The sequence below is a fragment of the Nicotiana sylvestris genome, chromosome 12 (assembly GCF_000393655.2).
Source record: "Nicotiana sylvestris chromosome 12, ASM39365v2, whole genome shotgun sequence".
Classification (NCBI taxonomy): Eukaryota; Viridiplantae; Streptophyta; class Magnoliopsida; order Solanales; family Solanaceae; genus Nicotiana; species Nicotiana sylvestris.
In genome coordinates this window covers 64,711,498-64,783,586 of record NC_091068.1, presented here as the reverse complement: position 1 = coordinate 64,783,586, position 72,089 = coordinate 64,711,498, and the positions used below count along the sequence as shown (strand labels likewise).

Sequence of the window (72,089 nt, the reverse complement as noted above, 5' to 3'; positions counted from 1 at the left end):
CAAGTCCGAAGCAAACAAATGCACAGGTAGCAAATTGGATGCATCAGGATGGTCTTTTGTCGTTTTGGTACACCTATCCTAGACAGACCCAACCCCTGTGTTGAGCATCCAAAGTCAAATGCACATGATGCAAACAAACATTCCTACTAGGGATCCGGCATGAAGCTGAGTTATTCTAGGTTCGTAACCTGGGTATTTGTTCTAGACTGTGTACCCGAGCGGACAACTCGAGTCGAGGAGGGGGCTACGTCGCGAGATCGTCCAGCTTTGTAACTTGTCCGGCCTCTTTCTTATTTCAGGGTATGATACTAACAAAATAGGGAGTCTCAACCAGCGAGCACATCCCCGGAGGTAAGAAGAGAAGGGTTTCGTCACAGTTTATATACAGTTCAGATAATATCAAAGCGGTAAAAGCATCGCTTAGCACATTAGGCCCATACATGTAACAAAATCAGATAAAGCCAAATATAACAATTTATCTAAGCTCGAATTCTGAACTCTGAACCAGAGATTCTGGGTCTGATCCCCAGCAGAGTCGCCAGAGCTGTCACACCTCCTTTTTCACTCGCGCACGCAGGGACGCAGAGGAGTTTTTCCAATTAAAGGACAATCGAAACAGGATTTATTATTAAAGGATCAGAGTCGCCACTTGGGAGATTTGTGGTGTCCCAAGTCACCGATTTAATCCCGAATCGAGGAAAAGAATGACTCTGTATTACAGTCCGCGAACCAGAAATCCGGATAAGGAATTCTGTTAACCCGAGAGAAGGTGTTAGGCATTCCCGAGTTCCGTGGTTCTAGCACGGTCTCTCAACTGTCATATTCGGCTTAATTATCTGATTTTTATACAATTATGAACCTATATGCAAATTTTAACTTTTAACCGCTTTTATCACTATTATTTTAACAGAGAATTGCAACGTTGTGAAAACGTATCTCGAATCACGTCACATCAATGTACCCGTGGTTATCGACACATTTCTACTCCATTGAGATTTGGATTTTGGGTCACATAAATGTGCACCCGAGTTTAAGAAAGTAAATTATTAAAGGCGCGCCTAAAGCGACTAGTGTGTTATCATTTTGGGGAAGGCCATGAACTTTTGCTAAACGGCCCATCCCGAAGTCTAAGAAATTTTACAAGCACTTATAGAGGGCCCCGCAGCTTATGTATTTTTGTTTGTCGAGGCTCATCTCATTCATTATTAAAAAAGAATTGCAACGTCATGGAAATGCATCTCGAACCACGTCACAATCAATGTACCCGTGACTATCGACATATTTCGACTTTGTTGAGATTTGGATTTGGGTCACATAAATGTGCACCCGAGTTTAAGAAGGTAGAGTTATTTAAAATACGCGCCTAAAGAGGCTAACGCATTATTATCTTGGGGAAGGCCGCAAAATTCACTAAACGGCCCGTCCCGAATTCTAAATGTTTTACTTTACCCATTTATTGAGGGCCCCGCAATTCGCATTTTTTATTATTATTTTGGCGAGGCTCGTCTCATTTTTATTTAAAGAATGATCCCTAAGCGACTATGATTTTTCTAATTATTCTTGTCTCTAAAAATAAGGGAAAGAAATCCTAATTAATAACGACTATATTTGAGGTCAATGGGTTCATGCTACTTCAGCCAACTTGGGCCTGAAGCACAGCCCGTTTAAATGGACCAAAATCTAGGCACACACGAGAGCAAGCCAGTCTTAGGCTTGAGCCCAGGTTTACACGGGTGTTTAATTAAAACCAAACTTGGGCCGCCGGAAATGCATTGGAGCCCAGCCTCGAATGGGTTGTTAAGCCTTGATCGCCCATTCAAAAATGACTTTCAAGTATTCATGGACAGCTTCAAGTTATTCGTATTTCACCATTTACAACAAAGGAAAACGTGATTCGCCTATTGGTTGATGAAATAACTAACCTTTCTGATTTCAGCTTAAAGCTCAGATTATTTCTACTTATCTTTTGATGAGCTATTGGATACTATTAGGGTGAAAGAAAGCATATATTGAGGATGTTAAATCAATGTTCAAACAATTCAGGGTTTCATGCTAGTTTACTGTGAGTACACATGAGAATTCAAGAACTCGAAGTGATTTCCTATTTCAACTGCCTTCTGATTTTAATAATCAAATTATCAGGCACAAAATTAAAGTAGCCAAAATGAAGGATAATTTCAGCTCACATTACTACATGTTCGAGAACTCTATACTAAACATACAAACTAAATTAGCCACGGCCAATTTCATTTCGCACTCATCAATCTAACCAATTAACAAACTCGAGATCCTCAAGCTGATTGACAGTTAGTTGCAACATATAATTCAGATTAGCCTAAGGAAATCCCACTTAACATTCCACACTATTACAACTCAGTTTATTACTCAAATCAATACCATCTTAATCAACTAGCAACAAGTGATAATTTAAACCACTTAAACTATATCAGACAGCATCCAAAGTGCGGAGATCTAATAGCAATTTTCATTTCAACTTCATCTTGGAGTTACATGGAAGCAAATCAAGGAAGTGTACCTGGAATTCGAACAGAGATAAAGTAGAAGAAAGATCAGCAGCAGCAGTAATGCGAGCAGCAATACAACAGCAATTTGAAGTTCCAAACAGCCACAAACAGAACCAGCTCAGCCCAGAAACATATTTTTCAATCCAGGAAGAGTTCAGGAATGTTTTGAACCAACAAGATGAATAGATTAACCCAAAACTGATTCGAATAAACCCAAATGACCTTCATATTGACCCTAAAAACATACCACAACAACAGAACACTCAAATTGATCCGAGAAGGTCTCGACTGAAACCAAAAGTCTACTGGAAAACTAAGTAGAAAACAACTACTGATTCCAGTAGGTAGAAATCAATTGATTTCTTCAGGACTAGTGAAACTACCAAGGACTCTCTCCATTTTTGTAACACTGACCCTAAAAAAGAAAGCCCAGACTAGACTCAAAAATTTTAAAAGAACTGATTTTCTGCTCTCAAAACCAGCCCCCTATCTCTATCAAAAAAAACCTCTTCCTTCTTCTGTCTAAAATGACTCTATATATCCCCCAAAACAGGCCTGCCCCCCTCAACTCTCAAAAGCACTTTAGGCAAAAATTTTAAACTAATTCTGCCCATCATCTCTCAAACTCCACTATATTATGTTTTCCCTCTTTTTAATTCATTTGTTCCCCACTAAACTTCTTTTTGTTTATTAATCCCACGCGGGTATGGGCAGCCTATTTTTCTATATCAAGTCCTTGTGACCCTCCCCTTACCATTATGTTGTGTTTCCCACTAACACATTAGATTAAGGGTTAATTAAGTGCTTTACTGTCAGCCCACTTAGCAAGACCATTTTGCTAAACCTTTAAACCCCAAATTACCCTCCTAAAGTTCCTGAAATTACTGTCCTACCCAATCCCTTTCACTCTGCATTGAACCTTTCAACTCTAACGTATTCAAACCTACCAACTAACTAAGCTGAATCCAACAAACTACAACCGCTATAACCAATTCAAATCAGTTAGTAATTCAAGATATTAAATCAAATGGCATTAAAATGAAGACCAAAGGTTCAGGGCAGCACATATGGAACTAACTATGTTTCGGAACCAATCATATTTAGCTTAGCAACAGATGAACTGAAATCAACTAGACGAGCATATGCCTTAGTCAGATCGGAATACAAAAGAGAAAACAGCCAGAAGAGCCTTAAGGGGATTGACAGATTCAGGATAACAAATGACCAATAAATCCAGTTAAATGAACTGAATATACCAACAAGCTCATTTTACTACAAACTTTAGAACACAAACGAGGCAGGAGGGAAATAGACAAGAATGAACCACAAATTACACTATTATCATGCTAATATAACATTCAAGCATACCAGACTAATCGACGACACTTATTCAATCGACTACACGAATTACAACACATACAATTAATAGCAAATAAGAATCGAACATGCACACAGGTGATTCGAATTGTATTGATAAAAACAGGGATTCATAATAAAACTTAACTAATTGATGACACTCATTCAAATCGATTATATAGTTTTATCATATTCATTGACCAATGACCAGAAAAAGTTTGACCAAATAAAGGGTCATTGAAGAAGGACAGAATCAATCAACAAAAGAAATGAAAAGTCAATAAAACTACACTTAAACAAAGTAAACAGAATAAACAAACACAAAAATGGAACAAACAGGAAAAGCAAAATACCTCAGGAACTCGGAGACTAGACGATCCTGACTTGGACTCTGACTCAGACCTTTTTGAGGTCGAACGGACCTTAATCGAGTATTCTCAACTGAGAACACTTCGACTAAGGTCCACTGGACACCCAAATTCCTTTTCTTCGAACAAACTTCAACCTTTGGTTTTCTAGGGTTCTTGGGGGTTCGATTTGGGGTTCGAATGGTTCTGGTCTGATTCGAACCAAACCAACAGTGGTTTGGTGACGAGGGAGGTCAGGGAGATATCTGGTATGAGTTTGGGACTGGTTGGGGTAGGTTTAGGTTCTGCTCGAATCTTCGATTGAAGATTCGAGAAGTTGGAGGTTGATTCGAGGCCACCGGTTAACAGATCCGTAACGAGGGTGGTCAGGGGGTGCCTTGGTGTGAGTTTGGGGCCGGTTGGGGTAGTTTCAAGTTTTGCTCGAATCTTCGATTGAAGATTTGAGAAGCTACAGGCTGATTCGAGCAAAACGGGTAAGGGATTCGTGGAGAGGGTGATTAGGTGCTCTAGGGGTGTTAGTTTCATGGTCATCGGCGTTGTTGCCGCCGGCTTTCAGGCGAAGAGGTTTCAGGGCGGCTAGGGTTTGGGGGGGTCGTCTCTGAGAGAGACGATGAACAGGGGGTACGGCTTAGGGGGGTGTGAGGTAAGAGGTTGGGATTTATATATGGAGGGGGATGGTTTAATCCTGGTCGTTGGATCAAGCACGATCAACGGTCTGGATCAATTTACTTAAAGGAAACGACGACGTTTGGTCATGCCTCGATATTGGGTCGATCCGGGGTGAAATGGTTCGGGTTATGGGGGAAACCTGGGACCGTCAGATCAAAACAAATCAATGGCTTGGAATTACTAGCCAGATACGACGTCGTTTGGATATATCAGGAGACGGACTGGACCGTCTGATCGTGTGAGATTGACGGTCCAGATTCACAATGCCCAAACGAGGTCATTCTGGACTGGTTGCAGGTGGACTGGATTGGGGCGGGTATTGGGCTGATTTGGGGTGACATTGGGCCTGAAATTTTCTTTTAAAAACCAGCCCAATCCGATTTTAACTCTTCTTCTCTTGTTCCTTCTTTTCTTTTATTTTCTTTTTAATTTCTAATTACCAAAACTCAAAATTAAATTTAAAGAATACTAATTAACCCTTAATAATAATTATCACCCAAAATTAAATACAAAGACAATCATATAATTTGGACATTAAATGCTAAAAAATGCAAAGTACATATTTTTGTGACTTTTCCATTTTGTAAAACAAACTTGATTGTTTAATTAAGTCCTAAATTGTAAAATTAAATCCTAAATGCACATGCAACACAAATTTTGTATTTTTCTTAATTAAAGTAGAAATAAACATGCACAGACAAAAATACAAATAAATCACAAACAACACAAAACCATTTTATTTTGAATTTTTAGGAGTAGTTCTCATAGAGCAAAAATCACGTGCTCACAGCGTGTTCTCTCCATCTGCGAAAGAACAGAGTAGAAATTCAATTAGCATTGAGAAACCAAACCGCACGACAGGAAAGAATAGATGTGAAGTTTTTCCTAACTCTATAGCCTCTGGGGGATAAATACAGATGTCTCCGTACCGATCCCTCAGACTCTACTAAGGTTGTCTGTGAGTTGTGAGACCTATGAAACCTAGAGCTCTGATACCAACTTGTTACGACCCAGATTTTCCTCCCTCGGGAGCCGTGATGGAGCATACTAGTGAAAGCTAGGCAAGCCAACCGTTTGAACAAATTACCTTTTTCCCATTTTAATCCTTTAACAAATGTTAATCAACAGTTTATAAATAGCGGAATTTAAATGAGCGGAAGAAACAAATAGAACCATTTAAATATTTCCAATACAATTTCTTAAACAAAGACTACCCAGAACTGGTGTCACAACTTCACAGACGGTCATACTACAAACAAGGTCGGAAAAATAAATGCCACACTATTTCTGAAATACGTAAATGAAACAGGATGAAAGGATAGAGGGAGATGCCAGGGTCTGCGGATGCCTACAAAACTACCTTGGATCTCCGAATGGACTGAAGGCAACCTCCCAAATCTACGGTCCGAAACCTGCAGCACCGGGATCTACACATAGTGTAGAGTGTAGTATCAACACAATCGATCTCATGTGCTGGTAAGTGCCTAGCCTAACCTCAGCGAAGTAGTGACGAGGCTAGGACCAAACTACCAAATAAACATATGTAGTTAAATCATATACGGCGGAAAAAAAAAGCAGGAATGTACAGTTAGGCATGGGAGGAGGAAAACATGTCGCGGGGAAACATCACTTAAAAATAGAAAGACAGCAGGAAAATACGAGGAACACCATATCTTGATTATCAACAAGAATCAGAAATCAAACAAGTGCACGACATCACCCTTTATGATTTTACTCTCGTCCTCACCATAAGAATCAATATAATCTGCACGGCATCAGCCTTCGTGCTTTTACTCTCGTCCTCACCATTAAATCAATATAATTGGCACGAAATTGTACATCGTGCGGCACAACATCACCCTTCGTGCTTTAACACTCTCTCACCAAAACAATACACGGCATCACCCTTCGTGCTTTAACACTCTTCCTCACCCAAACAACAATCACAAGCAATAGGGCAAGGAAATAAATAAAATTACAATCAAATCCCGGCAAGGGATATTGCATTAAAAGCAACAACATCCCGACAAGGGAGACAATATAATAATTCTCTTCTCTTTTTCACTTTTACTTCACAACTCACTTCACAACTTGAGCCAATGCTCTATAAGGTTCAATTGCTAATTATACTTCCACAATTCTTTATACAACTTGAGCCAACGCTCCTCAATGTTCAAATATCAATATTACTTCCACAAGCTTTGCTCAACAATAGAAATCATCACATAAGGCATGAACAATACAAACGGAGTCACATTAGTCATAGAATAAGACTCACAAGTATGTTTGACATCAACGTATAGATACTCGTCATCATGCCTATACGTCGTACTCAATAAATAACACATAGCAAATAGGACACAACTCCTAATCCCTCAAGCTAAGGTTAGACCAAACACTTACCTCGATGCCACGAACACAATTCAAGTCTCAACTATCACTTTACCTCTTGGTTCCACCACCAATTCGCTCGTATCTAGTCACAAGTTACTTAACTATATCAATAAATGCTAAATGAATCAATTCCAATACATGAAAATAGATTTTCTAAAGTTTTCCCCAAAAAGTAAAAAGTCGCCCCTAGGCCCACATGGTCAAAACCCGAGGTTCGAACCGAAACCCGATTACCCATTCCCCCACGAACCCAAATATATAATTTGTTTTGAAATCGAACCTTAAATCGAGGTCCAAATCCCTAAAATTTGAAAAACCTAGGTTCTACCCAAAACACCCAATTTCCCCCATGAAAACCTTTGATTTTGAGTTGAAATCATGAGAAAAGATGTTAAAGATCGATGAAAACAAGTTAGAAATGACTTACAATCGATTTGGAATAGTACTTGTCTTTGAAAAATCGTCCAAGAGTGTTTTGGTTTTGAAAGGATTTGAAAAATGGTTGATATGCGTCTAAGTTATGATTTTGCAGGTTGTAGGTATCGCAATTGCGACTAGGGTTCGCAATTGTGGACCCCTCAAACTGCTACTCTCGCATTTGTGAACTCGCTTTTGTGATGGAATTGTCTCATTTGCGACACTGGAGGATTCCAGGCCACTTCGCAAATGCGATTGGCCTTTCGCATTTGCGACATCGCTTTTGCGATGACTACGTCGCATTTGCAACCCCAAGGCAGACTGGGTCTTTTCGCATTTGTGGCAATTTTCTTGCATTTGCGAGCCAGACATCGCAAATGCGAAGCCCGCAGACCTGCAACATACCAACTAAAAAGCTGCAACATCCTAAGTTAAATTCCACTCTGTGGCCTATCCAAAACTCACCCCGAGCCCTCGGGGCTCCAAACCAAACATACACACCAACCTAAAAATATCATACAGACTTGCTCGTGTAACCAAATCATGAAAATAACATGTAAAACTATGAATTAAACCTCAAAACTCATCATTTTCATCAAGAACACTTTAAAGTTCATAACTCTTCGACCGAAGGTCCAAATCACGTCAAATAAACTCCATTTTCACCAAATTTCACAGTTATCATTTAAATACTATAACAAGTTTGTACCGAGCTCCAGAACCAAAATACGGGCCCGATACCAAGGGTTTCAAACATTAATTTTTTTTCTTTATTTCATAAATGATTCAGCAAAACAATTTCTTTCAAAAATTGATTTTTAAGGCTTGGGACCTCGAAATTCATTTTCGGGCATACGCCCAAGTCTCATATTTCACTGCAGACTTCTCGAGATTGTCGAAACACAGATCCGGGTCCGTTTGCTCAAAATATTGACCAAAGTCAACCATAATTAGATTTTAACTCTAGAAATTTCTATTTTTCATATTTTCACATAAAAGGCTTTTCGGATATAGGTCCGGACCATGCACACAAATCGAGGTGAGGTAAAAAGGAAGTTTTAAGTCCTTTGGACACATGATTTGTTTCTAAAATAAGTGATGTCACAACAACCGACCTCATGTACTGGTAAGTGCCGAGCCTAACCTCAACGAGATAGTGACGAGGCTACGACGAGGCAATTAAAATATAACCTACATACAATATGTAATAAAGCGAAAAAGAAGTACGGGACAAAACAAAATAGTAACTTGCAACAAAAATGAATACGGAACTCAAATATCTTATCAGTACCCAGCTATAACCAAACCTTAACTGAGATACAAAACTACATAATAACTTCATAGTAGAAGAAGGATACATAAACAATAAACCGATGCGGTGCGCATCCCGACCCCACCATATAATCAGTAACAATATGAACATTCATCCTTATTACTCCATATCAATCCACCCTTATTCCTCCTATTGTAGCGTGCAACCTGATCCCACCGTACAATAGCAATTCACCCTTATTACTCCTCAATATATCACCCTTATCCCTCTTGTTGCGGCGTGCAACCCGATCTCACTATATTAGTACCAACCACACAATAAGAACAAAAATTTCACAATTTAACTCAATCTCCCCACAGTGTTTAAACCTCAACTAAAACAAACAGAAAGCGGTACAATTATGAAACTTCACTCAAATTATACTACTCAACGAAACCAATCCAAGTATACTAATAACACAAATAACCAGCTTAAACCAATAATATAAAACAATGAAACTATGTGATATCCAGTACTTTTAACAATGAAAACAATATCCGACAAGTAGAAACAAATTATGGATATATCAACAAAGCATGTAGCAGTTAAGGCAGAGAACAATATATTAAAAACGGGAAGGGAACAGTCAAAACAGGTAAATTGGCGGCGCATAGGTACTCGTCACCTCATCTATACGCCACACACATTGATTTTCACATAGCAATTAAATCAGGGATCCCTAATCCCTCGAGTCAAAGTTAGACACGACACTTACCTCAACCCAACGGCTAACTCAAAGCTCAATTACCACTTTTGCTTTAGTTTTCACCTCCGAACCACTCGTATCTAGTCATAATTAACTTAATAACATCAATCATTGCTAAAGAAATTAATTTCATTACATAATTACAAGTTTCCCAACATTTTCTCCAAAAAGTCAAAAACCGAACCCGGGCCCACTTGGTCAAAACCCAAGGTTCGGACCAAAACCCGTTCACCCCTAAGCCTGAATATGTAACTAGTTCTAGAATTCCACCCCCAAATCAAGGTCTAAATCCCCAGTTCTTCCAAAAATCCCTAATTCTACCATGAAAGAACAAGATTTAGGATTAGAAATCTAATGGGTGATGATGGAAATAAAAGGAAATGAGTTAAAAATACAAACCTATGATTTGGTATTGAATTCCCTCTTCAAAAATTGCCCTAGGCCGAGTTCTAGTGAAGAAATATGAAACTTTGGAAAGAAGCCCCGTTTTGAAGCCTGTTTTAAAATTATTGGACAGACCTTCTTCGCGTTCGCGAGAGGTCTGTCGCGATCGCGAAGCTATTGCCCTATTGGCATACGCGTTCACGAAGGCATACTCCCCCAGCCTCCACGTTCGCGAGCCAAGGGCCGCATTCGCGATGAGTTATATTCCCCTCCCCAGGTCCCATGCTTCGCGTTCGCGATAGCCTAGTCGCGTTCGTGGAGGGTAAAACCCCCATTGCTCCGCGTTCATGACCTAGTGTACGCGTTCACATAAAGGAAAAATCACCCCGGCCCAACTTACCCTTTGCGTTCGCGAGAGAAGCTTCGCAAACGCGAAGAAGGAAACCAGCAAATATTGAGTGCTGCAGAAAATCAAATTCTTCGAAGTTTAAAACATCCCGAAACCTATCTAAAACTCACCCGAGCCCTCGAGGCTCCGACCCGAACATGCACACAAGTCTTGAAACATCATACGAACTTGCTCGCGCGATAACACCGCCAAAATAACACCTAAAACTACGAATTTAGCACTAAATTGCATGAAAGTTTTAGAACTTCTATTTTCTCAACCGAAGGTCCGAATCACGTCAAATCAGTTCCGTTTCTCACCAAATTTCACATATAAGGTATAAATATCATAGCGGACCTGTACCGAGCTCCAGAACTAAAATACAGACATGATACCAACAAGATCAAATATCAATCAAATTCTTAAAACCATTATAATTTGAGTCTTTCAATTTTAATCAAAAATTCATATCTTGAGTTGGGGACCTCAGAATTTGATTCTAGGCATACGCATAGGTCCCATATTTTACAACAGACCGACCGGGATTGTCAAAATACCGGTCCGGGTCCGTTTACTCAAAACATTGACCGAAGTCAATTAAAATCAACTTTTTAGGCCAAAAATTAGTATTTCATCAATTTTCACACAAATGCTTTCCAAAAACACGCCCGAACTGCGCACACAAATCGAGAAGGTATGAAATAAGGTTTTGAAGGCCTCAAAATACGGAATCGAGTTCTAAAACATAAGATGACCTTTTGGGTCATCACATTACTATATTGTGGCAAACCATGGTAATCAGCATATGAAATTTCTGACGATTGCCATATTTTTGTAAATTCTGATAAACATCATATGAAATTTCTGGTGATGACATATTCCGTGATAAATTCTAGTAATCACCATATGAAATTTTTTGACGGTTGCCATATTTTTGTGGCAAATCCTGATGATCATCATATTAAAAATTCAAGCGATTGCTTTGAGCGCTTCCCGAAATTATAGCAAAGGTTAGTTTTGCAAAAAAATTACTGAGGTAAAACGATTAATAGTAAAAAATTAAAGTGTCATAGTTTTGCTCCCTTTTATTATTTAAGGATGTTGTTTGTCTTAAAAGATATTTAGCATTTGCAAATTATTTTAAATATATTCACAACTATTTTGAATGATAAAGACATGTCTTTTCAGTATAGATAACCTGGTAAAGAAAAGGAACATGACAACTAGTACACAAAAGAAAAACGAATAATTAGAAGTCATAGACTGTTAAATACATACAATATTCGATATAAATACAAGGGTGGATTCACATAGAGGGGGTGGGTTCACGCGAACCCATGCTCCTCTCTCAAAATCATGTTGTGCACTACTACTTTCTTGATTATATCTTTTTGTGTGAATGCATGCTTAAATAACACTTTGGTGTAGTGGTGATGGAGCGCACCATTGCTCATTGGGTCAAGGGTTCAATCGACAATCGTTAATCGTTACCCTATTTTCCTCTTTTCTTTTATTTTTTTTACTTTTCTATCTTGGTTACCATTTTTCTCTTCTTCTTTTTTGGTAATTTTTTTGAGTTTTTAAATCCTCAAAACCACAAAACTACCATATATTTTAAACCTGCCAAATATATGTAGGGGTAAGATCTACGTACAGACTATTCTCCCCAGAGCCCCACCTGTTGGGCTCATACTGAGGAATGTTTTTTGTTGTTGTTGTTATTGTTGTTGTTGTTGTTGTTGTTGTTGTTGTTGTTGTTGTTGTGATATAAGCTACGATATATTTTCAAAAAATTATGATACAATTGTGATCTTCATCTTTTTCAAGTTTCAATTACAACTCTTAACTTAAAATCTAATATAATATTGTGTCATGTATTATTCTAGGTATTGAAAGTATTAGGTACAAGTAACATAGAATTTTGAGACAATTATGGTACAATTCTAAAATAATTATAATGCAATTATCATACAATTCAGGCAACTTTATTTTCTTCGAGTTTGAATTTAAAATTTTACCTAAAACCAACTCTAAACTTAACCAATTTTTTCAAAATTGAGATATAAACTACAAGGTATATTCTTCATCATTTGCAATAACACCCAATCCAAATAAATCACAAATTCATAATTTTGAATATTAAATTCCAAGTTTCAAATCTTTTTAATGGATGTCAAGAGAGAATCCTTTGTTGCTGCAATTTTAGAGATGAAATTTTTGCCATTGTCGTCTGCATTGTGAGAGAAATACCAATTTTGAGTGATAAGTATGAGGAAGAGAGAATGTGATATGAAATCTTTTGAAAAATAAATGAAACTCGAATTTTTAAGAGCTAGGGGGGTTAGTAAAGGAGAGAGAATGGGATGCCGAATTTCAGGAATCTTCTACTTTGTTCTTTTTATGATTTTTTACATAAATAGTAAATATGAATATATAAGTTAATTAAGTACTAACCTAAATAAAAGTGGTAAAATAGTTTCTACTATAGTATAGCTAGGTAAATTTTCCAAGAAAAATGAAGCTCAGATTCTCGTGGGCTAAACTTTGGGCTGGCAAATTTGGCATATCTAGATTGTAGAGGGACATTTTCATGTATACCCACTTTTAGGGCCACCATTGAAGTTATACCCGTATTGCATATAATTTTGTAAAGTGTACCCACTCTGATTTGAAGTAATTTAATATTTTCAATGCAACTTCAAAAATCAAATCTAAAGTTCGTCTATCTTTCAAATGCAACTTCATAAATTCGAATCTTAACTAGTTTAATCTCTTCAATACAACTTCAGATTTTGAATCATAAGTTCTGAAATACAAAATTTATTTTTCAAATTTTAACAATTCAACACACGATTTAACACCCAAATCTATTCTAAATGAACTCAAATTTGAAACATAACTTTCAAAATCATAAAGAACAAACATCAATTATCAAATGTCAAAACAATAATAAATTTAACAAACTCTTTTACAACTAAGAAAAAGAAGAAGAAACCCTAAGCACAAAGAAGAAAGCAACAATTAAGAAAAAGAGAAAAGTGTATGCATATGAAGCTACCCCAAAATTGAGTACCAATTACTTCCTCCGGTCCACAATAAGTGAATATTTTACATTTTTATTTTATTCCAAAATAAATGTCCATTTACATAATCAAGAAGGAATTAATTTTATTTTGGCAAAATGGCCTCCTGGCCACTTAAACTTGCACCCTTTCCAACCCGATAAATAAACTTATAATTTTCTCATTTAAACACCTCAACTTGCCGGAATGAGTACTAATAAACACATCTAATCGAGCGTGTATATCAATTGTGCTTACATGTCAAACAAGTCATATGCTAGTCTATTTATTGCTTCACACGTGTTATTTGCGGACCCCACTTTTAAAATTAATTTATCAAAATTTCATGTCATCTTCATCACTGAACTCACGTCCCTCCCATGCAACTCTAGACACATTCCGCAGCTTAGTCTTAAAAGAGCAATATGCAAAAACATTAGGCTCAAATGCCCGTCCAACCTGACAAAGTGTTCTCTCACTGTTCGCCCAACACAAAATCCTGAACTAGGCAAGTACACCATAGTGCTGATCCCGACCCTAAGGCAACAGAGTCCACCATTGCCGGAGACACACCTTGCTTTGATTCCTAGGGAGACTCCCTCGGCCCCACTATCTGACTCTGAAGACTCCCCTCATACTCCAAATATGAATTTTATGCTCTGGAATTGTAGAGGTGCCCATAACAATGACTTTCGTCGCAATTTCCGTTCCCTGCTTGATTACCATGCCCCTGCTTTAATCGTCCTTTTTGAAACACACATGCAAAATCATGTTGTTTTACAAGAAGATTTTGGTTTCACCCGCTACTATGAAGTTTCGGTCGTGGGTCAATCAGGAGGTATTGTGATGCTTTGGCATGAACAACTCTTATATGTTGACAACATAGCTATGACAGAACAAGAAATCCACGTCATGATCCAGGTACATCCTAACACTCCAAAGTATTTATTTTCTGCAATTTATGCTAGCCTTTATTATGCTAATCATCTGTTATTATGGTAAAATCTCATGTGTTTATTCGACCACTATAAAGGACCCTGGCTCATTGGAGGTGACTTTAATGAAATTTTACACTCTACTGAAAAATTTGGTGTCGTGTTATTAATAATTCACGCATAAATCACTTTGTTGACTGTATTAATTATTGCAATTTAGTCGATCTTGGCTGTAAAGGTAGCAAATATACCTGGACTAATAAACGGAAGCTAGGTTCCAACATTTTAGAACGTGTTGATAGACTTTTTTCAAATTACAATTGGCTCACTTTATTTCCTGAAGCCCAAGTCCGTCACTTGCCCCGCAACCACTCCGACCATTCACCACTCTTACTTACTCCTCAACCTTCGCACCTTCTCAGATCACCCATTTTTTGACTAGAAACCATGTGGACCTCCCATCCCGATTTTCTTACCATTCTTCGCGACAGTTGGCACCCACCTCTCACCCTAGTAGATGCCATCTCTTCCTTCCAACATCATATTAGCATATAGAATAAAGATTCGTTTGGCAATATTTTCCATCAAAAATGACACTTACTCGCCAGGTTAGGAGGTATTCAATCCTCCCCAAATTATCCCACTAGCCACTTCTTACAACAACTAGAAAGTACTTTATCACAAGAATATAATGTTGTTCTTCGTCTCGAGGAAGAATTCTGGAAACTCAAATCCCGTGTCCAATGGATACAAAATGGTGACGCCAACACCAATTTTTTTACCTCTCCACATTACACCGCCATCGTAAGAATCGTATCTATGCATTAAAATACCTCACGGGTAACTGGTGCTATGACGATCTTCAAATTCATGACACCATTTTCGCATACTTTACATCTCTTTACACCACAGAATCCACACACTCTCTACTATCACCCCCCCCACCCCATGTTCTTCCCCCTCACTCCAACAGCTTGTGCGGACCTACTCCGCCCATTATCCACAAGTGAAATCCTCTCAGCCGTCAATTCCTTCAAACTCTTCAAAGCACCCAGACCTGATGGCTTACACCCTTTATTTTATCAACATTATTGGACGGAAGTGGGACCAAAAGTCATTGACTTCTGTCACCACATATTCTCAACTTTTCAAATTCCTGAACCCATCAACCAAACTTACGTCTGTCTCATTCCAAAAGTTCCTAATGCATCCATGATTACTCAATATCTCTCTATTGACCTATGTTCCACAATTTATAAAATCATGACAAAAATTTTAGTACAACGTATTAAACCCCTCTTACCTACACTCATCAGCCCTACTCAGACTAACTTCCAATAGCACCGATGAGCGGCTGATAACTCTATCATTGTACAAGAAATTCTTTACCATTTTCAGAAGAAATCGGGTAAAACAGGTCCCATGCTCCTTAAGTTGGATCTCGAGAAAGCTTTTGAACGACTTGAATGGTCTTTTGTTCGCCAGACACTCTAATACTTTAACTTTTCCTCTCCCATCATTCAATTAATTATGTCATGTATCACTACTTCCTCCCTTTCCATCCTTCTAAATGGTACTCATACCCCATTCTTTTCCCCTTCACGTGGTATTCGCCAGGGTGACCCCCTATCCCCTTATATTTTCATCCTCTGTATGGAATTACTTACTCGCAAAATCGAAATGGCAGTTGATTATCAACTTTGGAAACCAATCTGTCTCTCCCCACATGGCCCTACCCTCTCTCACTTATTCTTTGCTGACGACATTATACTCACTTCTACAAAGTCAACCCGCAGTTGTCATACTAAAATCGACATCCTTAATGACTTCAATCGTGCCTCTGGCCAAAAAATAAACTTTCAAAAATAAAAAATCTTCTTCTCCAAGAATGCTGCCACACAGGATAAAACTTTTATCCTATCCTCCTTTAATATGACTGAAGGTACAACCTTCGGTAAATACCTAGGTTTTCCAATTTTTATAGAGCGGCCCACCAAACGTCACTTCCAATTCATTCTTGATAACTTTAAAAAACGGCTTGGAGGTTGGAAAACCACTTTACTTACTATGGATGGGTGCACTACCCTTATTAACTCTACTCCAAATAGTCTCCCGAACCACGTCATGCAATACATTAAAATTCCCCGTACTTTTCTCTCTCAATTAGAGCATTGCCAGCGTAATTTTCTCTGGGGCACCACTCCAAATAAAAAGAAAATTCACCTCGTCAAATGGAGTACTGTCACCTTACCAAAAAGGCATGGTGGTCTGGGCATCCAACGTTTATCCCACAAAAATGACACTTTACTCGCTAGTCAATCCTGGCGCATGCTCCACAATCCTTCCTCCCTCTAGGCTGCTACCCTCCTCCACAGATACTTTTATCACACCACCCATCCTCGTACTCGTGGTTCTTTTATTTGGAAAAACCTCCTTGCCGGTTGGCACCTCTGTCAATCAGGCATCAAATGGATTATCGGTAAAGGCACACTCATTAACTTCTGGACTGATGCCTAGCTTGGCCCTAATCGACCATTGTGCAAATGTATCGTTGGACCCCTACCACGTCATGCCCTTCTTGACACTGTATCCACTTATATTCACGACGCCAATGGGACCTCACCCTTGTCACTTTTGAACTACCATCAGAACTCTTACAACAGATTCTTAACACCTATATCCACACTCACACTACAAACTCTAACTCTTTTGCCTGGACTCTAGCTTCCAGCGGAACTTTCAATACAAAATCACTATATCACCAATTACTTCCCTCTTACACCGGGCCGTCATTTCATTGGATATGGAAGCTCCGACTCCCGCAAAAAATAAAATATTTCCTTTGGCTGATTAGCCATAACCGCCTCCCTACTGCCAGCCATTATCACCATATCGGTTTCCTCCCTAATGACACTTGCGCCATCTGCCTCACCCATCCTGAAACAACGATTCATTTATTCCTTTATTGTCCCGCTGTTGTCCATCTTTAGTCACAGTTATCCATGCTACCAGCAATTACGTCACTCCTGCACAACATTGGCTCTCCAATCATTTTGCTTCATCAACTTCTTTTCCAAACTCACGTGCCGAATCACTTAAATATCCCTAACGACATCCTTATTCCTTTTGCTCTTTGGCACATCTGGTTGGCCCATAATGGTAAGCTTTTTTGAAACCATCACCCACCTCTCTCTGCGTCTCTCATCCTTGATATGGCTGCAGAATTCTACCATCTCGCGACCCCCTCCTGCCCTACTTCCTCCGTATCCCTATTCATATCCAGTGGCACCCCCCTCGTCCAGGGTACTTTAAACTTAATACTGATGGTTCCGCCTCACAACACAATGCTCATGGGGAATTAGTGGAGTCATCCGGGACCACACGGGTAATTGGATTTTGGGATTTGCAGGACATCACTTAGTACACGGAAGTATGGAAGCCGAGCTCTTAGCATTATATCATGGCATGCACCTGGCTTTTACTAACGGCTACACACTCTTAGAAGTCAACTTAGATTCTAAAGCCCTTCTTCCTATACTTCATTCCTCTCATCCACTTTATGCTAACATTATCCTTGATTGCAGGTGTTTGATTGCTCGACTGCATGATTCGAATGTCCTTTACATGTACAGGGAGCAAAATCGGGTAGCTGACTCCTTAGCTAAATATGGTTTGCAGATGGAGGCTTCACCAAACATCACTGTTTTTGTTCAACCACCGAACTTTGTACATCAGATGCTTTTTTTGGCAAATTATACTACTAGGCATACCTAGTAGTTTTGTTTTATTAAAAGTATAACAATAGCTAATACAAAAGGATAATAACATGTATGGTGGCCTTACAAAGTGGAAGTAGTAATACTTGAGGCATACATTGACCCTAATATCAATGGTTCGTATAATACTCCCCATTGATAGTACATAAATTTGAACTATGTTTAGATTTGCACTAGGCTTGCACGCGGACATGCAAATATTTTGTGTCTTGAGAATCACTGATGTCCTTTGATGATCATCCATCGCATATTGCAACTTATTTGCATTACATATAGTTTCCAGTTTTCTTTGTCCTTTGCCTTCAAACTTCCTTTTGCGTAAATGAAACTCCCCCGCCAGTTTACTATCCATCATTGTCGTCCTTGAGATCTCAACTATTGGCTTTCCAATATCACGCTTACACATATGTTTCCATGTATTTCCATACACTGCCCAAGACATCCTAAGTAATATATGTTTTCTTATTCGACGCGTTCCCTTGGAATTTGTAGTGTCCACAGCTTTGTCACGTTCTCCAACTGCCATGCCTATACTATGGACATTATTTTTTGGCATGTGCAACCACGCCTCAAAGCCTTTTGTTCCGACCAAGTAATGAATCTCGATCCCATTGCTTTGATTTTTTTTTCCTTCTTTGCATTGGAATGAATACATATTATTAAAAAATTCAACTGGGATTTCAGTAACATTCTTGCATCGTCCTTATTCCTTCCATAATGTCATGTTGCCCTTGTTTACCGTGATGGATGATTTCTTTAGTCCTCTGGTGTTTTGTGTTGTAGATTCTAAGCATTTGTTGGCCTACTTGGTCCCTATCTGTATCTCATTCATAGTCCAGCTGTGTGAAGTCCCTTCAAATATTGCTTGTCTACTCATCTGCTTCTTTAGCTCACGAAGTTGCTCCCCTTTAATCTCTCTTTCCATGCTTGTGCCATCTCTTTCTTTACTCTCCTTGGATTGAGCACACAGTACTGATACCACCAAGTGAGAGCTGTGTAAGGGAATTGTCATTATACCATTACCTGCAAAAAAAGAAAACATGATTAGTAATTAAAAGGATCACCATATTCTCCTCCTGAACATGGTGATTGACTAAGGTTCCATGTTTCCTCCTGCTCCTGTTACTCCTTCCCTCCTCCCCTCCTATCATCTTGCAATTTTTACTCTTATGTATGGGCATTGTAGCATATCACTGTTGACTATTTTCCTCTCATGGATATCCAAATCACTAAAACTATTACATTCAATTGGACCAATGTCAAGAGCATAGTTAGTTATGTGATCTGCCAACTTATTACCCTCCCTCAATGTATGTGATATCTTCATATTGCACCTATCCATAAACTCCATTATCTCCCCCATATATCCCACCACTGACCATGGCACATTCCATTCCCCTAGAGTTACATTTCTGGCTACCATTGAGTCAGTATGTAAGTCTATCAAAATATATTCATTTGCAACACAATATCTCAATGCTTCCAGAATGGCTTTCACCTCAGCTTCTGTGTTTGTGCCTTCTTCTATCTCTTTGCCACACGCATATACTACATTTCCTTCTTTATTTCTCACAACATATCCAATAGAACTCCTCCCAGGATTGCCCCTAGAAGCCCTATCTGTATTGACCTTTACCCAGCCTTGTTCAGGAAACTCCCACATCACCTTAGTATATGTCAACTTAGGTGTAAATTGTTCCAACATATGAATCAGATTAGGCCATTTGTGAGGAATATTCTGTAAACTTGGCTTTCTGGATTTTACCAGGTACTGCAGAGTGGTTGATACATGGTATATAACCCTATTCACTGACACTGCATCTCCATATTTGTAAGAATTTCTCCTCTTCCATAACTCCCATACTATAATGGATGGCAAAGCTTGAATTATTGGTTTTATTCTTGGTATTGCCGGGGCAGTCCAACACTTCACAACAGCTTGGTGAAATGTTAAACCTTCAATTTTAATACCAGCAGCAGATAAAAAGTATTGCCATACTTTTCTAGCAGTATAAGAAGTGAAAAATAAGTGTGGCATTGTTTCCTCTTGCGATGTAACACAACACCAACATTTAGAAGCCATTTGATAGCCCAATCTTCTGAAAAAATCATCCAAAGGGATTTTATTCTTCCACACCTTCCACATGAAGAATGAAACCTTAAATGGTAAACCTTTGATCCATATCATCCTATAAGCATTACAAGGTTCCCTTCTCATCCTTATATAGTCCCATGTAGATCTGAAACTAAAATTACCCCTTATTTCAAGTGTCCAAAATGGTTTGTCCAGAATCAAGCTCTCTCCAAGTGGCTTGATATTCTGTAAAATGTGGTTGGCTAAGTCATCAGGTAAGAGCTGCCTTAGAAGCTGTGTATTCCACCTCCTGTCCTGAACTACTTCATTTATATTTTGGATCGATTCATCACAGAAGAAATCCGGTGGGGTGATGAAGTATAAGGCCCTCCAGACCAGTCCAATTTTCCATCCAAAACAATGAAGAACCCATCTTTGGCTGCCAGACAATTTGATGCTCAATGTAATCCCTGCATTCTAGCATCTTCCGCCAGATATGGGATCCTCTTTTCCAAGGAACTGCAATTGGATTCATTTTCTTGCAGTATTTTTAACATACAAAAGAACTCCACAGTGATGTCTTTGTTCGAAAGTTCCACCATAATTTACAAAACAATGCCTTAGCTACATCATGCAGTGATCTAAATCCTACACCTCCTTCTTCAACTGGTAGACATAATTTATCCCATGAAGCCCAATGTCTGTGTCCCCCTTCTATTGAACTGCTCCAAAAGAACCTTGTCATAAGCTTGTGCAGTTTGTTAATTACATTGGCTGGTGCATTAACAGCTGACAAGAGATGTATAGGCATGCTTTGTATTACATGAGAGATCAAGACTGCTCTGCCTCCAGTAGAAAGAAGCTTCCCCTTCCACGACTGCAATTTGTTCAACACGTTATTTATCATTCCTTTATAATAGTCCATCTTCCTTCTAGCATAAAATATTGGGCCCCCCAAATATGTAAAAGGAAAATCTTGTCTTCCAATGCCAGTAAGTCTTTCTACCTTTCTCCACACCTCTTCATTAGCTTGATGATGCATATATATGGTCGACTTTTCTTTGTTGATCAACTGCCCTGAAGCTGTCTCATATGTTGTCAGCACTTTCATGATGAGTTGCAATGAAGTTGTATCAGAATACGAAAAAATGATTGCATCATCAGCATATGCTAAGTGATTGATCTTAGGGCTCCACTTTGGCATTCCAAATCCACAGAAGTGTGGATTAGAATGGAGGGCATTCAATCCTCTAGACATTGCTTTAGCAGCCAAAATGAATAGAGTAAGTGACAAAGGATTTCCCTGCTTAACACCTCTAGAAGACTTGAAGAAACCATGAGGCTGCCCATTTATCAAAACTGAGTACCAATTATTGGAAATTATCCCAAAGACCCAACCAATAAACATTTCTGCAAAGCCCATCTTTCTCAAAACTTTGGTCAGAAAATTCCATGACAATCTATCGTATGCCTTTGTCATGTCTAGTTTGATTACCACATTAGGACATGCCTTAGTTCTTAGTCTAATATCAGTGATGATTTCCCGTGTCAGTAAGATATTTTCCACTATGCTTCTTCCCTTCACAAATCCTGCTTGTTCATCAGAAATTAGTGTGGGGAGAATACCAATTAACCTCTCATGAATGACTCGAGAAAACACCTTGTTGATGAAATTGCTTAAGCCGATTAGTCTCATATCAGAAAAGTTGATTACATCTTTCTTCTTTGGTAATAATACCAGGTTTGTATGGGTGATAAACCTAGGTAGTCCTTACCCATTGAAGAAAGCCTTTACCATCTCCACCACATCATCACCTATTATTTCCTAACATGAGTGGAAAAAACTACCATTGAATCCATCCGGACCTCTAGCATTGTCACCATTTAGTCCAAATACAGCTTGCTTCACTTCTTCTGCAGTAGGTTGCTTCAGTAGATCCCGGTTTTGTCCCCCGTTAACCATGTAAGGTACATGATCAATTATTTGGAAATTTGTAGGTACCACTTCTTCGTGAAATTGAGATTGGAAAAATCTAACTGCCTCTTCTGCAATGCCTTCTGAATCTTCAACCCAATGGCCATCATTCTTCTGAATTCTTTTTAGCTGCAGCCTTTTCCTCTTGCCATTTACATGAGCCTGAAAGAATTTCGTATTCCTATCACCATCATTGAACCATGTCATTCCGGATTTTTGTTTCCAAAATTGCTCCTCTAATGCCAAGTACTTGAATAGTTGTGCCTGCACCCTTTGTAGCCTCTGCCTATTTTCAGTTGTAGGATTAATCTCGAACTGAGATTCATGAACCAATACAACTTCTTCTAGGCTAGTTATTTTCTGGAAAATAGCCCTAAAAGTTGCCCTACTCCATGAAGATAATGCCTTCTTCAATCTCTTAAGCTTGTGATAAAACATAATGAAAGGGTTGGCACGAAAATCAATTTGCCAATTCTCCTTCACCGCCTCTTAAAGGAATCATGTTCTATCCAGAATTTAAGGAATCTGAAACTCTTTTTAATAAGAACTGCATCTGGCTTATACGAAATCAATAAGGGGCAGTGGTCAGATCCAATTTTAGACAGGTGAGTGATCTCCAGTCTTGGCCAAAGTTGTTGTAATTCCATGTTTGTGAAAACTCTATCTAATCTCTTGAAAATACAATATTCCTCAGCTCTACCATTCCACCAATTATAGATACTCCCTTTGAATCCCATGTCTGTGAGATTACAAGTGTTCATGTAATGTCTGAAATCATCAACTTCATTTATTGATACTGGCAGTCCACCAAATTTCTCTTCCTCATCCCAGATGACATTGAAATCACCCCTATCATCCATGGAATTGTCATATCACTAGCTAGATAATACAAAAAATCCCACAGTTCAATCCTGTCATTATGATCACACTTAGCATAGACTAGTGTTAGCATGGATTTTTTCTGTTCTTCTGTATCAAAAAGCTTCAAAGTTAGTTGCTGCACTGTATTGAGCTCTATTGAAACATCATATTTTCCATCTATAAAGGCCCAGATTTTATTAGAGATATTCACAATAGCTTGCTCAAAGCCAATCTGCCTTCTATACCAATCAAGTTTCCTCGATTGTTGCATTGGTTCTATCACACCTATAAATTCAAAATGGTATTTTCGATGCATTGTTATGAGCCTTTCAAAGGCCCTTTGAGTATTGACTGGCCTAATGTTCCATATTAGAGCATTCATCTCTAAATATTGGATTTAGGCATAGTCCTCCTTGTTTGGACCCCAGCTGGTTGGATGCTAGGAACCCCTTTCACTTGTTTTTCTTTGCGTTTGCCTACTGATTTACCCTTTTCCATGAATCTAGGTGAAATGTCTCCTTTTCTGGCCACCTTATTGAAATTTTGACAGGTTGATTCTGCATCTAAATCCCTTCCTTTCCCCACTGTATCTTCCTCTATGATCTGTTGTTGTTCAGCTGCTACAATCTGATTTACAGTTGGCTTATGGATCATACTTGTGTTTGCATGTTCCTTAGTTAGTTGTTAAGCATTCTAATTTTCAGCATTTGCTATTACAGTCTCCTTCACTATCAATCCATTCTTCTCTACCATATGCTGCTCATCCCCACATTTAGGATCACCAGGATCAATTGGTTCTGCTACTAGATCAGGAGTAGGGCTAGAACTGTTAGGGTCAGTGGTCCTGATATTGTTGAGACTGGCATCTGACTGTTGCACTTTAGACTTGTAACCTGCAATCTCCATTTGAACTATTTCATTTGTTTTGGTATTTTGTTCTCCTATATGTACTTCTCCCTCATTTGGACTCCAATTAACATTGACTTCTTCCCCTTGTGTCTCCTCTTCAGGTAACTTCTCTTCTTCATAGCCTTCTGATAAGTCACCTTCATCTGGATCATCTTCTGTCTGTTTGTTCCATAATTTACCACCTAGCCAGTTGGCTTTTTGTTTCATCAACTGCAGCTCTGCAATCTCTTCTGGATCAGTTGCCTGTGATGGTATTTCCTGACAGGGTTGATTAGTTGCGACAAGATTCTCCATGAATGTTCTACTGACCCAAGCTGTTGTAGATTGTTTTTGAGTACCTTCCATTGTTGCATTCTCCTTCTCATTATGAATAACTTTCTTACCTGTCTTTGATGTACTCCCTGCTCCAGTCGGATTTGGACTAAACTGAGCTGCTTTAGGATTTAAACTCTTGGTAGAGGTATTATTAGCTACTGTTGTTCATTCAAAATTGTTATCTTTCACCACAACCAATTGATTATTGTCTTCATCATCACCATCGTGGTCCTCTAAGACTGCAAACATATTAGTTGTTTGAATTGGTTGATTATCTACTGCATCATCTGAAGCTACTTCCTCCCTTGCCTTAACATTTCTTTGCTGATCATTACCAGTAACTGGGACAATTTCCTTACCCACTGCACCACTACTTTGCTGATTACCAATAGACACTTGAGGCTGCTGCACATTACCATGAGCTGTCATGAATTCCTTTGCTGATATAGCATTAATTTGAGTGGAAATACCAGGTCCTTGCATCTGCTGCCCTTTAGCTTGATCAACAGGTATAATTTCTTTCCTTGTAACCACACGATTTCCATTCTTCTTGACACGATTGTCTCTAACTTCTTTCCATTGTTCCACAGGTGGATTCACATTGCCTACAATTCTCCCACTTGATAAGATCATCAAAGGTTGATTATGATGCAACTGAGTCTGCTCATTATTATCATCTGCATTCTGCTTACTTTGATAATAGGGTGATAGTTCCGGATGAGTTTTCCAACATTCAAAATAATCATGTCTTTGTAGTCTGCACTCCTTGCAATACTTAGGAATCATATCATACTTGATATTTACCCATTCAGTCCTTGTTTCACCTGAAGCTTCATTGAAAATGTCCATTCTTACATTTTTAGGATGTTCTGCTAACAAGTCTACAAGAACTTTGACCCTCGCACAACTAGGCCGAGTTTTATTTATAGTGGCCATGTCCAAATGTAACGGTTTCCCAACAGCTGAGGCAAGAGAAAAAAATACACTCTTTTACAAAGTAAATAGGTAACAAACCTGGAAAAGAGATCCAAGCCATAGCCATTGGAGTCTCTTCTCCTGCCTTAAATTTCACATCATATATGAGAGGTCGAATTTGGTATTCCTGGCCATTCTTGTCCTTGACGTATTGAGCTCCTTTAGAAGTAAAATCAACAAAATCCTGCCATAATGTCATACATATAAGGACATGTTTGTCTCTCAATAAACCAATTCTACATTCTCCCTTTAATCCACATTATGAGGGAACAATGCGACGAATCTCATTTAAATCTGGCCAACCATACGCAAACTTTCCAACCACTGCATATTGGAGTTCCTCGATCACATTCATTCTCTCAACTTCTGCCTCAGTAAACCTAACATCTGGTTGTCCATTTATGATTGCTTCTTGTCGCTCCGGAATGGGTTCAACAGAAACTTGTTTTGCTGAGGTTCCATGTACTGTTGCATTAATCATAGTTGGCTTCAATATGTTCGAATAGTCTAATGGCTTGTGTAATGGTATAGTATTGTTTTAGATAGAAGTGGACGCTTGGTGGGGCTGACCAGCCATTGAAAGAGGCTGGTCGCCTGTGCTAGCTATCATAAACGACCTCAATGTGTTGTGATCAGCAGTCGAATTTTAATGAACTATAGTTAGTTTATGAAATCAACTGGGAATTATGCACCTTGTAGTTTATCAACAATCCATATACGTATAAGTATGCACCTAGATTAAACCTGAACTCGTAAGCTATTTTCTTCAATATAAGATCATATATGGTAGCCCAGTTTCCCAGTATTGAAAGTAGTGGCGCTGCAAATTTCTGGAAAAAACCTGCGTGGTACAGTACTTCTTGTTTAAAAAATAAGATCTATAATAGTTGGTTATCGATTTGAAAGAGATCTTCAACAACCATAGAGTTGAAAGTAGAGCAGAAACCTTCACGTTATCAAGAGAGATAGTGTTGCTGAAAAATAACTGGCTGCTACAGTAATTCGCAAACAAAAATTGAGATATGTTGCGTATTGATATAGAATTGCGGATAAAAACAAAAGGAGGTTGTTTGCAATGAGAAAGGTGTTCTTTTAAGACCAATTTTGTGATGTTACCTTGCCGGATACCGGAATTATGGACGATGAATATTGCCGGAATTATGGACGCTCTTTCGATAATTTTTCTTAACTTTATTGGAGAGCAAATTCAAATTCTTTGTTTGCCTTCTCAGCAGATGCTTGAAGACGACCGTTTGGAAACCTTTTTTGTTAGAAAACTAACTCCACACAGTCAGACTAGCACAAGTGAGGGGTTGTTTGTTATCCTTCAGAAATAGTCATTACTACTAGTTTACCCCTAGAACTCCCTTTTTGTTACGACCCCTCCAGAGGTCGTCCCCCTAGAATGTTGTTTTTAATGCCTCCTGCTCCTTGTAACGAACCACCCTAATATTCTATATAATATGCATCTTTTGCAACAAAAAAACTCACGCCCCCCCCCCCCCCAACCAAAAGAAGCTATTGCCGGCAAAGCTTCCGACCAAGCCCCAAATCCAAGAAATTGATAGACCACCGGAAAACTCGAGTTGGCCGGAGAAGTCACTGGTAAATGTCTCTGAATTTTCAACCACCATTTTCGCCCAAAACCCCTAATAGCTGTCGTTAAAGAAAAAGAAAAGTAAAAGAAAAAAAAGCCTGATATACGCCATATCAAGCAAAACATATTCGTGAAAAACATAAGGGGTCTACTGCAAAAGAAGATGAGATATCATTCTCAGTTTGGTTGGTTCTGCAGAAGTATAAACACTGGCCACAGTGATAAATATAAGAAGACTATTTATGTTTTAAGAGCCAATGAAATGGTGCACGAATTGAAACACAGTATTTGTGAATCCATCCCTATTTCTTTCATTTAAATACCAATTGGCCAGAAAAATTTCTGTGAATTTTCAGCCATCATTTTTGCCCAAAACCCCTAATTACCATCTCCTTTAAACCTATTTCCCACCAAGCCCAGACCAAACAAATAAAAAATAACCCAATTCAATATCGCCTGCCACAAAAATTTAAAGAAAGAAAAAGAAAGGAGCAATATGACCAGCAAAATTTCTCCGGCACCACCATGGGAGGAAGCTTTAGTTTTTTTCTTTTGTCTTTTTGTTATCTTCTCAATTTATATTTTTTAAAATATTTTTTTAATCAAAGTATTACACTCACGCGCTTTTTCAGTGTGGTGTGCACACAATTTGGCCATGTCAGCTATTTTGCCTCCACATAAGCATGATCAACTGTCAAAGTGGTTTATTAGTTAACAAATATTGGAGTTAGAGTTTTCAAATGGGAAATGTATAAGTTTGTATCGGGTTGGCAATTGGGCGCAAGTTTAAGTGGCCACGAGGCCATTTTGCCCTTTTATTTTATCAAAATTTGCCCTTATTTACATATTTCAATGTGTGAAGATGATAATTAATTAAGGTAAATTTAGTAAATATATCTTTTTTCTCTAGGAGTTCTATTTCCTTTATGAGTGTGTCAAATATAAAAATGATTGTTGATCGGAGGAAGTAATTTTTTTTAAAGTGAGTATAAATTTAATGAACGACGCAATAAAAGTTTACGATTGCAGACCATTACAAACTTGACCCGATAAGTGAGTGGTGAGTTCATAAAATTTCACCATGTTTGCAGCACATAGGAAATGACTCGCTAAAAATGGACTTAAACCAACCGATCTTTTACAGGAAAATGGGGAAATAAATGAATTCAAATCTAAGAGGAGTCAAAAGGCAAAAGAAACCAGAAGTATCCTACTGCCGAAGAGTGCAGTCCTTTTCCAGATAATAAACATATAATTTAGTAAAGTATACATGAATAAAACTCTAAAACCTAGAGAAAAAATCTAGAGCATCTGCCTCGGGGATGAGTGGTTATGGATCTAACATGTAAACTTAAGTTGTCCGATTAAATTGTGGGAGTGGGGAAAGGTGGCCCATTAATCTTGCATTACTTCGATTTATACGAAGTAGTTTGACTCGATACGAAGTTTAAGAAAAAAAAAGAAATTTTTTGAATGTCTTAAAAAATTAAGGGGTAAAAGTTTTGTAAGACCATGACATTTATGTGGTTATAAAAGTTTCTTATTAAAATAAAATAAATAAAATAAAAAATTTAAAATTGAATTATTTTAAAATTTAAAAATATATTATTTATTTTGAAATAGAAAAAAGTGTCAGATTTGATTCTGCAATCTTGCAAAAGTTAAAGACAAGTTGGGCCAAAAGTCACAGAAATAAAGCTTCTTATGTTGGTACCAAAAGCAAAAGGCAGATGATGGGATAATTAGATTCTCTCTTTCTTTCTTTAAAGAGATGCTTTTGCAGTTTGCATGGCCAGATTTTCTTCCCACATCTATAACGAACACCCCCAAATAATTTATTCTTAATAAAAGCTCTGATAGCCTAACGCAGCCCACATCATAAGAAATCTGTACATTGATTTTCAAGAAAAAGAATCATTCGTTTATAAATAAATAATTGAACCATATACCTTAAAGAACTGGACCCCACACGCAATTACTATGAGCTTGTGATTTTTCATAGTGCCATATATTAACATTAAAGATTTGGTCAAATCAACTAGAAGAAGAAACAAAAAGTAATAGTGAAGCATATAAAAATTTAAAATATTGTTTGCAATGGTGTCAAGTGTCAACATACTAAAAATTCTTTTTCCAAAGCAAAGTGAAAAAGGTGAAGCTGAAAGATGAAGTTGAATTATGTCTTCCTTTGTGAAAAGCATTTTCGAAAGAAAACATAGGAATGTGATGTGAGTGAACATTGCACAAGCTGAATAACCAAAAGTTAAAGGTAATTCAAGTGAGATGATTAAGATCCACTTTAAGGAGTCTTGAACTTCAATCAAATACTAAAATATAGTACACCATTTTTATCAAAAGAACACAGCTTAGCATCTTCTTCCATGGATTTCCTCTTACATTCCTTTCTTTTACTTCTTTGCTTCACTCCAGCAATTGTGTGCCAAGTTACAGGTATGTCCTCTTTGCATCTTTACCCTTCACTATACCATAATCTGGCAATGAAAACCATATTTGTCCCATCTAGAAACAATTAATTGCAGACCTAGCAAAATATATCTATATGGGGGATACCAATTAGTTGAGAATATGTTTTAATCATGTTAGTACGTTTACTTCAGGTTCTATGTTTTCCCAGTCTCTTTTAATCCTGCCAAAGATTGGAAGGTCCGGAGGTCAAGCACTAGGGTAGTAGGCGAGGGGTAGTCGAGCTTTTTCTACTTCATACCGGGTTCGAGGCGGGTTTGATAGGGTCGATCTTAGAGGGTTAGTGGTTAATGTTGAGTCCACACTATCCTTTCTATTTTTCATAACCCCGAGCCTTAATTACTATTTATTGTTATTGCATGTCATCTATTTTAAGGTTTTTATACTTCTGTTACTATTTCTGTGGTTTCTGCCGACGTACTGATAAATCGTCTCTTCTTGTTTTATTTCCGTCTTCCTGAGGCGAGCGATCTATCGGAAATAGCCTCTCCGCCCCATCGGCTAGGAGTAAGGTGTGCGTACACACTACCCTCCCTAGACCCCACTTTGTGGAATTTTACTTGGTCGTTGTTGTTTTAATCCTGCCAAATATGTAAAGGCCAGTAGAAAGTATAGTGAACTTCTAGTACTTTTTTATTTTTGTTTTGTATAATATTGGTCTAAGATGAGCTTAAACAAAGAGACATGGTCAGTCAAGATTCATATAGCCGACTCCAACTCGCTTGGAATTGAGTAGTTGTTATTTTTTTAGGACAAGATAAGTGATGGGCAGTCTTGTTCACGAAATAAAGCTTCAATATTGCAGAGTTTGTAAGTATAGACTGTGGAAGTGCAACAAATTATACCGACCCGAGTACAGGATTAACATGGACTACAGATGCTGGAATCATGAGAAATGGGAAACCAGTTGTGGTAGTGAATGCAGATGTAAACTCACAACAATATCAAAGGCGCAGAGACTTTCCAGCAGACAGCAAGAAATATTGTTATACTTTAAACACCAAGGAGAGAAGGCGATATCTTGTACGAGCAACATTTCTATATGGAAATCCTGCAGCAGAGGGAACATACCCCAAATTTCAGCTCTACTTAGATACAACTAAGTGGGCAACTATAACCATTTCAGAATCTTCAAGGATATATGTAAAGGAAATGATCATTAGAGCGCCTTCAAACTCGATCGATGTGTGCTTGTGTTGTGCAACAACAGAGTCCCCTTTCATATCTACTCTTGAGCTGAGACCTCTAAATTTGTCAATGTATGCCACAGATTATGAAGATAACTTTTACTTAAAAGTTGCAGCAAGAGTGGATTTTGGAGCTCAAAGCAATGAACCTATAAGGTATAGTTTGGTTACCTACAGGATTCCTGTCTAACTATTTTAAGGTTTGTATGAGGTGATACTAATAAATTGGGGATATGTTTTAGGCATGTTGGTACATTACTTTAGGTCCTATGTTTTGTAGGAGTCTTTTAATCTTGTCGGAGATTTATATGGCAATAGAAAATATAATGAACTTCTAGTCCTTTTATTTAGTATAATATTGGTCCGAGATGAATTTAAATGGAGTGATATGGTCGGTAAGGATTCATATACCCGACCCGAACTTGCTTGGGATTGAGGCTTAGTTTTTGTTTGTAAGATGATATCACAGTAGATAAACCATAAGATATAAACTTTTTCAGCTCTCACAAGATCATAACAAAAATTAGATCTGTCTCACAGGTATCCGGATGATCCTTATGACCGTATATGGGATTCGGATCTAGAAAAAAGGCCAAATTTTCTGGTAGATGTGGCTGCAGGCACAGAAAGAATCAACACAACAAAGTATATAAATACAAACACAAGAGAGTATCCACCTGTTAAAGTAATGCAGACTGCAGTAGTTGGGACTAAAGGAATGCTCAGCTATAGGTTGAATCTTGACGATTTTCCAGCGAATGCACGAGCTTTTGCATACTTTGCTGAGATTGAAAACTTGGGGATAAATGAGACCAGGAAATTTAAAATGGAACATCCTTATGTTCCGGACTACAGCAATGCTGTGGTGAATATAGCAGAGAATGCAAATGGAAGTTACACTTTGTATGAGCCTAGCTACATGAACATAACATTGGATTTTATACTGTCATTCTCCTTTGTGAAGACTCGTGACTCAACTCGAGGTCCACTACTAAGTGCAATGGAAATATGTAGATATTCACAAATTGCTGCAAAGACCAATGAACAAGATGGTAACAATGACTTTCTATGCTTAGTGTAGCTATTTTTCTCTATCCAGCTATGGTAACTGTTCTACTTGTACGCATATTATTACCAAATATAGCTAATTGATTTAAAGCTGCAACTTGGAAGTGACCATTCTCAACGCCTTCCGCTCCATGTCATTGGGAAGTGACTGGACAGACGAAGATGGTGATCCTTGCATACCCGCGCAATGGGAATGGGTTACTTGCAGCACAACTCTTCCACCAAGAATCACAAAAATGTGAGTTATATTGTGTAAGAGAAATTTGATGTAATACGAGTAGATGCATTCAACCAGATAACATATCCCTATGAGATCTTTAACTAACCACAACTGGAAGAAGAGATGGTATAAACCTTTTATACAGAATGGTACTGAAATGGAACCTCAGATCATAGTGCTAAAAGTATTTGTTCTTCCACAATTTGACGTCTTACTTTGATTCAACAGAACACTGTCAGGCAAGAATGTTAAGGGTGAAATTCCTCCCGAGCTTAACCATATGGAAGGATTGACAGAGTTGTAAGTCTTGCTCATAAAACAAGTCAAATTTTAATCTTACTGTTTCAGTTTCTCATATTTTCTACTATAGGTGGTTGGACGGAAACTCTCTGACCGGATCAATCCCTGACTTGAGCAATCTTGTTAATTTAAGAACTATGTAAGATGTTTACTAGTGGCTAACATTTACTCCCATTTTAACAAGTAAATCTTTTTCTTTATCCCGTTTTTTCCTTTTTAAATGGATGCTGTATTTTGTTAACATGCAGACATCTTGAGGACAACAAGTTGACTGGTCCAATACCTTCATACCTGGGAGGTTTACCAAGCTTAATAGAACTGTATGGTCTGATCTGGATAAAAAAACCTTTTTCTTCAAATTTGAATTATCCATATTGGATTATCAGTAGTCTTATTTATATTTTATATTCATGGAAAAAGCTTATCTTAACTTTGCATATGTTTCCTTGTGGCAGAGATGTCCAGAATAACAGCCTAACTGGAGAAATACCTCCATCATTATTAAAAGGAAAAGTAACTTTCAAGTAAGTATACCTTTAATTATGTAACCCATAATACCAAGGGCTGATTATCACCAAATATGTCAGTGGTCTAACATTTGGATATACACATCATCTTCGATGTTACACTGTGCTAGGAAAAGAGCAAATAAAATTCCTGAATATTCATAAATGCTTTAAGAACTAGAAAGGTGTGGAGGTCGACCATTAGGGTTGTAGGTTAGGAGGTAGTGGATCTCTTTTCTACTTCGTACCGGGTGAGAGGCTAGTCTGATAAGGTTGTGTCCTAGAGTGCTAGTGGTTATTGTTGTGTCCACACTTTTCTTTCACTTTTCATAGTACTGAGCCTTTCTTACGTGTTACTGTTATTGTTTTCCATCTATTTTCTGGTACTTATTGATCACGCCCAACTATGCCTTATAAAAAGGACAAAGCGGTCGCTGCAAATATATTCCGGTTAACAAGTCCGGAGTGGAATCCCACAGGGAATTAACCTATCGATCATAGCTATTGGACTCACAGAAATTCACGTATTCAACCTTCAGAGATGTTTGAATAACAAAATGGGTGTTTATTAATTAAGTATTACGTAATAAAAATGCAATAATTAAGAACTAGCTATAAACTGGTTGTAAGCAAGAATGAAAAAGGTTTAAGGTTCTGATTTCCCCTGTTGTCGGAATCCTTTCCGCTATATTTGCTATAAATTTGCCTAAGTTTCTCTATCGATCATGAGCATTGTGACTGTCGTAACTCTCTCCCGAGTAATTACAACAATATACTAGACATATTCTCCCGAATTACGCTAGCTAGCTTTTAAGTACAACTCACTTAGATCACACCCAAGGTTTCGTTATCCCTAATCCCACCTTTAAACCCTTTGTATTGATCCCTCATATACGTTAGGAGTGATGATGTTCAACAACAACCTAAATATACACTCTCTCTCGAGTAATGCACACTAAATAGGAACAACTAATTGAGGACTTTTCAATCAACAACAATAAGCATATAGTTGAACAAATAGAGATAATACGATGGCAAATCTGTATTAACATAACGAGAAAGTCATCCTTCAACAGGTTCCATCAAAACCCTAGATTAAGTATTTAGCTACTCATGCTCATAGTAACAATTCCCCAAATAATTTGCATAATCAAATTACAAATTAAAGATGAAGGAATGTAGAACTCGATGATAATCTCCTTCCGAAATAGTCTCCCTAGGTCTCCGGTGTGTCAAAAGTCCTCCAAATGGCGTTTACATGTATTTATACCAAGTAGGGTCGGGTCCACACGAAACACCCTTTCCTGCGCGAATTAGGACTTAGCTCTGCAAATTTTGTACAGGCGCGCTGCACGCTGCATCGCACAGTGCGGCGCGGTAGTGGGAAACTTCAGAGAGCTTGTTTTCAATGCCTGTCGTGAAATTGCACACCTGCGTAGCACACTGCGGCGCAGTAGTGCAAATTTCTCAGAGTGAATTTTTTTATCTTCTTTTGACATCCAGACTTGGTACACGACCTCCGAACACAATCCCGGCTTAATGCATTGGGCTTTTACTCAGACTTCAAAGCTCCAAATTGATCGATTTAGCTCCAAATTAACTTTTGAACTCGGGATCACTTCCTGCAAGGCACAAAACACGCATTAAGTGTAATTCACTATCATTTGAGCTTAAGCACACGTAAAATGCAGTAATTGGAATGTAATACTACAGCTAAAACACGAGTTTCTAGCCTCTCATCACTTATGAGCTGTTATTATTTGTATGCTTTCTGTTGTTCGTACTGATACATTGTCTTTTTCGTCTTCTTGAGCCGAGGGTCTATCGAGCCTCTCTACCCCTTGGGGTAGGGGTAAGGTCCGCGTACACTCTACCCTACCCAGACCCCACTTGTGAGATTTTACTGGGTTGTTGTTGTTGCTTTAAGGACTAGAACATAACATTTACATTTATCTTTGAACTCAGGAAAAGAACTTCACTTAAAAAGTTGTTTTTCCTGTCTCACAGGTATGAAGGAAATCCTAATCTAAGACCTGAATCAAAGCATAATAAACGTCACAAAGTGATACTAGGAGTTTCAGTTGGAGCAGTTGTGCTTCTATTTGTTCTAATCACAGTCAGTATACTCTTTTTGTGCCACTTCAGAACAAAAGTATCTCATAAAAAAGGTGACACAAAAGGTGCACACATCCCCTAAGCTGTCTATCTAACTTTTAATTATATATATTGCGCATCACCTTTCATAACAAATCATTCCATCTATACCTCCTCCCAGGTGAGTCTTTGCGTAGAAGCACAAAGGCCTCAACAACTTGTTCAATCGCACGAGGTGGATCTTTAATGGATGAAGGTGTGGCGTACTATATCCCACTATCTGAGATAGAAGAAGCCACAGAAAATTTTTCTAAGAAAATTGGGAAGGGAAGTTTTGGACCTGTTTATTATGGAAGACTTAGAGATGGGAAGGAGGTTGCTGTTAAAACTATGGCAGATTCATCAAGCCATGGCACCAAACAGTTTGCTACAGAGGTATATTGCGGTTCCTATGCTTTAGTTACCATCTCAATGAGAGGCGAAATTTGTTTTCTATATCAAGGATATACTTTACATGATGAACTAAGAGCTAACTTTTACAGAGATAAAACGTTAAATTTCTGTTTGGAGCAACATATTTAAGCTTCTAATCATCTTAAAGCCCCAATAAGTTGCAGCTAAGACACCTGAGACTGCAATAGTAATAAGATTAAGCAATTTCTTTTTAGCTAGAACAAGCTTAAAACTGTTCACAAGCCGACTTCATAAATTATATGGCAGAAGTGAGCAAATTATTCATGTAGCTTATTTGTTGTAACTAAAATCTGTGACTCGTCATAATCAACATCATAAGCTTATGCTGCGCCAGCTGAGCACAAATAATACTGCCTCATCTCAGTCTTTCAAAGTTTTGCCTCATTTAAATCGAAACAAAACCATTCCTTAAATTTTTGAAACATAGATGCTGTTAAGGTCAAAGATCTGAGAAAGTGGACCATCATAATTTTGTAACAACTTTTTTTTCTCCATTGAAGTACTCAAAACTTATTAATACTGTTACTGTACAAATTAGACAAGTCGCAGACATATAAGATTTTCCTTTTGGCTGCAAATTTAAACCATTAATTAAAATAATATACTTGCAGGTGGCTCTCTTGTCAAGGATTCATCACAGAAACTTGGTTCCTTTGATTGGATACTTTGAGGATGACCATCAACGCATGCTTGTCTATGAATACATGCATAATGGAACGTTGAGAGATCACATAAGTGGTCTGCACTATAATTGCTATACTTTTTCTTTGCATCATTTCCTCCTTGTACTGAATAAGTGTTGAAACTTACCACGCCACAATGTTGTGAACAGAGTCCACCAGTCAAAAGCATTTGGACTGGCTAGCACGTCTTCATATCGCAGAAGATGCAGCCAAAGGTTATTATAATGCTTTAACTGTTGATAACTTAGAAGTATGTATTCTCTTAGTTAGCCATGAGGCACAAAATAACTTTTTGAGCTTCCTTATATAGGACTTGAGTACTTACATACCGGATGCAACCCTTCTATCATTCATCGAGACGTGAAAACAAGCAACATTCTTTTAGATATAAACATGCGAGCAAAAGTATCTGATTTCGGACTATCAAGGCAAGCTGAAGAAGATTTAACACATGTCTCAAGCGTGGCACGAGGAACTGTTGGCTACCTTGATCCTGAGTAAGCTAAAAAATATCATAAGATTGAATATTTTGCTAGTCATTTTCATTCTTCGTCCTCAAATTTCTCCATTTCCGACAGGTACTATGCAAATCAGCAATTGACAGAAAAAAGTGATGTGTATAGCTTTGGGGTTGTCCTTTTGGAATTGATCTCTGGAAGAAGGCCTGTCTCAACTGAGGACTATGGTGCTGAATGGAGCATTGTTCACTGGGTAAAAATTATTGTAGCTTTTTCCATAAATTTATAAGGTTGAAATTCCATTAAACTGGCATCATAAGTTCATAAGGCATCAGAAATTTTGCAGGTATCTCCTCTAATTAGTATCAAAATCAAGTCAGCTAGAAGAACTATAAAACTAAAATAAAGGGCATAGCTCAGTAGTCAGTACAAAGAGCAGCTAAGCACAAGAATTAATAAGATTATCGGCATTGTAATACAGAAAGGATTCAGGAAAATCAAGATAAATTAATTATTTCCAGTGTTGGCATAGTAGCAATCATGAGAACACGCATAATGTTCTGTCTGGCTGAGAAAAATACTGAAGGTGAAAAACATGTGGAAGCGCAGTAGTATGCATGCTGATAATTGGTCAGTGCTAAAAGTTGCTAATTGGACAAAGTGAAATAAATTGAACAAGAAAAGTTGTAGCTCAATGATCATTAATAAAGAAGCATGAGGGCAAATAGAATCCACCAATTTGAATTGGTTTTATTAAAATTTATATCTTACTTCACCAAGGTGGAGATCATTTCTGATGAAGGTAAATTCAGCCTGAGTGTAATTCATTCCTCCTTCTTTGTTAAGTTGTTCAAATCCTTTGATTGATCTTCTTATTACTTGAATAGTACTTGAACGAGCGGTACTAAGCAAAAAGTTAATCAGGCAAACTGATCATCTACAATGATAATCTTGCTGAGGTTTATGACCGTCTCATAAAAAAACTTAAGTTGTTAGAGAGACCACACTTCAAATTACTTAATTTTTTATGTCTAAAGAAAACTGACTAACAATATTTTGCAGGCAAGATCATTGATTCGCAAAGGAGACGTGATCAGTATCATGGATCCTGCATTAGTAGGACGCGTCAAAGTTGAGTCAGTATGGAGAATAGCAGAAGTTGCAATACAATGTGTGGAAAGACATGGCTCATCCAGGCCAAGAATGCATGAAATCCTATCAGCCATACAGGATGCGATCAAGATCGAAAAGGGGATTGACAAATTGTCTTCATCAGGAAGTTCAAAGGCACAATCTTCAAGAAAGACACTATTAACAAGCTTTCTTGACATAGAAAGCCCTGACATATCCAATAGCTCACTTACCCCTTCTGCTAGGTGAACTAGTAAAAACAATCACTAGTGTGTATTACTCTTCATGGTTTATGTCCTTGTCTTAACTTCCTTAGTTTTCTCTTGATGTACATTAACACAGACACTAGTAAGATATGGCACACTGACAAGTATGCATATTTTGGTGGCAACTAGGAGTCTAGGAGAGTCCGGAACCAAAATGTGGTCTTTTTTGACTCAAACGATCGAAATGCGTGGAAAAAAAATTAGTGACCAAAATACATGTAACGCCCTTTTAAAAGGCGCTATACCTTAACGGCCGTTTTACCCGTTAAGGTATAGCGCGGTAAATATATGCGCTATACGCAATATTTACATTTTAACGCATAGCGCATTAAAGAAGTGCGCTATCCGTCTATGCTTCACTTTCTTTTTCTGTCCCTGCAACAGCTCCTCATCTCTTTTAGTCTCTTCTTCCCCTGATCTTTGTCAGCATGATTGATTGGTTCATATGTATTGATTAGTTGTGTAAATTGTTCTATATTAATATATGTATATTTTATAATATTAAAATTATTACGAATAAATTAATTCTAATTAACTTTTTTACAATGCTCATTATTTTGGTATTCCGGCATTATATATGCTTAAATACTTTTTATTTTTTTAATTTATAAACAAAATTTATTTATTATATAGGTAAGTCCATAATATAAATTAAAAAGGGGAAATCATAATATTAGAAAGTTAAAAAGAATAAAAAGAAGATAAATGTTTATAATTTAGAGGGTAAAATAGGTTGACAATCCAAAATTTGAAAAATCTAGTTGAGTGACCTTTTGAGTGCTATAGACATAGCTAAGTGACTTTGTGATCACGCCCAACTATGCCTTATAAAAGGACAATGCGGACGTTGCAGATATAACCTGAGTATTTATGCCCAGAGTCGAATCCACAGAGAATTAACCTATCAATTATTTTCGTTGGACTTACTAAATTCTTTAGAATCAACTTCCCCAAACGTTGTGAATAACAGTTGATGGTATATTTAATAACTAAGATTGAAAGTCAATAAACAGTTGTAAACTAAATAAGCTTAAGTTGTGAACAATAATGAGAAGGTTCTAAGGTAGTGATTTCCCCTATTGATGGAATCCCTTCTGTTTATGTTTCATATAGATTTACCAATACATCTCTTTCAACCATGAACACTCTTTTTACCGTGAATCTTTCCCGATAATCACGATAATTTACTAGATGCACTCTCCCGAGATACGCTAGCTGGCTTTGTTTATTACAGTTCACTTTAGATTGCACCCAAGACTTCGTTATCCCTAATCCCGCCTTTAAACCCGCAGTTATAGATCCCTCTTATACTTTGGGAGTGATGTTGTTCAACAATTACCTAAATATGCACTCTCTCCCGAGTTATGCATACTAAATAGGCACAGCTAATTGAGGATCCTGTCAATTAACTACAACAAACACGTAGTTGAACAAATAGAGATTAAACTGGCAAACTATATTAACATACTCAAGAAGTTCATCCTTCAATAGGTTCCATCAAAACCCTAGACAAAAGATTTAGCTACTCATGACAATGGGTAAATAAACTATGAAAATATTCATGATCAAAATTACAAGAAAAATGAAGAGAAGAAGAAAATATGATGTCTTGGGTGATCTCTCACACTTGTTTCTCTTGCCAAAGTACTTTCTAAAACATTACATGCCTCCCTTGGACGAGTTCTATTGTTTAATATAGGGTTTTGGGCTAAAAATCTCGTGTTTTGCACTTCAGTCCCTCAATTTTTCGCTTCCTATCGTGGTTTTACTGCGGTTACGCCAGGACCGCGGCCAACTAGCCTCTCAGAATCCGCAACAGCCTTCTGCCGCGGTCCGACCGCAGTTACGCAGGGACCGCGGCAGTCCATCTCCAGTTCTGTTTTTTTTGCTGCCTTCGCGTGGTGCACTTAGCGGATATTGTACGATTGGCCTCTTTTTCTCCATAATTGATCCCAAAAGTACTCCATAAACTTCTTTTATTGTATATAGCCTGCAAAGCATGAAAACACTAATCAGAGCATTTTGTTATCACTTTTTACCACAAAAACTATACAAGAAGGTGGTTCTTTAGGGCCTAATTATAGTCCAATTCACCTATTATCAACACCCCACACTTAAATCTTTGCTCGTCCTCGAGCAAGTTGAACCACACTTCTAGGCCTAATCGTTCGATGCATTACCCAGTTTATGTCACACCCGCCATTATGAAAGAACAACCTAAGCAGTGCAACAGCCACACCTCAGATGAAGACTCTAATGCCATACCACACTCGCACTTACTCTAGTTACTCTAAACAGAGGTGAAAACTTGCTTTTTCTTCCTGAGTCACATGCCCTCACATAACATTTCTGAGAGAAGTTCCACACACATAAAATCAAGCAACAAGGAACTATAGATAGAACGAATCCACTCACTATCAGCAAAGAACATTCACATGCCACACAGATACACCATAAGCTTGCCCTTAGTGTAATACTCTACTAATCGAGTTGTTCAGTCCAAGATCAAGAGGTCTTTATTTGGTTATAATGTAGGCTAAGGGACGGGTAGGATATATTTGGATATAGTGACTAACCTCCCTAAGCACTTTTAATACAATCGTTCCCTTTATTCCAATTTCCCTGTTCAACCCAATCATTCTTCCACACTTGTTTCATAGGCTACCCCCACTTTTCTTTAGGTACAACTGGCCTCTTTTTTTTTTTCATAGCCATTGCACCATTCAAGTATTTTCCTGATTTTCCTTTTCTCACTCCATTACTACCCCACACTTTGACTTTTATATGCTCTTTAACGATTCAAGTGCTTCTAGGAGGTACAGGTTCAAACAGTCAACTATTCAAACACAGGGATGTAGGTTGTTGTAAGGTTATCAAAGAACAGGCTTCATGCTCGAAGAGGTTAACTATGGCAATATGTACAGGTGGATTCATAATTATACAAGCTACACAAGGAAATGCCTCAATCGTCTCTAAGACCAAACAACTTCTATTTCGCTTTGCAAATATACAGGGCAAGTTCTAGGTATCACATGCAAGCACAGAATACAAGTATTATCTCACACACACTTGGCATGTAACTCATTCCGAATTAGTTTGTCAACACACTCACGTGAGCGTTCAAGAAAGACAAGGTGTGCAGAATTAAGGCATAAAATTACGAGTCTACAAACGAGCCTAGACGTCGCACCCTCAAGTTCGTTTTAGTTATTTGCAGGTGTGTACATTACGGGTTGCATTCTTGCCTTCACCCATCTTGGTCCAATAGAGTCCTAAAAATATTAAAGAAAAATCTACCTAACCCGGTTCAAGAAAAGCCCTTGGAAAAGAACCGTGGTCAAAAGAAAAACCAAGGAAGAATTACTACACTACCTAAAAAGGAAAAAAAATTAAAAAAAAAATCTAAATGGACTACTTCCCTCGAGAGTACTGTCCAAGTGGTTCGTCCTCAGGAAGAGTCTCCTACATTTATTTATTTTACAACCAATGTATATGTACACTAACAATACACCACTAAAGCAAGTCTCCCACCCCACACAAAAAGAATATGGCATGTCTCCATGTCATAACACAAATAAAGTGCAGAAGGGTAAGAAGACTTCCCTTAGCTTCACTCGGAGTCGGATACGGTGTTGGGATCCACATGACAAGCCCTCCCCAAAGCACGAAACCAAGATATCATCCGGATCTCACACCTGGCATGCCGCTGAGACATGGCATCCATACGCACATGCAGGCCATCCACCGAGGAGCGAAAATCTGCCACCTCTTCCTCAAAAGAATGCAACATGGGTCGGCTGGACTGTGATCTAGAGAACCCTGCCCCAGTATGGGGTTGCCGAGAGGATCCGGCTCCATCATAGGATATCCTGGATGGTGCCATGGGTGCTGGGGCGTCATCCTCATCATCAAGCTCAATGGTTGTGGGTGCATCTCTGCCCACTGTGATCTTTGAAGCTCTGAATGCCGCTTTTGCGGGCAAAGCTCCATCTGTAGGATTGGTGGGGACACCATCCAACAGACACAACCTCGTCACAAGAGAGGGGAAGTAAAACCCCTTAGATAGCAGAGGTGACCGAAGGATCATTTCATCTCCAATAATTCTCGAAATATCAAAGTCTTTCTTGGTGATGAAGCACCACACCAATAAAGCCCGTAGGTGGTTCACATCTGTCGTGTTGCCCGTGGGCAATAACCGGCTGCAAATAATTGTGAACCAGCACTTAGCCTCATGTGTTAACGACTTGGAGTGAAGGGTAATGTTTTCCTGTAGCCAGATTGGTCGACCCCCTGCGCAGATTGTCGCAATCATAGTGTCCCAAGTGACCCCTTGGGCGTCGTGGTAGTGATCAATGTCACCAGTGAACTGGGGAAGCTGCAAGACCTGGTGAATCTTCAAAATTGAGGCATCCACCACCCTGCCCCGCACAATCACAGACCGGCACAAATTTTTCGGGCAGTTCGCGTAGAACTCCCGGACTATCATCGGGTTTGCCGTCTCAGGTTCATCAAACAAGAACTCCATCTCCCTCCGTCTGAGTTCCTCATACATGTCTGCTTTTTCCATATGGAGGGCAGCCCTGTCAACAAGAATCTCAGGGATAAAGCTTTTGGTGGCCTTAGCATGAAACGCGTCCTCGGCCTCCTGTGACTGGAACCTGGTGGCATCATATGTTGGCATTTGGGAAGTGCTTGCCGAGATCTTCCGCCTTTTTCAGGCCATATTACCTGCAGACAATTTAGGGTAACAATCAGATGCATCCTAACATGTGCCAGTCGGATGGGTACTTAGACTTCGCCACCCGATGGCACCAAACAGTTTCCTTTTGTCAAACAATGCCAGTATACCCAATTAGTAAGGTGCCCAAAGTTGACAACCTCCACTATTGCCCTCACACCACTATTAATTCTACAATTCTGCCATATAATACCCCACACAATCTCCCACAAGTGAATCATGTCAAATGCTACCACCACCCCAATTAAGAAGGGCACAACGTGCTCCAAAATTTTACAACACACCCCCAATTTTCGGCCATTTAGACCCCTCTACCAAGTTTCACCCTAAAAAATATGTTTAGGCCTCCAAACATTCCAAAAATCATCCCCAAGTTAAGCACAATGAAAACCCAACCATTTAAATATCAATCATGGCCAAAAGATGCAAATAATGGATAAAAGGAAAGAAAAGAAAGAAAGAAAGAAAACATTTACGCTAAAACACTACACTAAGTTATGTAAAGGAAAGAGAAAAGAATAGAGAAACTTACCTTGAGAAGGAATGGAAGGGATAGGTTGTGGAGAGAGAGAGATGGAGAAGAAAGGAGGGGCAACAATGGGGGTTTGAGGGATAGGAGATGGTGTGAAAGAGAGAAGAGAAGAGAGAAGGGGATGGGGAATGTGGGTGGTTTGAAGAAAAGAAGGGTTTGGGGGAATAGTGGGGGGGGGGTTAGGGTTATTAAAAAAAAGAGGGGAAGAAAATAAAAAAAAGGAAAAAAAAATCTACACTTACCTGGCCCGCGCTGGTCTGCCGCGGTTACGTTGGGACCGCGGTAGACCCCTTTCAGAGGGTGTATTTGACCGCGGTCCTACCGCAGGTATGCTGGGACCGCGGTAGACTTCTTTCAGAGGAGGTCCTTGACCGCGGTTATGCTGGGACCGCGGTCTGGGCGTGTTCCTGTTACTTTTTTTTTCTTTTTTCTTTGAAGTTATGCATTACACTTACAACACATTCGTGGGTTGCCTCCCACGCAGTGCCTGATTTAACGTCGCGACACGACGCAGATGAGCACATTTAAGGCTCGCTCGACCTCTGTGGTTCAGTCAGGTGTAGCTCAGACACTTCCTTTGGTTCGCTCATTCCCACATATAGTTTCAATCTCTGCCCATTGACTCTAAATGTATGAGAGTCTTTCTCTGTGACAATCTCGACAACACCTGAAGGGAAAACTTCGACCACTCTAAATGGTCCAGACCATCGTGACATGAGTTTACCCAGAAATAGCCTTAATCGTGAGTTATAAAGCAACACCATATCTCTAGGATTGAAATTTCGCTCCACAATGTTCTTGTCGTGCAACCTCTTCATTCTTTTCTTGTACAACCTTGTGCTCTCAAAAGCAAGATGTCTGAACTCGTCGAGCTCATGCAATTCTATGATCCTCGTTGTGCCCGCAACCTCGATGTCTAGATTCAGCTGTTTCAGTACCCACCATGCTCTATGTTCAAGTTCCACTGGCAAATGGCAGGCCTTCCCGAACACCAACTTATATGGTGACATACCAATCGGTGTTTTAAAAGTTGTTCTATAGGCCTAAAGTGCATCATCTAACTTTTTCGCCCAATCAGTTCTTGTGGCATTCACAGTCTTGGTTAGCACACTCTTTATCTCTCTGTTGGACACTTCAACCCGCCCACTAGTTTGCGGGTGATAAGGGGTAGCCACCTTGTGGCGTACATCATACTTTGCAAGCAATTTCTCGAAAGCTCTATTACAGAAGTGAGTGCCTCTGTCACTGATAATCGCTCTTGGTGTCCCAAATCTGCTGAATATGTTCTTCTTCAAAAACCCCACCACCACTCTTGCATCATTAGTGGGCAATGCTGCAAATTCTACCCATTTGGACACGTAATCCACAGCAACAAGTATGTACTTATTGCCATAGGAGCTGACGAAGGGACCCATGAAGTCAATCCCCCAGACATCAAACACTTCCACCTCTTGAATTGGGTTCATGGGCATCGCATGGCGACGGGAAATATTCCCGGTCCGCTGACATTCATTGTAGCCCTTCATCCATTGGTGCGCGTCTTTAAACACTGTTGGCCAAAAGAATCCGGCCTCAAGCACTTTCGCAGCTGTCCTGACCCCTCCAAAATGTCCTCCATAAGCCGATGTGTGACAAGCTTGCAAAACAGAAGATTGTTCTATCTCGAGGACACACCTCCGGATCATATTGTCAACACAAATTCTAAACAGGTAAGGCTCATCCCAATAATACATGCGGCAGTCACGATAAAACTTTTTCTTTTGTACAGATGAAAAGTCATAGGGAACTATACCGCATGCCAGTTAATATGCAAATTCTGCATACCATGGTGCTTTCTCAAGATTAGTAGCGAGCAGCTGCTCGTCTAGAAAGGTTTCCAGAATATCTTCAACCTCAACTGCATTTTCAGCTCCTCAAGTCGTGATAGATAATCAACGACTTGGTTCTCTGTGCCCTTACGGTCACGAATTTCAAGGTCAAATTCTTGCAACAGCAACACCCAACGAATCAGGCGCGGCTTAGACTCTTTCTTCTCAATCAAGTACCTGAGAGCTGCATGATCAGTGTATACAATTACCTTAGAACCAATCAGATATGATCTGAACTTGTCGAAAGCAAACACCACAACCAACATCTCCTTCTCAGTCATAGTATAGTCCAGCTGGGCTCCACTCAGCGTTCTACTAGAATAGTAGATTGGATACATCAGCTTGTCCTTCCGCTGTCCTAGCACTGCCCCCACTGCGTAGTCACTGGCATCACACATGAGTTCGAATGGATGCTCCCAGTTGGGGGCAACAATGATAGGTGCTGTGACCAGTCTCTTTTTCAGCTTCTCGAATGCTACCATGCAATCATCAGAAAACAAGAAAGGGTGATCTTTTTCTAACAACTTACAGAGAGGGTTGGCAATTTTTGAGAAGCCTTTAATGAATCTCCGGTAGAAACCGGCATGCCCAAGGAAGCTTCTGATTGCTTTGACTGAAGTTGGAGGAGGTAGCTTTGCTATTACATCCACTTTAGCACGATCCACCTCAATTCCTTTGCTTGACACCCGATGCCCCAAGACTATGCCTTCTAGTACCATGAAGTGACACTTCTCCCAGTTCAGAACCAGGTTAGTCTCAATACACCGTTTCAGCACACACGTCAGATTTATCAGGCACTCATCAAATGAATTTCCCACCACTGAGAAGTCATCCATGAACACCTCCATTATGTCCTCTACCATGTCAGTGAATATGGCCATCATGCACCGTTGGAATGTGGCGGGTGCGTTGCATAGGCCAAAGGGCATCCTCCGAAAGGCATAAATGCCATAAGGACAAGTGAAAGAGGTCTTCTCTCTGTCCTCCGGTGCAATGGAAATCTGGTTGTATCCTGAGTACCCGTCCAGAAAACAGAAGTGTGACCTCCCTGCCAGTCTGTCTAACATCTGATCAATGAAGGGAAGTGGGAAGTGGTCTTTTCGGGTGGCTAGATTTAGCTTTCTATAATCCATGCAAATTCTCCAGCCCGTGACTGTTCTTGTAGAGATCAATTCATTGTTATCATTCTTAACTACCGTCATGCCACCCTTTTTAGGTACACAGTGAACTGGGCTAACCCAGTTGCTGTCAGAGATTGGGAAGATAATTCCCCCGTCTAACCACTTTATTACTTCCTTCTTCACCACTTCCTTCATGTTAGTGTTCAACCTTCCTTTGGTGTTCCCTAGAAGGTTTATGTCCCTCTTCCAGTAGAATTTTGTGCATACAGTAGGCGGGGATGATCCCCTTTATGTCTGCCATGGTCCACCCAATGGCAGTCTTGCACTCCTTAAGTACCTGCAAGAGTTGTTGTGCCTGCACATCTAACAAATTAGATGATATAATAACATGTAATGTGGAGTTAGGTCCAAGTAATTCATACCTGAGATGGTTGGGCAATGGCTTTAACTCCAGCTTTGGTGGTTCTTTGATAGATGGCTTGGCTGGAGGAGTCTCTCGATTTTCTAAGTGTAAGGGCTCAAATTCTAGAGTTCTATCTCATAACCCTCTACCCTCTAATGCCAACACCCATTTCGGCAGTTCCTCTCCATTCACCTCATCCAAATTCATTAAACATGCAGCAAGGGGGTCCTCAATGGTTAGCACCTCATCATCAGTCTCCACGATTACATCCACGACATCAATAAGAGAACAATTGGCGAATTCACTTGGTCGCCTCATAGATTTCTGCACATTGAATGTTATCTCCTCATCGTTCAATCTCATCTTGAGCTCCCCGGTTTCACAATCAATGAGAGCTCTCCCTGTGGCCAAGAATGGTCTTCCCAAAATTATGGGAATCTCTTCATCCACTCTGCTGTCTAAGATCACAAAATTTGCAGGAAACACAAATTTCCCTACCTGAACTAGCACATCATCCAGTATACCAGAGGGTCATTTCACTGTCATGTCAGCCAGCTGCAACAACATAGAGGTGGGTCTAGCTCTTCCAATGCCCAGCCTCTTATAAATCGCCGGGGGCATAAGATTGATGCTGGCCCCTAGATCACACAGTGCTTTAGCAAAAGCAAAATTACCAATAGTGCATGGAATTGTAAAGCTCCGTGGGTCAGACAGCGTTTCTGCAATTGGTCTAGTCACCACTGCACTACATGTCTGAGTAAGAGTAACTGTGGCCAAGTCTTGGAAATCAAACTTTTGGGACACCAAGTCCTTCATCATTTTTGCATACCCAGACATCTCTTTCAAAGCTTCAATCAATGGTATGTTTACCTGGATTTGTTTCAGCATTTCGAAGAACTTCTTGTATTGTTCCTCCTTTTGATACTTAGCCAGCCTCTGAGGGAAAGGTGCAGGAGGTCTCTTCTTCCCAATCAACTGGGATTGATCATTATCAGCTGATACATCAACTACTGGTTCCTGGACTGTCTTAGCTTCTTTCTTGGTCGCATTCTGGATGCTATTTTCTTCCTGGGCAGGCTGGACTGGCACCTCCGTCAGTTTCGTTGACTCATCCAGCTCAATGGGCACTGGTATAAGTGTATCAGCTTGTCTAGTTTCTCGAGCCCTCTCTTGCTCTACATCCAGATCTCTACCATTACGTAGACTTACCGCCATCAGCTGCTTTGGGCCTTGATCTTTTGGATTTATCTGGGTGTCTGCAGGTAGTGTCCCATGAGGACGATTGTTCAGAGACATAGAAATTTGGCCCACCTGCACTTCAATATTCTTGATTGTTGCATCATGTGCATCCACTCTCTCATTAATCTTTGCATTAGACCCAATAACCTATTGCATTATTGCCTCAAGTCTAGCAAACCCATCTTCCTGCCTTCCACCATGCTGCTGCTGAGGAGGGTGATACCCTTGCTGTTGATTCTTAGTATTATATCCCTGTGGCCTTGGGTAAGGTGCCATATTATTAGGGGGTCTCATACCTCCCATGTTTCCATTGTTGAACTGTGGATGGACTGGCCTGTATTGCTGATTTTGCTGGCCCCAATTCTGACCACCATGTCTCTGGCCTCCATAATTAGACACATAATTCATGTCTTCAGGGTAGTGGTGATGTTCATGTTCTGCATTCCATTGGTTACCGATTGGATGACTAATGTAAGATGCGCACAAGCCCCCATTGGTAGTATCTACGATGTGTACCTGCTGCTTCTGCCCTGACTCTTCCACCTTTTTGGTGAGTATACTCATCTGTGTCAATAAGGTGGCCATATTTTCAGCCATAGAGTTGGATGGATCTAAGGGCACTGAGTGAACCACTGGAGTGATAGGTGCATTCCTGGTTGTCCATCCCGAATTTTGTGCCATCTTGTCAAGCAAACTCTGGCCTTCTCTCCATGTTTTGCTCAAAAATGCTCCACCAGCTGAAGCATCAACAATGTTCTTCACGCTATCTGACAATCCCATGTAAAACCGCTGCCCCAACATCAGATCTGGAATACCATGGTGCGGGCATATAACCAGCATCCCTTTAAAGCGCTCCCATGTTTCATGTAGTGTCTCCATTGGTCTCTATTTAAAACTCAAAATTTCATCAATTTGTTGAGCAGTCTTATGGGGTGGGTGGAACTTTTTATGGAATTGCCTGACTAACTCATCCCATGTTGTTATAGAATTTATGGGAAGTGAGTTTAGCCAAGTCTGGGCAGCTCCTGTCACTGAGAATGGAAACAATAACAGCTTGATTGCTTCAGGAGTTACGCTGGGTTGCCTTTGGGTTTTGCATATAGAGAGGAAGTTCTTCAAGTGCTGCTGAGGATCTTCGACTTGCGACCCCGAAAATAGTCCCTTATTCTGCAACAAGTGCAACATGTTATTCATAATTTGGAATGACTCAGCCTGTATCTGCGGAACTACAATGGTTGTGGATAGAGTTTCAGCTGTGGGTTGTGCCCAGTCATAGAGAGCAGCCTCTGGCACTATTGGTACCGTTGGATTTTCCTCGTGATCCCCCATGACTGTTTCGAATTGTGCAGTTGTTGGTTGTTGGTTGTTTTTCCGATTAGCCCGATTCAAGGCCTTGAAAACTTTCTTGGGATCTGATAATTCTTCAAATACTTCACCAGATCTCGATGAGTTTCTAGGCATGCACCTGTGCAACCAAGTCAACAAACGTTAAAATTTCAATGTAAAAATTGGGTATAGAGAAAAAATGACGACAATAGGAATTTTTGTACTTCTTTCAATTGTAATTGATAGCACCGTTAACTCCCCAGCAACGGCGCCAAAATTTGATCACGCCCAACTATGACTTATAAAAGGAAATGCGGACGTTGCAAATATAACCTGAGTATTTATGCCCAGAGTCGAATCCACAGAGAATTAACCTATTAATTACTTTCGTTGGACTTACTAAATTCTTTAGAATCAACTTCCCCAAATGTTATGAATAACAGTTGATGGTATATTTAATAACTAAGATTGAAAGTCAATAAACAGTTGTAAACTAAATAAGCTTAAGTTGTGAACAATAATGAGAAGGTTCTAAGGTAGTGATTTCCCCTATTGATGGAATCTCTTCTGTTTATGTTTCATATAGATTTACCAACACATCTCTTTCAACCATGAACACTCTTTTTACCGTGAAACTCTCCCGAATAATCACGATAATTTACTAGATGCACTCTCCTAAGATACGCTAGCTGGCTTTGTTTATTATAGTTAACTTTAGATTGCACCCAAGACTTCGTTATCCCTAATCCCGCCTTTAAACCCGCAGTTATAGATCCCTCTTATACTTTGGGAGTGATGTTGTTCAACAATTACCTAAATATGCACTCTCTCCCGAGTTATGCATACTAAATAGGCACAGCTAATTGAGGATCCTATCAATTAACTACAACAAACACGTAGTTGAACAAAAAGAGATTAAACTGGCAAACTATATTAACATAATCAAGAAGTTCATCCTTCAATAGGTTCCATCAAAACCCTAGACAAAAGATTTAGCTACTCATGACAATGGGTAAATAAACTATGAAAATATTCATGATCAAAATTACAAGAAAAATGAAGAGAAGAAGAAAATATGATGTTTTGGGTGATCTCTCACACTTGTTTCTCTTTCCAAAGTACTTTCTAAAATATTACATGCCTCCCTTGGACGAGTTCTATTGTTTAATATAGGGTTTTGGGCTAAAAATCACGTGTTTTGCACTTCAGTCCCTCAATTTTTCGCTTCCTATCGCAGTCCTACCGCGATTACGCCAGGGCCGCGGCCAACTAGCCTCTCAGAATCCGCAACAGCCTTCTGCCACGGTCCGACCGCGGTTACGCCGGGACCGCGGCAGTCCATCTCTAGTTCTGGTTTTTTTGCTGCCTTCGCGTGGTGCACTTAGCGGATATTGTACGATTGGCCTCTTTTTCTCCATAATTGATCCCAAAAGTACTTCATAGACTTCTTTTATTGTATATAGCCTACAAAGCATGTAAAAGACTAATCGGAGCATTTTGTTATCACTTTTTACCATAATAACTATACAAGAAGGTGGTTCTTTAGGGCCTAATTATAGTCCAATTCACCTATTATCAACACCCCACACTTAAATCTTTGCTCTTCCTCGAGCAAGTTGAACCACACTTCTAGGCCTAATCGTTCGATGCATTACCCAGTTTATGTCACACCCGCCATTATGAAAGAACAACCTAAGCAGTGCAACAGCCACACCTCAGATGAAGACTCTAATGCCATGCTACACTCGTGCTTACTCTAGTTACTCTAAACAGAGGTGAAAACTTGCTTTTTCTTCCTGAGTCACATGCCCTCACATAACATTTCTGAGAGAAGTTCCACACACATAAAATCAAGCAACAAGGAACTATAGATAGAACGAATCCACTCACTCTCAGCAAAGAACATTCACATGCCACACAGATAAACCATAAGCTTGCCCTTAGTGTAATACTCTACTAATCGAGTTGTTCAGTCCAAGATCAAGAGGTCTTTATTTGGTTATAATGTAGGCTAAGGGACGGGTAGGATATATTTGGATATAGTGACTAACCTCCCTAAGCACTTTTAATACAATCGTTCCCTTTATTCCAATTTCCCTGTTCAACCCAATCATTCTTCCACACTTGTTTCATAGGCTACCCCCACTTTTCTTTAGGTGCAACTGGCCTCATTTTTTTCCATAGCCATTGCACCATTCAAGTATTTTCCTGATTTTCCTTTTCTCACTCCATTACTACCCCATACTTTGACTTTTATATGCTCTTTAACGATTCAAGTTCTTCTAGGAGGTATAGGTTCAAACAGTCAACTATGCAAACACAGGGATGTAGGTTGTTGTAAGGTTATCAAAGAACAGGCTTCAGGCTTGAAGGGGTTAACTATGGCAATATGTACAGGTGGATTCATAATTATATAGGCTACACAAGGAAATGCCTCAATCATCTCTAAGACCAAACAACTTCTATTTCGCTTTGCAAACACACATGGCAAGTTCTAGGTATCGCATGCAAGCACAGAATACAAGTATTATCTCACACACACTTGGCATATAACTCATTCCGAATTAGTTTGTCAACACACTCACATGAGCGTTCAAGAAAGACAAGGTGTGCAGAATTAAGGCATAAAATTACGAGTCTACAAACGAGCCTAGACGTCGCACCCTCAAGTTCGTTTTAGTTATTTGTAGGTGTGTACATTACGGGTCGCATTCTTGCCTTCACCCATCTTGGTCCAATAGAGTCCTAAAAATATTAAAGAAAAATCTACCTAACCCGGTTCAAGAAAAGCCCTTGGAATAGAATTGTGGTCAAAAGAAAAACCAAGGAAGAATTACTACACTACCTAAAAAGAAAAATAAAATAAAATAAAATCTAAATGGACTACTTCCCTCAAGAGTACTGTCCAAGTGGTCCGTCCTCAGGAAGAGTCTCCTACATTTATTTATTTTACAACCAATGTATATGTACACTAATAATACACCACTAAAGCAAGTCTCCCACCCCACACAAAAAGAATATGGCATGTCCCCATGTCATAACACAAATAAAGTGCAGAAGGGTAAGAAGACTTCCTTGAGCATCACTCGGAGTCGGATACGGTGCTGGGATCCACATGACAAGCCCTCCCCAAAGCACGAAACCAAGATATCATCCGGCTCTCACACCTGGCATGCCGCTGAGACATGGCATCCATACGCACATGCAGGCCATCCACCGAGGAGCGAAGATCTGCCACCTCTTCCTCCAAAGAATGCAACATGGGTCGGCTGGACTGTGATCTAGAGAACCTTGCCCCAGTATGGGGTCGCCGAGAGGATCCGGATCCATCATAGGATATCCTGGATGGTGCCATGGGTGCTGGGGCGTCATCCTTATCATCAAGCTCAATGGTTGTGGGTGCATCTCTGCCCATTGTGATCTTTGAAGCTCTGAATGCCACTTTTGCGGGCAAAGTTCCATCTGTAGGATTTATGGGGACACCATCCAGCAGACACAACCTCGTCACAAGTGAGGGGAAGTAAAACCCCTTAGATAGCAGAGGTGATCGAAGGATCATTTCATCTCCAATAATTCTCGCCATATCAAAGTCTTTCTTGGTGATGAAGCACCACACCAATAGAGCCCGTAGGTGGTTCATATCTGTCGTGTTGCCCGTGGGCAATAACCGGCTGCAAATAATTGTGAATCAACACTTAGCCTCATGTGTGAACGACTTGCAGTGAAGGGTAATGTTTTCCTGTAGCCAGATTGGTCGACCCCCTACACAGATTGTCGCAATCATAGTGTCCCAAGTAACCCCTTGGGCGTCGTAGTAATGATCAATGTCACCAGTGAACTGGGGCAGCTGTAAGACCTGGCGAATCTTCAGAATTGAGGCATCCACCACCCTACCCCGCACAATCACAGACCGGCACAAATATTCCAGGCAGTTCGCGTAGAACTCCCGGACTATCATCGGGTTTGCCGTCTCAGGTTCATCAAACAAGAACTCAATCTCCCTCCGTCTGATTTCCTCATACATGTCTATTTTTTCCATACGGAGGGCAGCCCTGTCAACAGGAATCTCAATGATAAAGCTTTTGGTGGCCTTAGCATGAAACGCGTCCTTGGCCTCCTGTGACTGGAACCTGGTGGCATCATATGTTGGCATTTGGTAAGTGCTTGCCGAGCTCTTCCGCCTTTTTCAGGACATATTACCTGCAGACAATTTAGGGTAACAATCAGATGCATCCTAACATGTGCCAGTCGGATGGGTACTTAGACTTCGCCACCCGATGGCACCAAACAGTTTCCTTTTGTCAAACAATGCCAGTATACCCAATTAGTAAGGTGCCCAAAGTTGACAACCTCCACTATAGCCCTCACACCACTATTAATTCTACAATTCCGCTATATAATACCCCACACAATCTCCAACAAGTGAATCATGTCAAATGCTACCACCACCCCAATTAAGAAGGGCACAACGTGCTCCAAAATTTTACAACACACCTCCAATTTTCGGCCATTTAGACCCCTCTACCAAGTTTCACCCTAAAAAATTTATTTAGGCCTCCAAACTTTCCAAAAATTGCCCCAAGTTAAGCACAATGAAAACCCAACCATTTAAACATCAATCATGGCCAAAAGAAGCAAATAATGGATAAAAGGAAAGAAAAGAAATAAAGAAAGAAAACATTTACGCTAAAACACTACACTAAGTTATGTAAAGGAAAGAGAAAAGAATAGAGAAGCTTACCTTGAGAAGAAATGGAAGGGATAGGTTGTGGAGAGAGAGAGATGGAGAAGAAAGGAGGGACAACAATGGGGGTTTGAGGGATAGGAGATGGTGTGAAAGAGAGAAGAGAAGAGAGAAGGGGATGGGGAATGTGGGTGGTTTGAAGAAAAGAAGGGTTTGGGGGAATAGTGGGGGGGGGGTTAGGGTTATTAAAAAAAAGAGGGGAAGAAAATAAAAAAAAGGAAAAAAAATCTGCACTTACCTGGCCCGCGCTGGTCTGCCGTGATTCTACCGCGGTTATGCTGGGACCGCGGTAGACCCCTTTCAGAGGGTGCATTTGACCGCGGTCCTACCGCGGGTACGCTGGGACCGCGTTAGACTTCTTTCAGAGGAGGTCCTTGACCGCGGTTACGCTAGGACCGCGGTCTGGGTGTGTTCCTACTACTTTTTTTTTCTTTTTTCTTATGAATTACACTTACAACACATTCTTGGGTTGCCTCCCACGTAGTGCCTAATTTAACGTCGCGACACGACGCAGATGAGCGCATTTAAGGCTCGCTCGACCTCTGTGGTTCAGTCAGGTGTAGCTCAGACACTTCCTTTGGTTCGCTCATGCCCACATATAGTTTCAATCTCTGCCCATTGACTCTAAATGTATGAGAGTCTTTCTCTGTGGCAATCTCCACAGCACCTGAAGGGAAAACTTCGACCACTCTAAATGGCCCAGACCATCGTGACCTGAGTTTACCCAGAAATAGCCTTAATCGTGAGTTATAAAGCAACACCATATCTCCAGGATTGAAATTTCGCTCCACAATGTTCTTGTCGTGCAACCTCTTCATTCTTTCCTTGTACAACCTTGTGCTCTCAAAAGCAAGATGTTTGAACTCGTCGAGCTCATGCAATTCTGTGATCCTCGTTGTGCCCGTAGCCTCAATGTCTAGATTCAGCTGTTTCAGTGCCCACCACGCTCTATGTTCAAGTTCCACTGGCAAATGGCAGGCCTTCCCGAACACCAACTTATATGGTGACATACCAATCGGTGTTTTAAAAGCAGTTCTATAGGCCTAGAGTGCATCATCTAACTTTTTCGCCCAATCAGTTCTTGTGGCGTTCACAGTCTTGGTTAGCACACTCTTTATACTCTCTGTTGGACACTTCAACCCGCCCACTAGTTTACGGGTGATAAGGGGTAGCCACCTTGTGGCGTACATTATACTTTGCAAGCAACTTCTGGAAAGCTCTATTACAGAAGTGAGTGCCTCCGTCACTGATAATCGCTCTTGGTGTCCCAAATCTGCTGAATATGTTCTTCTTCAAAAACCCCACCACCACTCTTGCATCATTAGTGGGCAACGCTACAGCTTCTACCCATTTGGACACGTAATCCACAGCAACAAGTATGTACTTATTGCCATAGGAGCTGACAAAGGGACCCATGAAGTCAATCCCCCAGACATCAAACACTTCCACCTCTTGAATTGGGTTCATGGTCATCTCATGGCGACAGGAAATATTCCGGGTCCGCTGACATTCATTGTAGCCTTTCACCCATTGGTGCGCATCTTTAAACACTGTTGGCCAAAAGAATCCGGCCTCAAGCACTTTCGCAGCTGTCCTGTCCCCTCCAAAATGTCCTCCATAAGCCGATGTGTGACAAGCTTGCAAAACAGAAGATTGTTCTATCTCGGGGACACACCTCCGGATCATATTGTCAACACAAATTCTAAACAGGTAAGGCTCATCCCAATAATACATGCGGCAGTCACGATAAAACTTTTTCTTTTGTACAGATAAAAAGTTATAGGGAACTATACCGCATGCCAGGTAATTTGCAAAATCTGCATACCATGGCGCTTTCTCAAGATTAGTAGCGAGCAGCTGCTCGTCTGGAAAGGTTTCCAGAATATCTTCAACCTCAACTGCATTTTCAGCTCCCTCAAGTCGTGATAGATGATCAACGACTTGGTTCTCTGTGCCCTTACGGTCACGAATTTCAAGGTCAAATTCTTGCAGCAGCAACACCCAATGAATCAGGCGCGGCTTAGACTCTTTCTTCTCAATCAAGTACCTGAGAGCTGCATGATCAGTGTATACAATTACCTTAGAACCAATCAGATATGATCTGAACTTGTCGAAAGCAAACACCACAGCCAACATCTCCTTCTCAGTCACAGTATAGTTCATTTGGGCTCCACTCAGCGTTCTACTAGCATAGTAGATTAGATGCATCAGCTTGTCCTTCCGCTGTCCTAGCACTGCCCCCACTGCGTAGTCACTGGAATCACACATGAGTTCGAATGGCTGCTCCCATTTGGGGGCAACAATGATAGGTGCTGTGACCAGTCTCTTTTTCAGCTCCTCGAATGCTACCCTGCAATCATCAGAAAACAAGAAAGGGTGATCTTTTTCTAACAACTTACAGAGAGGGTTGGCAATTTTTGAGAAGTCTTTTATGAATCTCCGGTAGAAACCGGCATGCCCAAGGAAGCTTCTGATTGCTTTGACTGAAGTTGGAGGAGGTAGCTTTGCTATTACATCCACTTTAGCACGATCCACCTCAATTCCTTTGCTTGACACCCGGTGCCCCAAGACTATGGCTTCTTGTACCATGAAGTGGCACTTCTCCCAGTTCAGAACCAGGTTAGTCTCGATACACCGTTTCAGCACACACGTTAGATTTATCAGGCACTCATCAAATGAATTTCCCACCACTGAGAAGTCATCCATGAACACCTCCATTATGTCCTCTACCATGTCAGTAAATATGGTCGTCATGCACCGTTGCAATGTGGCGGGTGCGTTGCATAGGCCAAAGGGCATCCTCCGAAAGGCATAAATGCCATAAGGACAAGTGAAAGAGGTCTTCTCTCTGTCCTCCGGTGTAATGGAAATCTGGTTGTATCCTGAGTACCCATCCAGAAAACAGAAGTGTGACCTCCCTGCCAGTCTGTCTAACATCTGATCAATGAAGGGAAGTGGGAAGTGGTCTTTCCGGGTGGCTAGATTTAGCTTTCTATAATCCATGCAAATTCTCCAGCTCGTGACTGTTCTTGTAGAGATTAATTCATTGTTATCATTCTTAACTACTGTCATGCCACCCTTTTTAGGTACACATTGAACTGGGCTAACCCAGCTGCTGTCAAAGATTGGGAAGATAATTCCCGCGTCTAACCACTTTATTACTTCTTTCTTCACCACTTCCTTCATGTTAGGGTTCAACCTTCTTTGGTGTTCCCTGGAAGGTTTATGTCCCTCTTCCAGTAGAATTTTGTGCATACAGTAGGCGGGGCTGATCCCCTTTATGTCTGCCATGGTCCACCCAATGGCAGTCTTGCACTCCTTAAGTACCTGCAAGAGTTGTTGCGCCTACACATCTAACAAACTAGATGAGATAATAACATGTAATGTGGAGTTAGGTCTAAGGAATTCATACCTGAGATGGTTGGGCAATGGCTTTAACTCCAGCTTTGGTGGTTCTTCGATAGATCGCTTGGCTGGAGGAGTCTCTTGATTTTCCAAGTGTAAGGGCTCAAATTCTAGAGTTCTATCCCAGAACCCTCTACCCTCTAATGCCAACACCCATTCCGCCAGTTCCTCTCCATTCACCTCATCCAAATTCATTAAACATGCAGCAAGGGGGTCCTTAATAGTTAGCACCTCATCATCAGTCTCCACGATTACATCCACGGCATCACTAAGAGAACAATTGGCGAATTCACTTGGTCGCCTCATAAATTTCTGCACATTGAATGTTATCTCCTCATCGTTCAATCTCATCTTGAGCTCCCCGATTTCACGATCAATGAAAGCTCTCCATGTGGCCAAGAATGGTCTTCCCAAAATTATGGGAATCTCTTCATCCACTCTGCAGTCTAAGATCACAAAATCTGCAGGGAACACAAATTTCCCTACCTGAACTAGCACATCATCCAGTATACCAGAGGGTCGTTTCACTGTCCAGTCAGCCAGCTGCAACAACATAGAGGTGGGTCTAACTCTTCCAATTCCCATCCTCTTATAAATCGCCAGGGGCATAAGATTGATGCTGGCCCCTAGATCATACAGTGCTTTAGCAAAAGCAAAATTACCAATAGTGCATGGAATTGTAAAGCTCTCTGGGTCAGACAGCTTTTATGCAATTGGTCTAGTCACCACTGCACTACATGTCTGAGTAAGAATAACTGTCGGGACACCAAGTCCTTCATCATTTTTGCATACCCAGGCATCTCCTTCAAAGCTTCAATCAACGGTATGTTTACCTGGATTTGTTTCAGCATTTCGAAGAACTTCTTGTATTGTTCCTCCTTTTGATACTTAGCCAGCCTCTAGGGGAAAGGTGTAGGAGGTCTCTTCTTCCCAATCAACTGTGATTGATCCTTATCAGCTGCTACATCAACTACTGGTTTCTGGACTATCTCAGCTTCTTTCTCGGTCGCATTCTGGATGCTATTTTCTTCCTGGGCAGGCTGGACTGGCACCTCCGTCAGTTTCGTTAACTCATCTAGCTCAATGAGCACTGGTATAAGTGTCTCAGCTTGTCTAGTTTCTCAATCCCTCTCTTGCTCTACATCCAGATCTCTGCCATTACGTAGACTTACCGCCATCAGCTGCTTTGGGCCTTGATCTTTTGGATTTATCTGGGTGTCTACAGCTAGTGTCCCATGGGGACGATTGTTCAGAGACATAGAAATTTGGCCCACATGCACTTCAATATTCTTGATTGCTACATCATGTGCATCCACTCTCTCATTAATCTTTGCATTAGACCCAATAACCTACTGCATTATTGCCTCAAGTCTAGCAAACCCATCTTCCTGCCTTCCACCATGCTGCTGCTGAGGAGGGTGATACCCCTGCTGCTGATTCTGATTATTATATCCCTGTGGCCTTGGGTAAGGTGCCATATTGTTAGGGGGTCTCATACCTCCCATGTTTCCATTGTTGAACTGTGGATGGACTGGCCTGTATTGCTGATTTTGCTGGCCCCAATTCTGACCACCATGTCTCTAGCCTCCATAATTAGACACATAATTCATGTCTTCAGGGTAGTGGTGATGTTCATGTTATGCACTCCATTGGTTACCGATTGGCTGACTAATGCAAGATGCGCACAAGCCCTCATTGGTAGTATCTACGATGTGTACCTGCTGCTTCTGCCTTGACTTTTCCATCTTTTTGGTGAGTATACTCATCTGTGTCAATAAGGTGGCCATATTTTCAGCCATAGAGTTGGATGGATCTAAGGGCACTGAGTGAACCACTGGAGTGATAGGTGCATTCCTGGTTGTCCATCCCGAATTTTGTGCCATCTTGTCAAGCAGACTCTTGGCCTTCTCTCTATGTTTTGCTCAAAAATGCTCCACCAGCTGAAGCATCAACAATGTTCTTCACGCTATCTGACAATCCCATGTAAAACCGCTGCCCCAACATCAGATCTGGAATACCATGGTGCGGGAATATAACCAACATCCCTTTAAAGTGCTCCCATGTTTCATGTAGTGTCTCCATTGGTCTATGTTTAAAACTCAAAATTTCATCAATTTGTTGAGCAGTCTTATTGGGTGGGTGGAACTTGTTATGGAATTGTCTGACTAACTCATCCCATATTGTTATAGAATTTATGGGAAGTGAGTTTAGCCAAGTCTGGGTAGCTCCTGTCACTGAGAATGGAAACAATAACAGCTTGATTGCTTCAGGAGTTACGTTGGGCTGCCTTTGGGTTTTGCAGATAGAGAGGAAGTTCTTCAAGTGCTGCTGAGGATCTTCGATTTGCGACCCCGAAAACAGTCCCTTATTCTGCAACAAGTGCAACATGTTATTCGTAATTTGGAATGACTCAGCATGTATCTGCGGAACTACAATGGTTGTGGATAGATTTTCAGTTGTGGGTTGTGCCCAGTCATAGAGAGCAGCCTCTGGCACTATTGGTACCGTTGGGTTTTCCTCGTGATCCCCCATGACTATTTCGAATTGTGCAGTTGTTGGTTGTTGTTTGTTTTTCCGATTAGCCCAATTCAAGGCCTTGAAAACTTTCTCGGGATCTGATAATGCTTCAAATACTTCACCAGATCTCGATGGGTTTCTAGGCATGCACTTGTGCAACCAAGTCAATAAACGTTAAAATTTCAATGTAAAAATTGGGTATAGAGAAAAAATGACTACAATAAGAATTTTTGTACTTCTTTCAATTGTAATTGATAGCACCGTTACCTCCCCCGAAACGGCGCCAAAATTAGATCACGCCCAACTATGCCTTATAAAAGGACAATGCGGACGTTGCAAATATAACCTGAGTATTTATGCCCAGAGTCGAATCCACAGAGAATTAACCTATCAATTACTTTCGTTGGACTTACTAAATTCTTTAGAATCAACTTCCCCAAACGTTGTGAATAACAGTTGATGGTATATTTAATAACTAAGATTGAAAGTCAATAAACAGTTGTAAACTAAATAAGCTTAAGTTGTGAACAATAATGAGAAGGTTCAAAGGTAGTGATTTCCCCTATTGATGGAATCACTTCTGTTTATGTTTCATATAGATTTACCAACACATCTCTTTCAACCATGAACACTCTTTTTACCGTGAATCTCTCCCGAGTAATCACGATAATTTACTAGACGCACTCTCCCGAGATACGCTAACTGGCTTTGTTTATTACAGTTCACTTTAGATTGCACCTAAGACTTCGTTATCCCTAATCTCGCCTTTAAACCCGCAGTTATAGATCCCTCTTATACTTTGGGAGTGATGTTGTTCAACAATTACCTAAATATGCACTCTCTCCCGAGTTATGCATACTAAATAGGCACAGCTAATTAAGGATCCTGTCAATTAACTACAACAAACACGTAGTTGAACAAATAGAGATTAAACTAGCAAACTATATTAACATACTCAAGAAGTTCATCCTTCAATAGGTTCCATCAAAACCCTAGACAAAAGATTTAGCTACTCATGACAATGGGTAAATAAACTATGAAAATATTCATGATCAAAATTGCAACAAAAATAAAGAGAAGAAGAAAATATGATGTTTTGGGTGATCTCTCACACTTGTTTCTCTTGCCAAAGTACTTTCTAAAACAATACATGCCTCCCTTGGACGAGTTCTATTGTTTAATATAGGATTTTGGGCTAAAAATCTCGTGTTTTGCACTTCAGTCCCTCAATTTTTCGCTTCCTATCGCGGTCCTACCGCGGTTACGCCAGGACCGCGGCCAACTAGCCTCTCAGAATCCGCAACAGCCTTCTGCCGCGGTCCGACCGCGGTTACGCCGGGACTGCGACAGTCCATCTCCAGTTCTGATTTTTTTGCTGCCTTCGCGTGGTGCACTTAGCGGATATTGTACGATTAGCCTCTTTTTCTCCATAATTGATCCCAAAAGTACTCCATAGACTTCTTTTATTGTATATAGTCTGCAAAGCATGAAAAGAACTAATCAGAGTATTTTGTTATTACTTTTTACCACAAAAGCTATACAAGAAGGTGGTTCTTTAAGGCCTAATTATAGTCCAATTCACCTATTATCACTTTGTTCTTACAAAAAAAAAGGAAAGTGACTTTAACAGATAATTTGGGATAGTTGAGTGACCATTTAAAAGTCAAACCAAACCGATTACAAAATCCCGACTTGATTTGGTTTGATTTGGATTGGTATTGAGTAAAAAAAAAATCTGAACCAACCCGACATATAAATATATAATTTTTATATATACTTTTAAGATTTTATATAGAATTTTCTTTCAAAAATGTCCAAAAATATTTGGGATTCTTTTGTGGGATATAAATTTTAATAGAATATGAAATGCTCCATATTTATTGACCTAAAATAATGGGTTGTATGTTCACTTTCTTATCAAGTGTTACTGAAATGTGTCTATTTTTTTGTTCTTCCATATTCATATCATATGTTAAGATCTATATATCTTTTTTGAATGTGAAGTAATTATTAATATTTAGGTTCATACCGATTTTTATGTTTAATTGCTAAATTCGATTAAAGCGTACATCAACAAAAAATTATTGTCATACGACTAAAAAAATAACAATTATGTGTACTAATCCAATTCTCCCATAAGAATAATTTAATCGATAATATGTTTGTCAATTGTTTATATTTTTACTAAATACATATATTTACTTATTAAATATTTAACAAAGTAAGATTCAAATAATATTTAAGTAACAAAAAAACCGAAAAACCGACAAAACCGAACGGATCCATACCGATATAGTTGGTTTGGGTTGATTTTGATAAAAACCAAACCAACTCGGTCCATGTACACATGTACTTACCACTATACTATAACGACTACTTGTTGTTTCCCTTAAAATACACATATATTAATATAGAACATTTTACACAATCAATCAATACATATGAACCAATCAATAATGCTGACAAAGATCAAGGGAAGAAGAGACGAAAAGAAATGAGGAGCTGTTGTTGCAGGGACAGAAAGAGAAAGTGAAGCATAGAGGTATAGCGCACTTCATTAATGCACTATGCGTTAAAATGTAAATACTGCGTATAGTACATATATTTACCGTGCTATATCTTAACGGCCGTTTTGCCCGTTAAGGTATAGCGCCCTTTAAAAGGGCGTTATATGTATTTTGGTCACTAAATTTTTTTTTCCACGCATTTCGATCGTTTGAGTCAAAAAAGATCACATTTTGATTCCGGACTCGAGTCTAGGAGAGGGTGCAGTGACAATCTAGCCATATAGCTCTAGATTGCATACATAATATCCATGAATTTACGTTATAATGCACTCACACTCTGACAAGATAAAGATTTTTATACTGTTAGTGTAGTTTAACTTATGATATTAAGTCAGTTACCATTTTTAACAGGTTAGTGATTAATGCTTATCGTAGAGATTTACCTCTAAATGCCTTACAAGTGAGTTGATTATGTAAATAATTTTTACATCTTGATGACGTGGATCTTAAACTCAATAAGCAATTACCTTATTGCATGATGATAGCAGTATTTGAGCTATCATTCATCCTAAGTTTGCCCCATTTCCTTGAGATGGTTTTATCTTATAGAATTTTTGCATTCCTAATAGTACTAAGCAACAAACAATAGGTAGTGCAATTTCACCTTTTTTTTTGGAGGGGGAAGGCAACAATAAGATATACCAGTTTTAAGATCTACGAGTAACTCTAATTGAAAAGAAATAAATAAAACATAGAACGAAACATCTGCTACGCCTCAAGTCCAATATTCTAGATAGAGCCGACAGGTATGTTTGTATGACAAAAAATATTTCTAGAAAATATTTTTCAGAAGATACTCTGTCTCATTATCCAACGCTTTCTAAAATTTACTTAGAAACAATTTCAAAAGATGGACTATAGGGGAAAAAAAACATAAGCCACTTAAATTATTTTTCCCCTTTTAATGGAAAATGTTTCTTGAAGTGTTGCTTGCCAAAAAATGACATATTTTTGGAAAACATCCTTCCTATCAAAAACAGCCTACATGAATTTTCATTTTACTTTTCACCCATTTGACCCAATTTATTAATCAAATGGTCCATAATTTGGGGTTCTCCATAGTTTGACTAGTTTACTACTCCCTTCGTTCCATATTATTTATCCGCGTTACTAAAGATATATATGTAAATTAGTAAAAAGAAAAGTGAGTAATGTGGGACGTGTAAAAAGAAAAGTGAAGAAGCTTTTTTAAGGGACGTGTAAGAAGAAAAGGGAACAAGTAATATGGGACGGAGCATAGTTACTACTACTATATATAAATGTGAAGAAGTGTACGAACACTGCAATATGTGGTTGTACAATAAGCAATAAGAATTGTATTTTCAAAATTGTGGAGTTTTTTAGGGTAATATTGTAATTTTGCTGTTATCCAAGAATTTACTCCTACTATTCTGTGAGGCGTGTACTACTTTATAAACACGTGTAGAAACTATTCTTTTCCATCCCACTTAATAGTCTGGTCATCTAAGCGCATTACGTCCTTTTTCCAGTTCTCTTCTTCCTCTCTCTTTCACTACTTGGTAGGAGTAATTTTTAAAAAAATTCTATATCTCTTTGATGGTGAGTGTTTCTGCAATTTTCTTCGTTCATTGCACTTTTTTGGATATATGTTAGTTTCAGCTCTCAGTTCTGGTAAGTTCCCCAGTCTATCTTTGCGTGTTGCCCTTTTGTTGGTAATTTCGTGCTATATTCTACAATTTATATGAGTCTTAATAATTGTATTTAATCTTCACATGCATGCCTAAAACTGTATACCTTGATGAATGCCGATGTATGATTTTGGGTAATTATTTCCTGATGTTTTTTGATTAATTCTCTTTTAGTACAAATTAGCTACTCCAAAATTAAATTGTCTCATCAAAAATCTAAAGTAGCAAAAGTATGAATTTTGTTTGCAAAGCTAGCCCACCTAAGGTTTGTTTCGATCTCCGCTATAATTACATGCCTCTTTCCGTTCATTTTTCTAAAATTTGTTTTCTTCCAAAATTTCTCGAACCGCCCCGTCGAATATATGCCTGATGTATATGCTTCACCGGCTTGTGTTCCAATCTCTTCTAAAGGAAAAAAACATAAGACAATATCACACCTGCATATTTTAATATTTTTCAGCCACTTGTATTCATTGCTTTGTTTTTGTTTAATGTGAACATAAATAATACTGTAGTTGTTGAAGTAGATTATGCATCCAAAGTGTTTGATGATATGTCTAACTCATTTTATTTGGTGTAATGGAGTTCACAAATATTATTTTGATTATTTTCAAATATGACAGAGGGATCAGCTGAAATAACCAATGCCCTAAGTGATGATTCAGGTGTTCTTAATTTGTGATTGAAGGTTTCCAGCCTTCATAGGATTGCTGGCACCATGGAAGGTTAGTCAACTTCGCTCCACAAAATATTAGTATTTGTCAGATCCATCACAATTGATCTTTGTTAGGATCAGCAATATGAGATGATTATATGATAAGCTTGCAGAAAATCTTAGTCTCAGTTTTATGCAGTGTAATGTCTATGTACGGTATTTAAGCCTGAAATTATCAGTAATCTTTAGCAGCTTGAAAATCACAATGAAGAGAACTTGGTTAAAAATGTTCCTATAAGTAACTATGCAAATTGATGTATAGTTCATCAATTAGTTCAACTTCTACAGTCAATGCAAGAAAATTAGGCAGTCGAATGAGATGCTTAGCAATAAATTACAGTAGCTTTTCTATAAAGGCCTTTATTGCTTATCTGCGAATACACTTAGGATCACAAATTTATAATCAGTTCCACAAACGAGCCATAAAAATTTATGTTACCTTCTTGAAAAAAAGGAGGTATGAAGATTTTCCATGACTTCATATTTCAGGTTAGTTCTTGACATAGTCTAATGAAAGATGGTAACATTGTAGCCTTCCAGTTGTGAGAGTGCACAAAAGATTAAGGACGACCAAATCTCTCCCTCCCTCCCTCCCTCCCCCCCTCTCTCCGTGGATATTTAGTTTCTCCCATGTGAACTCTTTCCTACATGCTATCTGGTTTGGCATCGTCAAAACATATACACAATAAACAATTAAACATCACAGTTAGTATGGTAGGATAGATTATCAAACATTATAGTGAATATAGCTTGTAATATTTATGTACATTAACCAATATTGTAGGGATAAGTTTCAAAGGAGATACTTAGAATGAATTTATTCTGCAAAACTTTGCACTTGAACGTGTGTATAGGTGTTTTGTGCATTTGTAATTTTTTAAGTTGGTATGACATCAAATGACAATGGATTGTACAACTATGAACTCGTGTTTTCTACTGCCCTTATGCTAAGTATAGTGAATTTAATGCTAAAAACTTATTCCCCTGATTTCAAACACATACTTTTCTGGAAAGCTAAAGAACGATAATCTTGTTGACAAGAACGTCACAGCATTTTTCATGAGTTGATGGAGTAATTGCTCTCGTGACGGGAAATTCTTTTTTCGTTTCTACACAAGGTTAGATGTTAAATTTGTTGTTTGTCTAAACAAGATTGATAGTTTTTCGACTAACAAGCTCTCCACAGAATAGGCAACTTGAGAGACTTTTTCTGTTATATTCTTTTATACTTGAAATCTTTTCTATTGATTATTTATAGTTAGTGTATATTCTTTTCAGTTAGAGAAATGAAAGCTTTTCTATTGATTATCTATAGTTAGTCTATATTCTTTTTTGTTAGAGGAATAATGTACTACGGGAGCTTTAACGTTTTAAGCATTTCTTGGCATTACTACAGAAGGAGGTAACAAAATATTTTTCTAAGCTTTTTTTTTTTCTGTCAAAATTTTGCTTAGAGGTCGAAACCTTAAATGTTCTACCTTATCAAAGATGAAACCTTGAATGTTTCTGTTGGAGATTTAAAGAAGATTTCTGTAGTAAGACATGACCTATCTGTACATGAATAATTTCCTTTTTGTATGATGTATGTGCTTGACATGAATTGATATTTGAATTTGTTCAAGGCATGAGCTATGGTCTAAAAGTAACCATTTGAGCAAAAAACAGAACCTTTATAAGTGATAATTACATGTAACCAGTTGCTTATACTATTCAATATTTGTGGCTGTGGACATTAGAGTTCTATGGATGTAAAACTCCTTAAAGGTGAGAAAGCTTATTGAATATTGTTCAATTTAGCACTAACGAATTTCCTCTTGGCTTACTCAGTACTATACATACATGTCAAGTATCACCTGATTTGTCATATTACAATTATGAGTTAATGACACTTGGTTCTGTTACATGATATGAATGAAAGGAAAATAAGTTCAATTTTTCATATTAGCTGTATTTCCATGTTATGTTTAAGAGATTACAGAGGATGTCTCTATGTTGCCACATAAAGTTAAAACTTACAGTTTTCTCTCTTTCCTGTCTGGGACAGGATTTTGTCGTTAAATTTCTTTTGCAGGAAATCACTATTCTTTGACTATCTATTTTGCATTTAGCAGAGTTGTTTGAAGGCTACAATCAAATTGTGGCTGAAAGGAAATTCACATACGAACCTATTGGCCAACATTATGGGAATCAGAAGCGAAGACGTATGGTGAGCTTTGTGGTCAAATAAGTTTGTGAAACAAGGAGAAGAAAAGTTACAGAAAAATTGGTTCTTCTGTATTCAAATGGACTCAATGATTTGGTAAAATCTATTTCCTTCTTAACATGTGCAACAATCTCTCTCTCCGTATTGCATGTACCGATGAGTTGAAGAACTGGAAGTGGAAAAGATTAAGAGGTTTATTAATTTGTGTTCGGAAAGTGATAATTATGTTGGCCAGTTTAACATTGTTATTAATCTTAGATACTAATTATTTTTTATGTTTAGTGGAACATACAAAGAATGAGTTTGCACTAAATTATAATCATTCAAGAATAGTTATTCCTCCGACTGCTCCTTGTGATGCAGCAAACCATTGCGGCTAACTTGCCAAATGCATCAGACACTCATAAAGCTCGAGACTCTAGAATCCTGAGGACATGGTTATGTGTTCTCTCTTAGCAGAGTTCACGAGTACAACATGATAGAAATAATAGAACTATAGAAGAAAGATGAATATTCTTGCTTGGTTAAGAAAAGTGAGTTAACTGAGAAATTTTTTAATTTTAATTTCTATAAGAAGCGTTGTATATACCATCACCACCATAGTTTAAAAGAAACTAAATACCTAACAAGTAGGCATGAACTAAAATTTTTAATTTCTATAAGAAGCGTTTATATACCATCACCACCATAGTTTAAAAGAAACGAAATACCTAACAAGTAGGCATGTGCATAAACTAAATACCTAATATGTCGGCCCGTGCTATGCACGTGCATCACCTCTCTAGTAATGTAAAAACTCTAAAAATGACTTTAAAAAGGTAAAAATAGCATGGTCTAGCCAGTTTTCGGACTGGTCACTCAAAAATAGTCAGCGTTTGCTAAGTCATTAAAAAATAGCCACTATTTTATTGCAATAGAGATTGGTCCAGCATAATATACTGGAGTTCGGTGCACCTGTGTATGAACTTCCAGCATATTATGCTGGACCGGTATACTTTGCTGGCTCCAGTATAATACACTGGAGTTCGGTGCACCTGTGTATGAACTTCCAGCATATTATGCTGGATCGGTATATTATACTGGAACTCCAGTATATTATGCTGAAGTATTTTTTCGGATTTTGAATAGTGTTTTCGTTCAGATTTATCTTTACATGAAAAATGACTAAATTTCAATTACCTTTGAAATTGTGAATTTTTGAATGATCACTTGTAAATCTGGCTATTTTTGAATTTCTCCCTAAAAAAAAGACTCTTATTGGATCCAATGTAAGCATACTGACGCAACTACACTTCAGTTCCAGCTTGTTTGCATTGCCTCTATATTCTAATTTCTACACATTTTTGTTATCTAGTTATTTTTGTGTTTTTATTCTTCATGTACTTTTCTTCCCCAAATGCCAGTTGCTTGAAAAGTTAGATTTTCTATTGAAACGGCTTCATTTTTGTAAAAAGCATTTAAATTAAAATAAACCTCTTGTCATATAACTATTTCAAAAAGAGTGTGTAGATAAATGTTGTTTAATTGGTGTTTGGTTGTTATAGCTGCAAATTATTTTTGATCTAATAAACAAATATTATTTTCCTGAAATAAAAAATTCTATAAATAATTATCTAGTGCTCCTAATAACTTATTGTCAGTATCCTCTAGGTAATAAAAAATAGGGTGTTATAAAATATAACCCAAAATAACAATATAGAACAAGCAAAAACAAACTAAGAGATATAGAGAGAAAGAGAGGAAGGGAGATTCTTATTTCTTCTTCAATTGTGTGTATTTTCCTATCTATTACAAGGCCTTTATATAGGCATGAAAGGTGAAGAAAATATGTCATTAAATATGTCATTAAGCATTTGATATGAAGATCATGGAGGAAGAGTAGACATTCACCATAACATGATATTTATCATAACACTTCCCCTTGGATGTCCATAAATAATGTGCCTCGTTAAAACCTTATTAGGAAAAAACCCTATGGGAAAAAAAATCCTAATGAAGGAAAAAGAGTACACATATTTAGAAATACGCCTTTTGGTTGCCTCGTTAAAAACCTTGCAAGGAAAACCCGGTGGGACAAAACCTTGTAAGGGAAAAAGAGTACACCGCGTATTAACTCCCCCTGATGAGAGCATCAGTTCACATCCTTCAGCTTTCACATCCCAATCTTGTACACCAGTTTCTTGAAGGTTGACATCAGTAGAGATTTGGTGAACAAATCAACCATATTATTACTTGAACGAATCTGTTGCACATTGATATCACCATTCTTTTGAAGATCATGTGTGAAAAATAACTTTGGTAAAATGTGCTTTGTCTTATCTCCTTTTATGAATCATCCCTTCAATTGGGCTATGCATGCTGCATTGTCTTCATACAAAATTATGAGTAGTTTGTCACACTTCAAACCATATTTGTCTCGGATAAGATATATTATAGACCTCAACCAAATACATTCTCGACTTGCTTCATGAATAGAAATTATCTCAGCATGATTAGAAGAAGTAGCCACGATTGATTGCTTAGTCGATCGCCAAGATATGACAGTGCCTCCACATGTAAACAAATAGCATGTTTGAGATCAAGCCTTGTGTGTGTCAGATAAATACTCTACATCGGCATAACCAACAAGATCAGGATTGCAATTATTGCCACAAAATAAGCCCACATTGGTAGTCCCTTTTAGATAACACAATATGTATTTGATTTCACTCCAATGTCTCCTTGTAGGAGCAGAGCTATATCTTGTTAAGACATTAACTGAAAATGTTATGTCATGCCTTTTAGTGTTAGCAAGATACATTAGTGCATCAATTGCACTAAGATATGGTACTTCAGGACCAACAAGTTCTTCATTATTTTCATGAGGTCGGAATGGATCTTTATTTATATCGAGTAATCTCACAACCATCGGGGTACTAAATGGATGTGCTTTATCCATATAAAATCGCTTTAAAATCTTTTCAGTGTATGCTGATTGATTGATAAAAATTTCATCTTTCATATACTCAATTTGTAGACCAAGACAAAATTTTGTCTTTCCAAGATCTTTCATTTCAAATTCTTTCTTTAAACAGTTTACTGCTTTAGGAAGCTGTCTGGGAGTTGTAATGATATTTGAATCAACATACACAAAGATTATAACAAATTCAAATCCAAATCTTTTTATAAAGATACAAGGACAAATTGAATCATTCTTGTACCCGTCTTTCAATAGGTACTCACAAAGGCAATTATACCACATGCGCCTTGATTGTTTCAATCCGTATAAGGATTTTTGAAGCTTTATTTAATAGATTTCTTGAAAACATTAATATGCTTCACAATTTTAATCCTTCAATGATTTCCATTGTACGCATATCAAGTTTTCATGTATTGCCAGATTAAAACCTGAAATAATTATATCTACCATAAGAGAACATGTCTCCATATAATCAATGTGAGGATATTTACTAATTTTCTTTTGTCACAAGTCGTCTTTATGTCTATCGACATGAATTGTTTGCACAAGAACACATTTATACCTCCATTGGCTTTATACTTTCAGGTGTTGGGACTATCCGTCCAACTTCACATTTTTTCAAGTGAAGTCAATTTTCATTGCGTATTTTTCATTTGGCCAATCATTTATCTGTCCAAATTTCAGGACAGATTTGAGCTCAAGATCCTCGTCAATATTAATAATATTGAGCGCTACATTATGTTAACAATATCATCGACGATCATTTTATATCGGTTCAATTATTACACAATAAAGACATAACTTATTGAGATCTCTTTATCTCATTATTTTCAGGTACCTGAGCCTCTCACATGAGGTCTTACGAAGTGTTATGTCGTGGTGCTCTTCTAGAGCATTTGCCTCCTTATTATGACAATTTTGCCCCTCTCCTTCTTTAAGGAGTTTTATCTTTGGAACCGATTGGTCTGTTACGCTTCATGCATGCCATAGACTCTGTCCCTCATGGACTTTATTCTATTTGGAACATTAACAGCTGAAATATGACATTTAGTTTTGGGTCAGCAAATGCGTCTGACAACAATTTATAAATTAATTATCACTTAAACTTCAAGTTCATATTTTCTTGTACGAGGATCTATATCTATCCATTTTCTCCCCATAATATTGGGATCACCAACACATTTCCCAACCTTCTTTGGGAACCCATCTTTGTGCATTGTGGTGGCATAATTAAATCATATAGCACATTCATATTTCTATATAGAAAGTTCCTGACCCTGAACCGATTGTGATCGGGAGAAATTTTCATAACTTGGCTAGATGCGTATAAGTGCTGGTATATATTAAATAATACATCTCATACCAAATTTCATTTTTGGGAGTTTTGTTCTCATAACCAATGATTTAGCTATAATTGGAGGCATACAATTTTCGCTAAACCAACTTGGATTTAAAGCAGTATTATCAAGATAAATCATCATAATTTATATTCTGGAATTGTGCTCTAATAATTTGAGCAAGCAATCTTGCAAAAACCAAACTGCAAGTTGATAACAAATGCACATGTGACCATAAAATAGATGCATCTATTAAAATCATATAATAGTAAACGGTCCACATGGCAGGTGACTGGGCCCATATATATATATATATATATATATATATATATATATATATATATATATATATATATATATATCACCTTTTATTCCTTTCAGAAATCAAGGGATTCAATCCCAACCTTTAACTAGTATATCATGAGAATAAGCAGCACAAGAGAATTCTTGAAGAATCTTCTATTCTTCAATATATGTCAATGTAATTCTTAATTAATTTTTCGCAATCATAATTGAACCAAAATGGTCAACCGGTCATACCAATTAATATTTATTTTAGTAAACCTCTAGTTTACTTGTGGCATATGATTCCAGCATCATGCTTATATTTGTGTAGTACAAATAGAAAGAAGATCGGGTAACCTTTCATATTTACCCGGTATGATTATAGAAATATGAAGATATTCAATCTTCCTTTCATTTATAGTCTCAATATGCCAATCACTTTGACTTATATATTTGAAACTCAAAAAGTTTCTTTTGAGACTTTACAATATCAATGTCATGAATAAGTTTATTCATCCGGGTAGTAACAAATTAGTTTTTCCGGAGTTCTTAACAACTTTTGTACTACAAGATCTTTTATCATACCATTCATATGGTAAATGTCTCCTTCAC

The 72,089-nt window shown here is 38.8% G+C and overlaps 2 protein-coding genes, 1 long non-coding RNA gene and 1 other non-coding gene across 7 annotated transcripts; 3 read left to right on the top strand and 1 right to left on the bottom strand.

The window, feature by feature from the left end:
- Positions 1-29,070: 29,070 nt before the first annotated feature.
- LOC104215985 (probable LRR receptor-like serine/threonine-protein kinase At1g67720) lies at positions 29,071-38,250 on the top strand. 4 transcript variants are annotated; one of them, XM_009765937.2, is made up of 16 exons: positions 29,433-29,449; positions 29,945-29,994; positions 30,288-30,825; positions 31,210-31,721; positions 31,843-31,975; positions 32,186-32,257; positions 32,328-32,396; positions 32,506-32,577; positions 32,713-32,781; positions 34,771-34,943; positions 35,039-35,292; positions 35,943-36,069; positions 36,164-36,229; positions 36,325-36,511; positions 36,593-36,725; positions 37,535-38,250. In XM_009765937.2, the coding sequence occupies exons 3-16, from the start codon at positions 30,371-30,373 to the stop codon at positions 37,850-37,852; spliced, it is 2,640 nt and encodes an 879-aa protein (XP_009764239.1). In that variant the 5' UTR covers positions 29,433-29,449; positions 29,945-29,994; positions 30,288-30,370; the 3' UTR covers positions 37,853-38,250. The 4 variants fall into 4 exon arrangements, with proteins under 4 accessions (XP_009764241.1, XP_009764238.1, XP_009764240.1 ...); XM_009765939.2 differs by lacking the exons at positions 29,433-29,449; positions 29,945-29,994 and adding an exon at positions 29,071-29,267; XM_009765936.2 differs by lacking the exon at positions 29,945-29,994 and having other exon boundaries at positions 29,071-29,449.
- A 10,331-nt stretch (positions 38,251-48,581) lies between these two features.
- LOC138884436 (small nucleolar RNA R71) lies at positions 48,582-48,688 on the top strand. The gene has a single exon (XR_011404630.1). It is a non-coding gene; the product is annotated as a small nucleolar RNA R71 (small nucleolar RNA).
- Positions 48,689-52,784: 4,096 nt separating this feature from the next.
- On the bottom strand, positions 52,785-57,830 carry LOC138883145 (uncharacterized). The gene is made up of 6 exons (XM_070163806.1): positions 57,253-57,830; positions 56,491-57,054; positions 55,802-56,190; positions 55,368-55,705; positions 54,411-54,835; positions 52,785-53,277 (listed from the first exon to the last, which is right to left on the bottom strand). The coding sequence occupies exons 1-6, from the start codon at positions 57,828-57,830 to the stop codon at positions 52,785-52,787; spliced, it is 2,787 nt and encodes a 928-aa protein (XP_070019907.1).
- Positions 57,831-63,772: 5,942 nt separating this feature from the next.
- On the top strand, positions 63,773-67,171 carry LOC104248684 (uncharacterized). The gene is made up of 3 exons (XR_716518.2): positions 63,773-63,961; positions 64,602-64,703; positions 66,805-67,171. It is a non-coding gene; the product is annotated as an uncharacterized lncRNA (long non-coding RNA).
- Positions 67,172-72,089: the final 4,918 nt, after the last annotated feature.

Excerpts from the sequence above, each read along its gene's own strand:
- LOC104215985 (XM_009765936.2), top strand. The coding sequence starts at position 29,380 with ATGGATTTCCTCTTACATTCCTTTCTTTTACTTCTTTGCTTCACTCCA. Across the intron at positions 32,578-32,712 it reads TTACCAAGCTTAATAGAACT|AGATGTCCAGAATAACAGCC; the intron begins GTATGGTCTGAT and ends TCCTTGTGGCAG. Across the intron at positions 34,944-35,038 it reads TAAAAAAGGTGACACAAAAG|GTGAGTCTTTGCGTAGAAGC; the intron begins GTGCACACATCC and ends ACCTCCTCCCAG.
- LOC138883145 (XM_070163806.1), bottom strand. The coding sequence starts at position 57,830 with ATGGGAATTGGAAGAGTTAGACCCACCTCTATGTTGTTGCAGCTGGCT. Across the intron at positions 56,191-56,490 it reads GAGTGCCTGATAAATCTAAC|GGTAGCATTCGAGGAGCTGA; the intron begins GTGTGTGCTGAA and ends TGATGATTGCAG. Across the intron at positions 55,706-55,801 it reads TGACCTTGAAATTCGTGACC|ACGAGCAGCTGCTCGCTACT; the intron begins GTAAGGGCACAG and ends AAACCTTTCCAG.